The 72,089-nt window shown below is 42.7% G+C and overlaps 1 protein-coding gene across 1 annotated transcript; it reads left to right on the top strand.

Annotated features, from left to right (window-relative positions):
• The first annotated feature begins 37,441 nt into the window (after positions 1 to 37,441).
• On the top strand, positions 37,442 to 64,411 carry ZBTB10 (zinc finger and BTB domain containing 10). The gene is made up of 5 exons (XM_065752542.1): positions 37,442 to 38,607; positions 45,296 to 46,193; positions 58,021 to 58,194; positions 60,242 to 60,417; positions 62,405 to 64,411. Exons 1-5 carry the CDS (start codon positions 37,702 to 37,704, stop codon positions 62,708 to 62,710), a joined length of 2,460 nt encoding a protein of 819 aa, XP_065608614.1. The 5' UTR covers positions 37,442 to 37,701; the 3' UTR covers positions 62,711 to 64,411.
• Positions 64,412 to 72,089: the final 7,678 nt, after the last annotated feature.

Raw genomic sequence — 72,089 nt, 5'->3', positions numbered from 1 at the left:
CATGGTTCTGTACTGACTACTATGTCTACATGCTTGCCAGCAGCCATGGAAATGGCATCTTCTGTTGTTCCTGGGAAGGAAGGCAGGCTGTGACACCTCTATGGTGTCATGGTGTTGTCAATGGAGTCTCAAAGCATTGAAGGCAGCACAAGCATCCCCTAGGGCTGAACACACCCTTGCCATAGGAGATTTACTGCTGGAATACCTACTGCACATTGCCGTGCTGAGCTCTGCACCACTGGGGCCAGCTTGTATAGACTCCTTTTAGAATGAGCGCAGAATCAGTCTCACCTTCAGCACCCCTGGTGCGATGAAAGCAAGACAGGAATTTTTCACCCTAAAGTGGAAGAGATGCCCAAGGAGTATGGGTGCTATGACACTCTATTAGTTATGAACTGAACTGTTCAGATGCGGACTGCCAGCATTGCTGCTGGCACCTGATGTCACTGGCACCCGATGTCGTTGGCATGCTGGCACCCAGCATCACCAGCTTTGTGCACTCCACATTGGAGAGCCCAAGGAAACTCCTCTGTATCTGTGGATGTGCAACCTCTGCCCCCACAGCTGCGTGGCTGTCCCCTTGCTGCTCCCTGTCCTCTAACACAAGGACACATGGATCTCTGCTATGCCCAATCGCTCGACTGCATCTCAGACACTTAAAGCTGAGGGGGATCATGCACTGATAAAGCAGCAAACATGTTAGAGGGCAAGAACTGACACCTTTCTCCAGCAGGAGGAAGGCAAGAGATCCCTCAGCACGCTGCAGAGCAGCTGCTTTCTTTGGCACTGAATAACTTGGGATAAATCCTCAGAAACCATAGCACCACACAGAAGACTCAAGGGGACTGAACCTAGATAAATCAGGCTTACATTAAGCAGGTTTATCTCCAAACACAAGCAAGATAAGCAGGGAGCCAGGGACTACAGCTACCCATTTTTCTGGTGCCTTCCTCAACAAGCCTGGTTTCTTCAGCCACAAACAGGAGCAGCAACACTCTGTCACATATGATGCTGAAAATCCTGATCGGACTCCTGGAATAAATTATTTTCTTTTCTGTCACCGAAAGATTCACAAAAATTGCAAGTCCAGCACATGCAGGTAGGTAACTCCCAGCGTAGACCTAGCAAAGAGCAGAAAATAAATCCAAACCCAACTATTGCTTTATGTCCAAGAGAAAAACACAAACTTAGTAGGAAAATGTCACGTAAGAAAAGTGAGTAAAGCATGTGGGTTGTTCTTCTACCCTGCTCAGGGCAGATAAGCAATCAAAACAAACACATTTATCTGAGGGATCTGCTAATCCTCTGCACAAACAGCATTTGACCATGCAAGTTACAGTGGGCTTAGTGTTCCTTGAGCATTGAGAAGCTTAACACTGCAGTGCAGTCATTATCCTGTGAGCATAACCACGAAATCCAAGCCATGTTTGCATGTCCTAAGGTTACCTAGAGTAGGACACGGGGACAAGGGCCATGCAAACGATTGCTGCATTTCAGCCCACCAGATCCCTGCTGTGTGGCCTGAGGAAGGCCAGTACTGGGAGGGATGCTGGCACAGGGTTTGGGGAGACAAAGAACGCATATTCACTTTTCCTTATCAGCAAGGATATTCATGAAGGTGTCCTTTTCACAAACCAAAGGAGCCTGCTAGCTCCTTCTTTCAGTGCTCTAATACCAGGGCAGCAGAGCCCTGAGAGCTGCAGGCAGAATGCAGTGGCACAGAATGAGCTCATGCCCCTGGGGCTCAGGGACAGAGTGAAGGAGGTTTGCAAAGCTTTGCCGCCTCAGAAATGCTGTCAAACCTGAAAGCAGAGGGGTTCCTAGCAGAGCACACCCTGCAGCCATGCATGCTGCGGGGTGGAAATCTGGGAAGGTGAGCAGGGAGGATCTGGGAAGTGGGGTCATCTCCCCTTGGCAGCTTTCCCCTGTGCCAACCTGCCACTGTGCCTGGTCTGGTCTCGCCCCACAAGCACACGGAGCTGACCCAGGGACAAGGCAGGTTGCTGGTTGGATCTGGGGCCTCCCAGACACTGGCAGGTTTTATCTGGGAGTGCATTTCTCCATGCTGACTCTGACCACGTCAATCAGCTTTGAACTTTGTCTCAGATTTTTACAAGTGAGCTGCAGGGCGCTGGAAGGAAAAGAAGTTCCCAGAATACAGAAGGTGCTGCCATATGCTCCCCCAAAGGCAGACTTATTCATTCTGAAAGAGGAACCTGGCAAGGCTGGTGGGGAAGCTAAGGGAAAGGAAAAATACAGAAGTGTTTCCCTATTTGCTGAATTGGAAAGATAGTAAAGCCATTTCCTCAGGTGTTGTCCAGAAACAAGGAGCTGAAATTGGACCAACATGTGGCATAGTGAATACAAAGTCGGAAGGCCTACGGATGTGTCTCTGTCACTGTTCACTGCTGGAGACAGTACAGAGACCAGATGGATGGAGCCAAACCACCACATACCTCAAGGAAAACGTTGTGAAATAATTATGAGTTGCAATTCTCGGTAACATTACAGAGAAATCCATGCTTTGAGAAAGGGAAAAGGAAGAGCTAAGAGGCTGTGGGAGCTAATCCCATGGGCTTCTCTTGAGACATGTGAGTTGCATGTGATGCCCATGAAAGGCTGCATCAGCTCCAAGTGGCTGTTAGGTAAATCTCTGCCCCTGGGTGTGTGGATGGGTCCTGGCCATCTGCAGCTGCTGGCCTTATCACCCACATCTCTGCAGGGAGAGGGTCTTCCTCTGAATAAAAAAAGAGCACTTGGCTTTGATCACAGGGCCTGCACTAATCTGTCTTTGTCAGGAGCTGTTTTTATTTATTGCTGCCTGCCTAAATGCCATTAAATTAATCGCAGCAGTGTTACGTGCTGTTCTTCTAAGTACCTGGGCATAAAGATAAACTATTTTCCAAAAGTAGGAACCTGATACCAAGCCTGGGAAAAGATGTAATCTAAAACTTTTCAGATGCCAGGTATTTGGCACTCATTAAGTAAATTTCATTTATAGCTACAACAGGTAATTGGAGATAAAAGGTATCTTTATCCCCGTTGTATAAGTGAGGTAACTGAGGCATGGAAGAAATAGGTGACTTGTTCATGGCTGTATAAAATTCGGGCTGTGGCTAGGAACAGACACAGTACTGACTCCTAGCCCTGAACCTTTATAGTATCTTTGCTACTTTTTCTTGTCATAGATTCAGCCTCCATTGAAGATTAACAAATTCTATGAGTACAACTTCAGAAAGTTTCCCATAAGCAGCCAACTAACAAATCCTGCTTTTTCTGCAGATTTGCATCCTGAAAGCCAAACTTCTCACTCTTAATAGGCTCCCATGACACCACCACCCTTCCCCATAGCTTCTTCCCACATCTGCTTGTCTTGCTGCAGCTTCTGGGCCACTCTGATATCTTGTGAACATCCATGCTCACCACCCAGTGACCACTGGATCCCAATTTCTTCACAAAAGCAGGTTAAAACACAATTACACTGCAGCTGAAGTGCCCATCACTCTCTGGAGCTGTGCTAAGCACCGCAAATTTTCCTGTTCAGCAAGCTGCTCAGTGGGGCATTTTGGAAATAGTTCTTTAATGTCAGTCCTGTTTATCTCACATGAGAACACAGTAGGGATTAAGCTCCCTTACAGTGTTATTTTCTGATGTCCCTCAGTAAGACAGTGGTTCCCAGTGCACGTTTCTGCAGGAAGCCACGACTACCCTTGGCCACAGGCTGGTGGCCACACAGACAAGCATGATCTTATCTCAGTGCAGTTCTGGCTGCTCTGAGGTTCTCATCCCACTTTACCTCAGTGGCACTCATATGAAGTGCACTGAGGCAAAATAAACCCTTAAACCACAAAGTGTATGGCCAGGCCATGTGGGGTCACTTCTATAGTTCTTTATCATCTTCTATTCTTTTTCCTCATTTTCTTACTCATTTTTCTACTGCCACCTCTTGTCTCTCCCGCCTTCCCAGCTCACTCCTTTTAGTGCAGTATCCTCCAGCAAATGGTTCTCCTCTTCACCTTCCACTCTATCTAGTGTTATTCACCAGTAGGAAATATGACAGGTAGCAAAGAGACCTCCATCATGGAAGGAAATGAGGTTCAGAGAACAGAAGCAGCCTCCACTTGGAATTATAGAATCATCAAGATTGGACAGGACCTCTAAGATCTAGTCCAACTATCCACCTTCCACCAGTATAGCCCACTAGACCATGTCCCTCAGTGCCACATCTCCACACTTCTTAAACACCTCCAGAGTTGATGACTCCGACACCTTCCTAGGCAGCTATTACCAGTGCAGAGTATTACCACTCTTTCAGAGAAGAAATTTTTCATCCAGAGAAGAAATTTTTCATCCAATTTAACATCCAACCTGAACCTCTCCTTGTGTGACATGAGGCCATAACCTCTCATCCTATTGCTGTTACCTGGGAGAGGAGGCCAACCCCTGCCTTGCCACAACCTCCTTTCAGGTATTTGTAGAGAGTGATGAGGTCTCCCCTGAGATCTCTCTTCTACAGACTAAACAACCGCAGCTCCCTCAGTCCCTCTTGGTGAGGCTTGTGTTCCAGATCCTTCATAGCTTCACTGCTCTTCTCTGCACGCATTCCAGGTCTTTCTTGAACTGAAGGTTCACTTGAACTCAAGGTGTGGTCTCACCAGTCTAAGTACAGAGGGATGATCACTTCCTTGCTCCTGCTGGCAACACTATTTCTGATACAAGCCAGGATGCCATTGGCCTTCTTGGCCACCTGGGCACACTGCTGGCTCAGTTGGATGTTTGATGTATGGCAGTACTGTACAGCCTTATTTCATTGTACAGCAATAATACAGAGATTCGACAAAGGGATTCTTTGTTGGAGGAAAAAACTTTCAGCATGGGGTTGCCTATGACCAAGGTTCTTCCAGTTACGTGTTTCTTCATTACTTCTTAAATATGCTTCCCCAGATTTGCAGTCTGGGACTTTACCATGGGAAAAATGAAGCTTTCAGTTGAAGAGACTCTGCCTCCAGTTATTCAGTTATTAAGAACAAAACAAAACAACAAGAACCCAGGTTTGCCGTTGGGCATATGGTCTGTTTATTGTTTTCTTTTTCCTTTTTTTTTTTTAATGCCTAGATATTTCTCAGCTCCTTCTAAGAAACTTGATAGCAATCAGCTCATTATTCCCCTAGTCCTTTACAGATCGTTACTGATCTCTTGAATTGCTGCTGCCAGGAGAACAGAAATCCAAGACCCAAAATTACAAAGTCAACTTAAACTATATTACCATAGCTGGAAAAGGAAAACTAGCTTGTACCATAACTCATTTCAAGGTGAACTTCAGTAACAGCTCAGTGTTGATGACATTACAGCATTTAGGTGTGCAGAGAATTGAAGTGTGGCTAAATAGAGCAAAGTTCACCTTACAGGAGGCATTTCCAACCCTTTGACCCAACAGCAGCTTCACAAGATGCAGCGATCCCAGAGGATTCAGTAGGACCCATTAGCTGTGATCTATTTTAGTACAGTCTCATACATGCCTTTAAGACAGTTCAGACAGAATCAGCTGTGTTACACAGTTCCTCTTTTATGCTCTTTGGGTCACTTGTAGTTCATAGCCATCCATATCTCTATCCTAGCCAGATGTTTTCTGTTAAATGCAAAGAAAATACTGAACTGCACATCTTCTGTACAACACTGACAGTAGATCTCCCATGATGTCCTCTCACCCCTACTTTGAATCACGAGCAGGCAAAGTAACTTACAAGTCTCAGGTAAGCAAGCAGTTGTGTTTGCCTGGAAGAAGCATAAATACCATCATGGATCATTTCCTACTACTGGCAAAACTGCACTCAGCAATTCACTGTAACAGAATATTACAGCAGAGCTTGTAGTAGTAGGTAACTTTATGTTACCTGAGGAAATCCAGAGTTACCCAAGAAATTCCACGGTAATCTCATATGCACCTTCAAATGCCTTGTCAAGGACTTGTACTGCTATAGAGCTCCCTGTCTTTCATCTTCATTGTGTCAGAAGTAGATGACTGTTTCCAGTTCCTTTTCTTTCATAAACACCAATGCTGATCTGTAATCTAGTTTACTTCTTTACAAAAGGAAGTGAATAGGTGCAGGAGTCCCCAGGTGATTTGAAATGCATTTGTTTGTGACTCTTTATTTTTCTGAATACCAGATTGCTCCCTTTTATCTATTTTCCTAAGCATTTAACAAAATAGAAGCAATTTGATTATTTGCATAGCATTTGCTTATTTTTCAGTTCTCACCATCCACATGAGACATGTGGATAATGGATCACAAAAAAAAGCCAAACAGATCAGCTTCAGCTCAGGCTGCTTGAGCTCTTCCAAGGTGAATGGATGCATCATTTCTGCTGAAGCACTATGTGAACTGAGATGGTTCTATTCTCACTGGTTGTTATGCAAGGTCTTTATGAGTATTAGCAAGCATGGCAAGTACACAGCTGGAGATAAATTAGCTACTTTGGTTTGTTCACTGTACAAAGATGCAACTTGAAAATGATGTACAGCTGATGAATCTGCCATTTTCTGCCACAAACTCAATAACTAGACACTCTGCTTCATAAAAAGGGGAAAAAAAATCAGAAAGAGCCTCGCAATGAAATTCACAGTTGGCATTACCTTAAGCCTGTGTCAGCATAAGAAAAATGTCAAGGGCAAAATGAACATTAAGGCTGTTCCACTCACTGGAAATCAAGTTTCTCGTTAATGAGTTACAACCATAAAGTACTCACAAGCCATTCTGCTCTGTTTCATTTCCTCCTCCCCTGCAACACTCTGCTGTGGCCTTGTGTTGCTATTGGAAGTGTGGACAGGCAGCTAGGATACTGAAATGAAATGGAATAGATTCCCTTCGCAGAAGAGTTAAAGTAGTACTGACTATGAAGAGACAGCATATATTCTTACCTTTTTCATTTTCTTTCCTCTTGATCTCATTTGTCGATGGCATCTGTGCTGGTAGCATTGCTGTTTCCTCAATGAAATGGGAAGTTCATTCTGTTTTGATGTATTTGAAAAATTTTAAGGCTAGCTACCATTAAAAAGAGAAAGTTAAGGGAACATTAAAGACTGCAAAGTCAAATATTTATAAACAACAGGCAAGACTGTAATGCTAGAAACAAGAATGTGCATTTACATTCTAGTCACTAGTCACAGAACATACTGTTTGGGTGGAATTTCTGCCTAACAGGGAATGGAGTGGTGAGGCACAGCCCATGAACGTTTGGTCTGTCTTTACTTTTCAGTCCTTCCTTTGCTCATAACACACTACTGAAACCCTGATCCAAAGGCACAATTAGTAATTTCTTCCCAGGCTGTGCTACAGAAGAGCTACCTTATTATTTAAGCACATCACAAACACAAATTAATTTATTTTTCACAGTGTCTCTGTGGGAAGAAAAGAATTGCTGTGAATTTATCATTTCACAGCTGACAGCTGAGAAGTAGTCAGTAATGCCCACAATATTTTCATAAATCAGGCAGCCAGCTCTCAAGCAGGCAGTCTGGGAAAGAGAAACAGCACCAGTAGCAAATTTTGAGAAGTCTGATTTAAGCAGCTTGTATGAGATTGCTGCGAGCCAAGGATGGAGCACAGTTCTGTATTACAACATCTGTCTGCTTGGCTATGCTTCTTTCAGCTCCTTCTACCAGTATAGCAAGAGTCCAACAGCTTCTTTCACTCAATAAACCTGACCCATTCCCAAAACATGCCCATGGTGTCCATCTGGAAAACAGCAAGGAATCATATATTTAAAACTCCTGAACTGGAAAGAGAGAAGATACCTGACTTTTCCTTGCGTACAGTGGCCCAGATGTCAGCATTTCCTTGGATCTCAGTAGCAAAAACTCAAAGTTAGCCTTTTGGTTTTAGCTTCTTAGAAGCCATCCTGACAAGTGAGGAGATAGCAGGTCTTGCACCTCAGTGACACAGACCAGCTGGACTGGACAAGTAAGGATGGTCTCAGGTCAGTTCAGAATGTCCCAGTCACAAATTATCACCTTAGAATAAACTGAAGTGGGATATGATTAAATGCTTCCTGTTGCAGAGATTAAGTTCCTTCACTCTCATGATGTGACCGGTAACCCATTTTTCCATGTTTCTTTCTCACTGATTCATCTCAGCCTTTCTAGTAATTGTTGGTTTTAACAGCAGAAGATATTGAGAAAAGAGAGAAATGAGAAATCTCGTTTCACTTCAGGGTCACCCATTAATGACAAGGCTGCCTCTAGTTCTATTAATACCCAACTTACCTAAACAACATGCTAAAAAACTGAAAAAAGCAAAACCTTTGACGCAGAAGGAAGTGAGAAGCTCATGCATGCTAGACTTCTCCCAAACAGGCTTACATCCCACAGCTCCATAAAGCGGAAAAACAGTAAGAAGTGGGGCATAACCAATGAAATAACCTCTGGGGCAAATCATACTGAAACTATTCATTAATTTCTTTACTGCATAGCCTTAAAATCAAAAATAAATAATTAAAAAAAAACAACAACAACAAAAAAACACCCTGCCTGACATCTTGTGTTATGTGTGATGAGAGAAAGCCTCGCCAGGTTCTGCTGGCATCCAGCTGGTGATGGACCAGCTAAGGAGCCGTGCTGAGCCACTGTCCTCACCCACAGCCTTCCTGGCTCCAATCAGGGCTTGTCCAAAGTCACAGGGCTGCCTGTGTGGACAGGGGAGAAGCAAGGAATGCTGTAATGTGGCCTGGAGAGAGAAGATGGGGAGATGGCCACAGCCATCAGAGTGTACGTGACATGAGGGAGATTCCTTCTCCTTGCTGGGACAGCCTGGTCTGCAGGCAGCCTTGTCTCAGGGGCTCTGGTTGAGGATTAGGATGTCTGCTGATGAGAGATGTGGTGTTTGGGGAGAAGATGTCTGAATTCTGCCCGAAGCTGCAGCTGTTTTTAATATACATGCTGGGCTGTTTTCCAGTCGTGATGCGGAGCAAACTTTGTAGCTGGCTGGGTGCTAAGAGCACTGCATGCCCTTAGCATGGGATACTGCATTTCATGCACTGACTTCATTCACAACACGAGCAAAGAGCACTGTGGAGAAAAAAAATCTCAACCCTCAGCCCTCCCAAACTGTGTTGTGTTTATCCTTTTTTTTTTCTTTTTTTGAAGTAAACCTTGAGTAAACAACAAATTGCTTCAGCTCCACTGAGCTTTAGTCTTTCCTCATGTCAAAGACGTAATGGAAAAATGACTCTTGGCAGGGAGAGGCCATGGGGTTCAAGGGAAGAATATGTCCATTGCAACCCTCCCTCTGTGAACCCCTTTGGAAATGCATCCCGCCATGCTAAGGGTAAACTGTGTCACACGGTCAATACCACATCCATCTGGCTGATGTATTAGGATCAAAATGGAAGGGAAAATACAGACTGAACCACATATATGTAGAAAGAAAATGACATTAGGAACAACCCAACTTGTTAGAGGTGTCTCTGTGCATCAGATTAATATGCAACCTCAGAATCACAGAATGGTAGGGGTTGTTCCTGAGACCTCCAGACCTCATACAGCAACCCTGGGTTTCTCTGTGCCTGCGACAGTATGTGGAAGAGAAATAGTTCAGGAAGAGTACAACTCTGTGTTATGTTAACCTGTATGACTAAGGCTGTGATGTCTGTCTTATATTTTCTATTCGAGATAACAGCTTTCCTCCACTAACTGCTTTACTTTAGTTCTGGGTGGATTGGTTTGGCTGTAAGAAGCAAAGTATAAACAGAAGTCATCATTTCTCAAAATAATCTCCTTCTATCTTATTTGCACTCCTTTTCTTTCCCTTTCAAACAACTTTTCCATTCAAGCTTGCCCATATTTTGCAAGCGTGTAAATATACGTGTGTGTAAACACATGTATGTGCCAACACACACATATATACATCAGTTCCCTATAGAATTCACTAAACTGCAGATGCTGCTTCTTTAGTGCCTTCATACATGCTGTCCACTGTACTGTTTCAGTAGAGTCAAAGGATTCACTTTATTACAGTTATGATAGCAGTGTGTCCTTTCTTAGATTGGATTTTCAAGTTCCTTCTGTTTGCAGTTTCTGAACAGTTGTGAAATATGAGCAAGTGTCCAAAAAATGGTGGGAACTTTGTGTATCTCTTTCTCTATTCTTTTCAGTTCATTTAAAGGAATACAATCACTTTGAAACGCTTAAAAGGTTTTAGGCTTTGATTGCTGTTTTTTACTCTCCCTGATCAAGGCTAACTCGATTTTTGTTTGTCTTCAGTAAAAAGTAAACCTATCAGACTTAACACTTCAGGGGAAAAAAAACTGACCTATGAAGATTTTCCGTATTTCCTCTAGGAATTCATTCATGTGAAGTCGTTCATTGAGTATTTCTGACAGTCATCAAATTGCAAAAAGAAAAAAAAAAATAATTAAGTATGATAAGCTGATCCAGAAAGGTAACTGAGAGCTCTTTGGTGTTCTGGCTTAGACAGAGCCTCTGAGGCCATCTCAGGGTACAGAGAGGTGGCCGGCGTGTTCCTGTGCCCTGGCAGGTCCTGGCTGCCTTACTTCATGTCAGGCAGCACTCCAGTCCCTGGATAGCTGTTAGTCCTGCAGTGCACAAGGACTCTTTGAATTCTCCTTTCTAAGGGTGACTCAGACTACAGGAACTTAAGCTGAAAATAATTCACGCTCAGTTACCTTTATAACTTGTCTTTAATTAACTGATGCATGCAAGAAACCTGTTCTCCAAGCTATTCAGAATGTGGCTATTCAACATTAATCCATGGTCTTGTACTATATCAACAGTCACCAGCACAAATGATTGCAGCTACTTGACTTTATTAGTTTGCACAAAAGTGAAGTCACTGTAAATAAAGGAACGTTGTTTCAAGCCAGCTTCTCCTATGAGCATGGTATTAGTTGTAAGGCCAATTCAAACCCAACTTCCCAAAATGGCTTAGGATACTGAGGACTACTAATTATGTGCATCCTGAGCTGATGAAATTGCTTATCTCTAAGAACAAATAGGTCAATTTTCTTGTGGTAATCTCCTGTGGGAGTATTTGCCAAAACAGACTGTACGCCATACAAATTACTGGGCAGTAATACACCTAGATTATAGCCTTGAGACTCTGCCTTCAGGATTACTCAGATTCCTCCTCCCTTCCTAGCCTCTACTTCTGTACAGTATTATTGAATGTCATTAAATGCCTAGTTAATTCCAGAAATAAATTCATTTTATTTATGGATAAAAACAGTTATGTTTTATTTTCTTCACTAGCAAAGCTTGTTTGTAGGTCTCTCCAGAGCTGCATGTTCCTACCTCCACACTGTTATCATCATGCTGCCCTCATGGTTGTGCCAACACTGCTTATTTGCAGGGCTGCCTTGTAAACTGGATCCATTAACTGACCTGGGTAGAAAAAGGGAGGAGCAGAGCAAAGGGGAGAGAAGAAGAAAGGAGAGGAGAGATAAAGTGAAGCTATGGCTTCCTTCAGCCTCACCTTCAAAATCATCTTATTTTTTTGATGAAGGAAATACCTTAAGCTTCCTCACTGTGGCTCTATTTGAGTTCTAATTAAGATCAGGAAGAACCCTAGACACTATCCAAAATCCTAGCTGTCCTCACTCAGCCCTTAGGCAGCAAATAGAGAACATACATAGTATGTCCAGATGTTGCACCTATTCATGCAGTCCAATAAATCCACCTTTCACTCAGAATACCCAACTGAGACCCATGTGCACTCTGCTTGTCCAAACTTCACAACTCCAAGCAGCCAGTTGACTACTACAGCTCTGAAAAGATTTATTTACTGTGAGAGACATCTGTTCACATAAATTATTTGCTAATCTGCACATTAGTTCATTCAAAAATGATCCTAAGATGTCACATTTGAAGATGTGCAAATTTAGCAGTCCAGTAACTGACATCAGCCTCTGCAGGTAGACAGTGCAGTAGCTCTAAGTGACTTCTTTTGCCACCGTTACTCTGAAATCAGCTGTCTCCAGATGGGTAGTATGATGGGTCTGTGTAGACTGCTATGGTGGTATCTATGAGAAGAGACGAGGAGTTGTTCTCATGTCAGAAAGAAACAGGTCCCAGCAGGCCTCAGGCTGGAGCTGCAGCCTATGGAGAGGAACCCACAGGGCAGCAGTGGATGTGGATGAAGGGGCTGCAGGCCATGGATACCCCCAGAGGAGCAGCCCCAGGCTGGAGCTGCCGCCCATAGGGAGCAGCCCATGGTGGAGCAGGAGGGCTGGGGAGCTGTGCCCATGGGGACCTTGTGGAGCACTCCACTCCTGAAGGGTGGGCCCCGTGGTATGGAGCCATGTTGGAGCAGTGCTGGGAGAGCTGCAGCCTGTGGAAAGGCCGTGTGGGATCAGCTGGGGAAAGATGGCACCTGTGGGAGGGATCCCATGTGGAGCAGAGATTGACCATGCAGGAGTGACAGAGATAAAATGTTACGGAGCATCTGCAGCCTCCATTCCCATTCCTCTGTGCTGCTTATTGGGAGGAAAATTGAAGAGTCAGGGTAAAGCTGAACTTGAGAAGAAAAGAGATGGGAGGGAAAGTGGTTTTAGTTTAGTTTTTGTTTTTCTTCTTCCTAGTCTGTTTTTAATTGGCAGTAAATTAAATTAATCTTCTCCATGTTGAGTGCTCTGCCCATGGCAGTAACTTATGTGCCATCTCCCTGTCCTCATTTTGACCCATGAGCTTCTTTCATCATATTTCCTCCCCCCGTTCTGCTGAGGAGAGAGACTGAGAGAATGGCTGGGTGGGCATCAGCCAAGGTCAGCCCACCACAGATAGACAAAGACATAAATCAGGAGTGAAGTCCAATGCAGATGAGGGACAAGAAGGATACACCAAAGTCCAAAGTAGAGAGTGCCCTGGGCTGCTTCTTTGCTTTAACTAAGATTTGCCAAACTTGGTTTTCCATACGTCCTGTCTTCACTCCACCTAGTTCTGGACAAGCCAAAAAACAAATCCAAAGGCCAAACTTTCCAGTACATATTGCAGAACAGGGATTTCTACATGAGGAGGATTTACAGAGTTTGGAAGTACATCAACATGGAAACACAGACCTTTTACAGACCTCCAGCAAGAAAAAAAAAACATCTTCCAGAGAAATATTTAACTTTTTCTGCTTTCAGACAAACAGCCCAAAGTGGGTGAGGATGTGCTTATTTTGGCAAGAGTCTCCCAAACTGAACAGTTTTGTGTGTGGTTAGGAGAGATGGACGCTAGCTCAGTAATTTGCTAGTGGCATCTTGTGGTAAGCAGTTCTTGCATGGAGACTGACTAACAAGCCAAAATGTAGGTCACCGTGGGTGGAGTTCACAGCCTTCCAGCTCTGTTGGTCAGGATACAGAAGGTACTTCTACAGAATCTGGAATTTGTCATGAAGCCTGAAGACTTGGCCATTATATGCAAGCATTCAGAATGAGAAACTGAGTACTCATTTCCATGTAACGGGCTATAACTCCCAGTCTGCTCTTGAATTATCTGTTATTTAGGCGAACTTAAGCCTATGTGCAAAGACTTGGGCCTTATTCTTCAGGGTTTAAATGTGTGTGGATATTTGCAGTTATTAAAATAAATAAATAAATGAATAAATTCTGTTAATAAAGTTGAAGCTCATTAGTCACGTTCCGAAAGAGAACTAGCTCCTAAGCTCTGGTGACGATTTGACTGGCAAGGCTTTGTCACCACGGGGGATGACAGCCATGAAGTTCATCTGTGCCTGTTGCCTGTGGCCAAATATTCAGTGGGGGCAGCCAGGAGAAAGCAAACATTTCTCAAATGGCCATTTAAAAGAAGTTGTGTGGCAATGTACTTACTCTCTGTTCTTCCTGCCACACATTTTTCAGGAAAAACAAAAACAAAAACCCACCAACACCACCACGCAAGCAAGCAAGCAACCAAACAACAGCAGCAATTAAAAAAAAGAATCATTTTTTCTAAACAAAGAAACCAAAACAACACACCCTTTTATGCCTGCACACCCTCCACAGCCACCATAACTCCAGGCTAAACCACTTCTGTATATCTGCATAATCTTAAACCTTAGCAAATTAGAAAATAAGTAGATGTGTATGTGTTTGAAACAGCAGTTTCTCCCCCAGGCTTTATCTCTCTGTAACTGCTGAGGTTGTCTGACAAGGCTGTTCCTTAGAGTCCCGCTGGAAAGGCTTCAGCCTTTTACTGAGTGTTTGATGTACCATTAGGATTCTCACTGGGATGCTTTGGGGGGGATTTGTGAAAAACAGCTGCCCCTGGGGAAGACAAGAACAAATCTCATCTGTGTGCAGAGGCTGCACAGCCCTGGTTTTACTGCATGTAGCACCTCTGATACATCCCATATCAGGCTTACTACCTATAAAAGGACAAAAAACAGCTGCACTTGTCTCTGACAATAATAAACCCACCAGGACAGCCAGAAAGTGGGCTATGTGATGTCTGTGTGAGACGTACTGGTATGCTTCATGACAGAAAAAAAACCTGGAGAGGATACCTTGTCCCGAAGGCTTTAAACAAGCAGGCCTTTTACTGCCACCAAATAATGTAAACAGAAATTTGTGCCGTAGGGCTTTGCTTGCCTATTACCTGGTGGAAAAGGATTAACTGTAAACAAAGGGACTGCACGAAGTGGAAGCATGACTGGCACCAGCCCCAGCCCTGAACTGGGATATATTTTACTGTCTGCACTTCCTGCTGAACCCAAGCGGGCAGCAGTGTTGGGCATACTCTCCCACCAGGCTGGTCCCTCCAAAGGGCAGAGATACTCAGTCCATAAACCCAGAGATGGACCTAAAATAGCAGCAAAAACATCAAAACAGACTAGCCAAGGGGAGCTGTGGAATTAAGAAGTTGCTGTGCTCTAAAGAAACATCACTGGCAAAAACACAGTAAGAGATCCAAGAAGTAGGTGCTGTGGGACAAGATAGGTTTGTTGCCACTTGATGTGGGCAGCCAAATTCCACCCAGATGTCACATTAGGCATCTGATTGCTTTCCTGAATCAGCTGTGATGGACTCTTTGGCATTCACTCAGGAAATCTGTGGTGAAGTAGGAAACGGATCTCTGGTTTTCCAAACCCCAGAGCCTTAACCACAGCCTCCTCTTCCTCCAGTGACTCTGATAGCACGGGGCTGTTCCCGTGCAGTAGCTATTTATTTCTCCAAAGCTCTTCCAAATGAGCACTGATACGAGAACAGAGTTTGGCCTTTCCAACATGAAATGCACATAGGTAGTCCATAAATGCTAATGATAAAAGTATCACTTCATGTGGAAAGTACAGACTCCCATCCAAAAACACTGACAGCTCGAGTTTATTTTCTTTAAGATCAAACGCTGATTATTTTAATAGGTTTTGCCTCAGTAATCTGTTTTAACAATATTGTTTCTATCTGACAATTAGGCTAAATTAACAATCAAAAGTAATGGAAAGGCTGAGGCAACAGAACAGACTGCCATGAAGTTAGCATAAATCTGTTTGCTGTCAGGGGAAGGTTTTCTATTATAAACAAATATGTTACTACTAATGCTGATGTAAAACTACCTAGAGACAGCAAGGGGGTCCTTTGCAGCTTCAAATAGTAACTACATCATGTAAAAACTAAGACTTTAAGTGTAAAACTTAGTGGTGATTCTCATTCAAATAATTTTTTTTAAGAGTAAAAGGTAACAGTGAAAACCTGCACTGCTCTGCCTCTTCTTGTCTCTGTTGTGGAGATTGCTGTCTCTCTCAGCCTTTGGAGTCACCCTACCTGTCCATCCAGCACATACGTGCATGGTCAGTGATTGCATCCAACAGAATCAGATTTCATAGGATGCTTTGGTATCTAAAGAATGATGCAAGGGTGAGACTGTGTATGAGACAGTGTACAGGAAGGAATTTAAACCTGATTGAAAATGAGTGGGAATGCATGGCGTGGAAAACAAGGGGATGCACAGATTGTACTTAGATATTCATGCTTCATTAGAAGGACATTCAGTTACATACATCATTAAAAATGATCCCAGAGGTTCCAGGTTTTAATGGTGTTTCAGACCAACAAATTGCAGATACTGAAACTGCAGATTTTCCACTGAGCTGCACCTAAGAAGACGTTTGGACAATAGAAATGTAATATTTTAAGCATGACATTCCCTAGTAATATCTTTTGGCAAGGAACATGGCAATTGCATGTACAACTATTGAAGACATTGATAAAGGCACATATTTCTACTTCTGTTGCACAGCAGGCATTTTGATACGTACGTAGCCCTACTATATTTCTGTGTTATATGAGCAACCAAAACCTACAGTACATTGAGAGAAGACAACTTAGGCCTGTCCTTTGCCATGATTCTTCCCAAGTTAATTAAGGAACTATATCACATTGATAATACAGAGTTTCCATTGTGCACTGTTGCCTTTCAGCTTTCAGCATGTGGTTTCTAGATGCTGAGGGTGATGATTTGGCAGTTACTGGAAATAGTGTTGCCAATGCTGCTGCATTTGATGCATCACAGAAGTGAATCTCATGGAACAATGAAATCACACAGTGGCTGAGGTCGAATGGCACCTCTAGACACTATCGAGTTCAACTCCATGCAAAGGGGAAAGAAAAATGCTGAGGATTATGTTTAGTTGGGTTTTGAATGTCTCCAGAGACAGAGACCCCACAGCATCTCTGGGCATCCCTGTGCCAGGGCTTGATCACTCTCATAACAAAGTTCTTTTTTTCTTTCAGTTAAGCAGAATTTCTCTTATTTTCTCTTGCCATTTTATTGTGTACTACTGAGAAGTGTCTGTCTTTGTTTTTGTTGGTTTTTTTTCTTTTTTTTTTTTTTTTTTTTTGGGGGTCGTTTATTTATTTGTTTGTTTGATTGTTTATTTATTGTTATTGTGTCTTTTTGTTATGTCTGATGTTATATTTAAATTAGAATTAGCAGTCAATTGGAAGGGACCTACAAAGACCATTGACTCCAACTACCATGTCATAATGTTGTTATGTGATTATTAGACATTAATTATTATTATATTATTAATTATTATTATATCTTTGTTACACTCTTCCACCAGATATTTCTCTATGTTGATAAGACACTTCTCACCCAAAAAGTCTTCTAATTTTCAAGATTTATTTGTTTTCTTTATGTTAAATTTATGGTTTCCTAATTGCTGACCTTAATTCCAGCATGAATTTGAGGTCAACGAAACTATCTTTCTCCCCAAAGTTTCTTGGGTGCGTTATTGCCTGATGGGATAGTATTACTATCCTTAATGAACACATTAAGGGGAGACCTCATCAATCTCTACAACTGCCTGAAAGGTGATTGTAGCAAGGTCAGGGGGTTGGCCTCTTCTCCCAGGGAAAAGTAATAGGACAGGAGGTAATGTCCTTGTCTCTCCAGGGGAAGTTCAGGTTGGATACTGGGAATAATTTCTTCTCTGAAATAGTGGTTAGGTGCTGGAATGGGATGCCCAGGGAGGTGATGGAGTCACGGTACCTTTGAGGTGTTCAAGAAGCATTTAGATGATGTAGTAGGGGATAGGGTTTAGTGAGAAATATTGGTGGTAGGTGAAAGGACTAGAATGGACTAGATGATCTTAGAGGTCTTTTCCAACCTGATGCTATGATTCTATGCTTTCAGATAAAATCTCAGAAATGATATGATGAACAAAAATATTCTGTTTTAACTAAGTTTCTTTTCCTATTCACACTGAAGCCCATATGTCTTTTAAATACAGGAAAGGAAACTGCCTTCCTTTTGGCAAACCATGTAAGAAAGGTTCTGAAGGAAAAACAAAACAAAACAAAACAAAAACCCAAGAGGTGGAATATGGATGCCACTGCATAGTTTTAAGCACTTGGCTCCGGGAAGCAATCCAATCCGTGTGACATATTGCTCAGATGCTCCATACAATCACTGGAGAGTAATCAAACTGAAACACTTCCCACTCTTTTCTGGCAGCACACCACACTGACTACACACCCTAGCAGCAATTCAATCTGCTCAAGGTCACTGTTTCCCTCTTTCACTAGCAGCACATGCAAGTAGGAGGAAAGTCATGCCCCTTCCTCCATCTGGCACCCAGATCACAGAGCCTCCTTGGAGGAGGGGTGACTGAAAGACCACCACCGGAGCTCCTTCCATGTTCACAGTCACCCTTCATGATACAGGAGTTTTGAAATACCTGCATAGCCCACATACTGAGTCCCACAGCAGAAGCACACTTCAACAACTACTCGATGAGGACAGTTTGGGTGAACATGCTCTTGGCTGACCTTTGGAAGCCAGACAGCAATCAAAACCTGCAGAGCCATGTAGAAAGAGGAAAGAGTGTTTCTCATGATAGACTGGAAGCTGGGGCATTTTGCTAATAGCAAAGCAGAACTGATGCTCAGATCCTACTTCTACACCAGATTACCTGACATGGGATAAAAGCTTGCTTCTCTTCTGCCACAAACATGACATCCTATTCTCCAAACCCATCAATCTTCTAGTAACTATGAGCAGTTCCACCTCCAGCTGTGAAACTTCCTAGCACTGCTCCTCAGAGGCTTCTCTGTCTTTTTCTGATCTCAACAGTTGGATAACTTGCCGTGACTCAGAAAAACCCAAGCTTTTTAAAAGTAACGATATTTGGATTGCAAATTCAAGCACTTCAAGTCTAGGAAATAATAGATCTGTGCCATCTCAGTTTTGTTCTGTTTTCCATTCATTACTGTCCACTGTTCTGTCAGTGAGCATGGGAGCTACTTTATGTAGTTATGGTTCTGACATAAATGTCAGCACTGCCCTAAGCATGCACTGAAGGGAAAGAATTACAGTAGCATAAGCAATTAAATCATTTCCTCTTCCAGCACTAGCCTTTGTAACCTAAATAGCAGGCCCCTCCCTCCCTCCCTTCCTCTTTCCCTCCTCTCCTTTCTCCCTTGCTTCCTTCCTTACTTTCTTCCTCTATCTCTTTGTCCCTTCCTAGCCATAGTAACCCTCCCCTCCAAAATATTTGTAGAATTTGGAGCTCTAAACCTTGTATACAGTATACTAAACTGATCTTCAGGACTATCACCATACACCCAGAAGGAAAGCTGTATTCTTAAAGCTGTCGTGAGGATGCAGAGCCTGAGAAAACTGCAGGAGAGTTGGTGTCACTCCTTTGCTGCTGCTCTTTCTCCTTCTTGCACAAGTAGAACAAATTCTGCTATATGTGCTGCTGCTGAGGCATGGAGTAATTAAGTATTTGGGATGTGGGCCATGTCCGTGTGACAGTAGTCTATCCATTTCTGGTTAGGAGTGGGAAGAAAGAAGAACTGTTGTCTACAGTGTCAAGATACTCCTGAGAAAAACTACAGGAAGAGCATGTGTGCCGTGTGAAGGAGGTAACCCCAAATCTCTCTCTCAGTCTTCCATTTTTTTCCTCTTGAAATATAGCTTCATTGTCTTTGTTTTATATAAACAAATTCAGGGCCTTGTGTTTGTAGAAGAAACATATATTCAGTTAAGTGGTGATTTTGTCAGTGAAGAGGTTCATTATCACTTCTCTTTCTGAGTAAATAAGCTAACTAGCTTGACTTCCAACAGAGTATCAGTGGACATTTTTAGCACATTCCTGTCTAAAACACTGGGGTTATATCTCAGGTTGAAAAATAAAACAAAACAAAACAAAAACCCTAAGATCTGTGGGAAGCCTGATTATTTTTTAATGAAAAACAAATGTGGAGCCAACACCCTCTGCTCACTGAATTCATTGTCGTACTTCTTCCTCAACATGCTCCATTTGCAGTGTAAATAATGAGGTCCCTCACCCCGAGGATTTTTGCTTCTTGGTTGGCTTGTGTGGATGAAGTCTTAACATAGTTGATGGTACACTTTTTCTGAAGAGTATTTTGTCATCCATATGCTTTCTGTCTGCCAGGTCCAGCTGTACAACCCAGCTGCCATGATCAGAATGAGGACAGATCTTGTGCACAGTAACAACCAATTCTCTCCTTTCCCTGGTAAATTATTTATGAGGGACACAAAGGAACATCATTTTCTTTTGAGTCATGTACCCTGGTATAAACCATGGTCAAAGCTGCCAATGGACCCGAAGCTGTTCATGGGAAGTATACACACACATTGAGGTGTCACACCATTTTTTTCCCTTGAAATGACAGAGAGTAGCGTGTTACATGCTCGCAGAAAAAACAGATGGAAAACAGCATCAAAGAGGCTTCACATCTGACTGCTCCTTTGCTTCCAGGTGTGTCACATGCAGCAGTGACTGTGGGAGAGCTCCAACGGGAGGGCCCCTGCTGTCAGCCCAAATGCATCACAGTTGTCTGACAAAAGGTGCTGAAGGGGTACGAAATCTTCCTGCCAGTTCAAATGTGTTCAAAAGAAGTTTGAAGGGACAATTTTATCCCCAAAGACCTTTTTCCTTTCTGATCAGGTGCAACTGGTCTTCTTCCAGATGGCATTAACATTACTGTTCTGGGTAATTCAACAGAAATAACACTGTGAGTTCACATCAGAGCTGGATTAGGTTTGCAGTGGGTAGTTATCCAGCTTTAATGGGAAGAAAGCAATGTCCTGACATACAGTATGTTGTGTTTGAATGTGCAAAGGATTCAGAAGCCATGAGAAATAAGCTCTTATTTCAAGCTCTTTCAAAAGTTGCCTCTGTTAGTTCCCTGGATCTCTTTGCCTCTTTTTTCTTAATTGCAAAATGGGGACAATTATTACTTTCCCATGTAAGGAGATACAGATGACAAATGGGAAGCATCGCTGTCATCCAGAGAAGTCTTAGCCCCTCACTGTTAGCTCATGTCTATTAATCTGTCCAGAAATACCCTATTAGTCTCAGGAGTTGCAAAAATGTTTGCTTCTGCTGTCACATATGTGGGAGTAGATGAGGATTAACTCTCCTGAAGTTAATAATAAAGCCATGCTGAGTAAATGCAGAATCAAACCTTCTCTGTAACAAAACACCCCAGACTCACTCTCACAGGAGCTGAACTTTCCCCAGCCAATTCCAGCACCATTATCATCTCCTGTGACAAAAGTCACTTCTCCACGCTTTGCTTCAGGAAACCCTACAAATCCAATTTGTTTTCCCAAGTCAGCAGTTTAATTTTCTCACCTGGAGAGCAGTTATGCCCCTAGTCTTGGTGTACTCGCTTTTTAGTTTTCATGTGCAGATTCTTTGCAACAAGAAATTTTCACCACCTGCACCAAGGGTGAAGATCACACATTGATTTAATCAAGCTATGTATCTATACAACATCTATTTTACTCAACATTAGCTGCATAACTGAGTAGCCATTTCAGAGATCTGAAAAGTAACAGTGTAAGTCAATCTCACATACATGATTTGCAATGCTGGTATGCCATATGCCACCTCACAAAATAAAATCCTCTAATTTTATTTGTATGACAGTTTTATGCCATTCCTGCAGATTTCCAGCCCAGCCTACTGTTCTGTGAAAGGTTGCTGCTTTTGTGTAAGGTATGTGCTGTTTTCTGTTTATTAAGGTTTCAGACCCGCACTCTTTTCTGGGAACAAACTGGAGCAACCACACCCCTGCAAACTCTTGGGCTGACCTGCACCAAAGGCACTAGAGAAAATACTGCAGCCTGTTGCTGCTGGTACCAACCCAGATCCACCAGTGACAAAAATGGCTCCATCCACACTGCCTGGCTAGATATGTAGCCACAGCAAAGGCTAAAGATGGAGGATGGCAAGGATGGCATGCTGCAAATCCTTGCCTTATAAAGGCCATTTTGACTCTGGCTGGCACCCATGAAGTGTATACAGAGAGAAACTGAAGTGTTCCAGGCTCCGCTGTCACCCTCGGAGCAAAGCAATAACACACAGCCCTGTGCCTTGTCCTCTCAGGCTGGATACTCCTGGCTCCAATGGAAGAGAGGGAGAAGTGCTGCCCTGGTGGATCACACAGGCAGCAGCAGACAGCTGGGTGAGCTGCAGAGAGGACCGTGGTTGCACTTGGCTGTCAAGCCAAACAAAAAAAGCCCTTTTTTCTTACAGTGATGAGCATTCATGCAGCCCTGGTTTCAATGACCCACACCTTGTCTGCTACCTGGCTGTAAGGCAGAGCATCTCACCCAAAGGAGTCACAGCGGAAGAGTGCCTTGGCATTTCAGCCAGCCCACTCATGGCTGTCACTGTGGCTTGAAGGTCAAGCCAGGCTGAAAGGCTTTACAAAATGCCTTTTCCAGGGAGAGGTCAGGAAACTCTCCCTTTGGTTACACAGATGTCAGGCAACACCTTTCAGAGGGCACAAAAAGATTTACTGGAGGTAATGAAATACTTGCACCTCATCCAGCAAGAAGCACCTACTCCAGGGGAGGAGACCCTGTAAGGCCTGTGCCCAAATTCTTTCTCTCATAAACAGAGATTTAGACTAAATGTGTATTATTCCCCTAAGACATCTTGCACTGCATATGCCAACATACATCTTAGATTCAGTTCTAATTTTACAAGTGATTAGCCCTTCTATTCACATGAAGGGATGCTGCTCACACCAGCATTTTTTTTTTCTCTTTGGCTCCATGAGTTGTTCTGACACCAGTATGCAAAAAGCTCCTGAATCGGTTGAATTTTGTTGAAAGCTCAGCATCAGCTTCAGACTTTCTGTGAACTGATTTCCTACCAAAACAGTTCTTGTTAGCTCACCAGTGCTGTATTTTCACAGCAAAGATTTTTAACAGTAAAACACTGCCGTAGTTTCCCACAGGATCCAGGATAGGAGTGCTCCCCATGACTGATAGCTGCAATACAGAGAATCACAGAATCACATCATAAGGCTTCCAAGATCATCTAGTCCAAGTGCCAATCCATCCCCACCATGCCTACTAACCACATCCCTCAGTGGCACATCTACCCTCATCTTGAACGCCTCCAGGGACGGCAACTCCTCCACCCCATGGGCAGCCTTTGTCACTGCATTACCACTCCTTCTGAGAAGAAATTTTTCCTAATGTCCAACCTGAAAGAAAAGTAGGATATCGTAGGCTTTCCACGCTTTGCTACTGTCTTTTTCACTTTACTGGGCCAGTGGAGGCTTTAGAGCCTCCAGATGGAAGCTGACCACCATATTCCATATGCTACATATGGGGGAAGTGAACAGTTTGGGCCAGAAGATTTCAAAAGGTAGATATATACACAGGTATATTCTCTCAGTATATATAAATATGCAAAACTGAAACATTTTCAGGGCATTTATAACAGACTTGATATTTTTTGGTAGAGTCAGAAGATCTAGGGAACCTTTAGCAATAGCAAGGAGGGAATCAAGACCCATAAAAAGCTGCTGACTTTAATTTGGATGTTTTTTAATCCTTTTATCCCCTCCCACAAAATAGCCATGTGTGTTCTGCATCCTGGCAAAAGACCAACAACAAATTCTTGAAAGATGAAGAAAAACAGACAGCAGTTTAAATTAGGAAACCACAGATGGATACACAGCATACACAGATACAGCAAAAGTGAAAGCTGAGGGAGAGACTTCAAAAAGCAAAGGACTGAGCTTTGACAGAAGCAGCATGAGGACTTGTCTGTAGCCCAGAAGAAGCTCGGACCAGGAGCACCCAGCTCCACATTGCTGCTGTATTTACAAGAGTAAAATTGTTCTCTGCAAAAACTTCAGACAGGTTGATGTGGTATCTCCAGTTAGAGTCCAGACTTCACAAAGGCCATCTAGGAATGCTGAATACAGGCTGGTGATAATCACCTTTCACAGTGGGGGAAAAAAGAGTTATTTCAAGAAGAAAACAAACATGCTCACAGTCACTTCAGCTAGTGAGAAGGGCTGAAAAACATGGAATTGGTAAGGGGGACTCAACTCAGTTGCCTAAAGAAATTATTTGCTGCCCTTGAGGTGCCCTAGAGGGCCCTTTGGACCCCATCTGCTACTTCAGGAGGGCATAGGTCTGCTGCAGGCACTCTCCTTTACTCAGAAGTGTTCTTCCTAAAAACCTACCTAAACCTCCTATGGTACAATGGTGCCAGTCAGAACACATTGGGTATCAGCTACCTATGTCCAGCAAAATGATCCTGTTCCCCAAGTATCACTTCTCAGAGCACTGATGGCAGGCAGACAGGCCCACGAGGACTAAAGAAAGCAACACTAAATATGGAAATTATGGGGAAAAACAAACGAACAAAACCGCACACACAAGTAGATGAGCAGCAAATGGATAAGTGCAACTTGAAAAAATTAGGACAGAGACTGGAATTCAATACTGTACACTGAAGCACTAAATAAAAGTGTTTGCCCTAAGCAGACTTGCTAATTGGCCACCACTCTGGCTCAGAGGCCAGTGGCACAAGCAAGAGGCACATCCTGAGTGTGTGTGGGCAACCTGCTGCATCCAACCCCATTCTGGCAGGTGCTTGGACTTGGAGATCTCCACAGATGTCATCCAACCCTAGCAGTCCTGTGACCGTGTGTGGAAAAAAGGTCCATACTGCCTCTGTGTTATTACGTATCATATCCTGAGCTATAATTGATGTCACAGTCAAGTTATTTGCCCGAAATAGTATACCACTAATGGCAGTGGTTTACAGTGGACCACAGCTTGATTCTTATAGGCTTATAAAACAACGCCTTTGCAAATCATTCAACAGTTCACTTCAAGTGCAGGATATTCAAAGCATAAATATATTGTTTATAGCTGTGCTAAACCAGCTAATCACCTAAGGACGTAATAGTATGCAGATTTTAGGGAAGCCAGATGTTGTTTGAAGAATAACTAAGTAGATGTAGAAAAGCTTGTATTAATGACAGAAAAGAAAGGAATACTCAAGTGCCAGCAGCCTATAAAATAGCATAAGGAAACTCTGGAGTGAGTTACAGCAAAGGAATGTGTGTGAATGGAGGAAAAGAAAGACAACATAACCACACAGAGAACACGTTGCCTGTCCAGGCAATTTAGAAGGAATAGTTAGAAGTGCAAGATGGGATCTATAAGAAAAGGGAAGATTGCCCAGCTAAGGTAAAGGGGGACATAAACAACCTGTGACAGGTAGTGCCAGCTGAATGACTGAGAAGAATATGAATAAATGAGAAACATACTTTATTTAAGAATCTTAAAGGTGATGCGATCATGTCTTCAGCAACGGGTTTTGGAAAAAGTCTTTCTCAAAGTGACATCCAAGAGGAAATGGCACAAAAGATTGAAAACAGGGAAAGATCTAGCTGTGGAAGGAAGGAGGGAAGGGAGGGGAGGGAGGGGAGGGGAGGGAAGGGAGGGAGGGAATGAGGGAGAGAGGAAGGGAGGGAGTGAGGGAGGGAGTGAGGGAGGGAGGGAGGGAGGGAGGGAGGGAGGGAGGGAGGGAGGGAGGGAGGGAGGGAGGGAGGGAGGTTGGGAGGGAGGTTGGGAGGGAGGGAGGAAGCTTGCCACAAAAAGTAGGACATATCTGGTGAGCCTCTTTGCTGTTCAAGCAGCTGGGACACAGGAACATCTTCCTGACCAAGGTCTTTGTCCCAGGATCCTTTGCAAGAGTTAGACTTCTACAGACCACTATTCTGACCCTGTATGCTGAAGATTTTATCAGAGCTTATTAGGAAACTGTAGCTGTTCCATGACTGCTTTGTTCACACAGTGATGGGACAACATAGTGAAATACAAAGGATAAGATCAATGGCATAGACAATAAACGGGAGATGTTGCAGTGAAGTAACTGTTAAAAATGCAGCAAAATGCATCTTGACATCAGGAGAGTAAAACAAAAGAGAAGACCCTGGAAAAGAATGAAAGAACGTTAGAAAAAAAAATGCAAAGGTAAGTATCACAGTTAGGCAAGGCTGGTATCAGTATCATTAGCCAAAAATAAAAGCTAAACTAAAACCTGCAAAGATGGGTTTAATTTGAAAAATTAGGCACTAGAGAGAAGTCTGGAATTCCTCCAGCGCCATTCAGCAAGCAAAGGTGTGAGCACGATGAAAACCAGAAACCACTCACAGCCAAGGGGTGTCCCAGATGCCCGAAAGTGAAGCAGGAGTAGAGAAGACAAAGAATTACAGAGGTAAGACACACAGGTCCACAAGCAGCTCAAGGAAAACACTCCCTACCTCCTGTCACCGTGTTTTTTACAGGAAATGCTGTGGCGATGAATCTGATAGTGTTTTGCAGGGAAGTGTTTCCAGCCATGGTGTGACATAAAAGAAGCTGAACCAAATGTGGTTTGGTTCAGTGGCCAAAACTGTAATACTGTGAAGAAATATGGCGTTCTGTCTGTGACACTGCAGGCCACATGACCCTAGTGCAGACCATAAGCTGAATACCACAGATAAATAAATACCAACATTACTGAAGACATTTTGAAAGAGCTTATAGTAAAAAAACGAAAGCATGGGGGAAGAGATTTTCCTTCCAATTGAGCTTCTATTTTCTTGCCACATAGGATTGCCCCTTTCCATGCCTTTCTGAACAGGATATGACCATGGGAATGTCCATTTTGGACGTAGGAGGAGGCAGTCTAACACACGTCATCCCTTCCTGAACCATGCTGCAGGTAGTGTCTGCTCTAAGTCAGCATCTACTGGGGCTTCTGGAGAAAACACCCATGCTCACTAGCATTATCTAGTGCATGTTATATGTTGTGGGAGAGCTTGCCTGCCTTTGCTGATCCCAGGGCACAGGGCTCTCAGCCCACCAGTGTCAGCTGCCATGCTTCGCAGACTCCTCCCGTCTCTGTTCTCACTGCAGTCCTACACGATGCAGAAGCGGAGGCTGCTTCATTCCTGCATTCAGCAGCCCTAAACTTGTAAGGTATTAAATCACACAGCACACAGGATGCTAAAGAGGACGTTCTCAATGGCAAATGATCTCTGAAAGCAGGTTTTGATGGTGCACTCTGCCTGCGCTTCATGCCACTGAATGCTTAATTGGAACAGGACACTCAAATTCGCAGTTTTATTTCTTATGAACTTGAGGGTAGCCCATGGTATTGACATGATACTATTAATAGTAGAAGTTGTAGTAGTGGTTTCCAGAGATAGATGTATTTGGAGGGGAAGGGAAGCAGGGAGAAGCTAAAGGATCTGTAATTCTCCCCGTTAGCATCATCTGGTGTAACACACTCCAGGACATGTAATGCTAGAACATTCTTGTGACTGCTTCCAGCACAGACAGCAGCTGCGTTTAGTCTCAGTTCAAAGGAGTGAGTCTGCATCTGTGTTCTCTGGGTTGCACACACCGGCCAAAAGCCTTCTGGAAATAAGTGTGAAAGCACCTTTGGTAGGAGGCAAGGAAGCGAGAATAGGAAATGATATATGATTTTAATTTCCTATATAACCTGACAATATGACTTTTTTCTTTTTTTAAGGTGAGAGTAAACCAAAATTAAAATAAATATACAGAAACATTCAACAATGATTCTTTTCCGAAAGTCTGAAGCAGCATTTCCACCGTGTGAAATCCCATTACGCTTCAGCGTCATTTACAGATTAGTTATGCCAAATATAATTCTGATTAGACCTGCAGGAGCAGTCATGGGTCACCTCGTTCACATTTGGTAGTTCTGTTTTCAAACCATCGCACTGTCAAGAACTGATTCATTCATTCAAAAGAGAAGAAAAATCCATTGAGTGCATTTCTTGAGAAAATACAGACAAGGAAGTGGCAATGTTTAAGCCAATAATTTCGGAAAAACATTACAAAACAAAAGAAAAACACATACAAAAAAACTTCTGCAACAGATACTTGAGAAATATTGAAATAAGATTTCTTCAGACATACTCCTAGAAACAGCAGAATGTTGTACTTCTTGTCAAATTGTTCAGCGTACCTTCCATCACATCTTCACTTGATGGCTTCTTGCTTTCAGAGTTAACAGTCGTTCAGGAACAAGGATTCATATGCTCAAGACTCAAACAGTTCGTATAACAGAATTCATCTCCCATTTTTGTTTTCCCACATGAACATTTGTTTGGGACTTCTATGTCTGTTGCAGATTTAAAACATTGGCTTTGATACAGACCGAGCATTATTTATGGCACACTGGACAAGAGGCGAGTTGCTAGCATACTTAGTGAGCTATTACTCAAAATGTTATAGAAACATCAACTGAAACGCCTTACCTCATAGACAGCTCAGTTTCAGACAGGGCATTTAATAATAACTGGGAAAAGCTAAGCAGTAGGCTTACGTATGGCTTGTAGAGGGAGATTTCTTTTACATTGAGTTAAATTCAGAACCCTACTCCCCCAGGAAATTAGGAATTGTCAGTATCCATTTTCATCCTGCTTTATCTTCCCCTCAAAAGTTGGCATTTCAACATTTCCTACATAAAACCAACACTAACCACGGCTTATTCATCACCGAGAATCAGATTTCAGCAACAGATGCAAATTCTGCTGCAGTTTTATTGATGGTTACACTAGTCAGCCAAGTTATTTGTACTTCTCATCAGTCGTTGCTCTCCCACTCTCAATGGTTCCAGTAGCTGCATTTGACTATTTAACGGCACATCCTGGTGAAGTGCAGAACACAAATCACAAAGCTTTTAATCGGAAAACTTCATGGTAGAGAATCATGTTAACACAGCGCTAAAGGATCTTTGTTTCCAGTCACCTCAATATTAAACCTTCGTTTCCCATTGCTCCATTAACTTGAAAGGACTAATCATGTCTAAAACCTGGAGTGCCACCTCCTCACGTCAGGAAAGTGGTGCATGAAGCATGAGGTTAGTCTCTCCCCATTCTTACACCCTGCACTGCAAACCAGGGCTTGGGTGAACAAGTTGCTGCAAATGAGTGCACAGCCTGTCCTTCCTACTATTCTCCCTTGTGGAAGGGGCGAAGAAATTTTGACTTCAGGGTCATCCCAGCACGTGCAATGAGTAAGAGAGTCAGCCAGGCATCAAAGACGACAGAAACTTCACCCTTCAAGTAAAACAGAGGTCTACCTCACCTCACTCCAGGAAGCATTACGTGTGTATTAAGTGCATACCTGACTTGGAATACTCCTTTGAACAAATTTTCAGAGTGAGTAGTTTACAGATTGATTTACGTTTAGAGTTGTGCCAACAAAACAGTCCAGCTGTACTGAAATATGACCCAAAAAAGGCTCTTAAACTGAGCTCAGTAAATTAGCCTGCTTTACAGCCAGAAACAGCTAGAGTCAATGATTCACAGTAAATTACTCACAGTTCCACAGTCAGGATCCCACTGAGGAAGGAAGAAAACAATAGAAGAATCCTAAACAAGCAGCATCCAATTAAGAAATGACTACATAATGCCTGCTGACCTGAAATAAACATTTCATTCATATTGATGTAGATACTTAACACTGAGTGGAAACGACTGTACAGTTTTCTATTACACACAAGTCTGTTCACGTTCTTGCAGCAGTACTCAGTTTCTTTCCAGTAGTGCATTAAGCAATACTTTGTTTGCTCTCCCTTCCTCTGCCCCGGGGGAGAGGTTTGTAGAATGATTTGCTTTGATAATTTGGGTGCTTTTCTTTAATGTACGTGTTGCAATGCATTTATGTCATAGAGGCTTGTTAAAGATATCTTGTTTACATTTAGATGATGATGATCTTTGTGATATTCTTCAGCTCCAGAGGGAGTTCATTCCATACTGTTCATTCCATACTAGGCCCAGACTTTAAAAGCCTTTAACCTCCTCAGTGGAGTACATTGAGGCTAGAGAGTAAACCCTTATTATTTCCCTGATTTTTGTCTTACTTATCTGTCTTGAGTTTTAGCCCATCTTCTAGATCAGTGATCTTTAAAGCAGGGTACAGGCACCCCACGGCATGTGTAAAACAGCCCATTGGTGTTTCTAAAAATAATACTTTTTGTACCATTAATAAATGAAAATTGTTACAAAAATTGTCCTTGTCATCTTTACTGCATCCTTTTGTAATTTCCATTTTCACATTTGTTTATAATGTACATAGTATATTAGTACAGTAATACATGCACATAATTCACTAATAAATAAATATACAGATTTGTATGTATAGGCGAGACACATATAGCAGCATGGGAGTCTCCAAACCAAACAGAGACGATTAAAAACAGTCTGCTTTATGATCTCCTATCTGAATATCAGCAAAAAAAAAGAATACAACAGAATTTCTCCCAAATTGTGGAGTGAACTGACAGTGGGATTGTGTATTCCCACGAAGTAAATTAGAATGGGCAAGTAAATTCTTCAGAAAAAATGATTGTGAACACCATTTCCATGCTGCTGAGACTTCTGACCCAAGGGCTGATTGATCATGTTGCATCCCCAAAGTCCCAGCAAAACCATCTGAGGGTTGGTGTGTTGAGCAACCAGTGCTAAGTGCTTTAGTATTATCACTTCGTTTTGGAAGCGGTGCATCCCTAAATTAAATCAGCAATACTAAGGTACCAGTGGTGATTCTTAAAATCCATGTGTATACATGGCCCTGAAAGGTTTTTTTTTTGTTTAGTTTGCTTTGACACAATTAGTCCAGTTAAGAAATATGCCTAACCTGTAAGAACAGTGTATGTGTTCTTGTATTCTCATTCACTCTTACACAAAAACCAAACATTTTCCAGTTTGCTTACAACTTCCAGAAAAGTCTGAGTAGTAATACAAGTCTGAATTTTTCTGATTAAAACAGTATTTTCCAAGCATTAGATGTCACATTTTGGCAGTATTATAAAGTGAATTTTCTTCTAGTAAGAATAGACACGACTTTCTCAAACATCCACCTGAAAACAACTGTTCCCCATTGCAACATAAGGCTGCAGCCTCAGGTGCATGAATTAATTGCTTAGGGCAACCACTCATCCACACCACAGAGAGGAGTGAAATAAGGTTTTAAGCAAGAAAACTTCGGGCAGGCATCAGCAACAGCTCACCAAAACTGTCTGCTAATTAGCAGGTTGTAAAAGAAAGGGATATCAGCATTCAGAACTGCTGATGCTTCTAGGACATGTTCCAGGTTCATGCTGTAGCAAAAGCAACAGTCACAAATAACATGGGCAACACCTTTCCAGGCACTGAACAATATACTCTAAGAAGGTCACTGGTATTACTTACTGTAGTTACAATTTGGAGAATACAGAAGGCAAAAGGTCACCAGCAGATCTGCAGGAGCCCATGCAGCACTCTATGTGGAGAGGAGCACCTTGGTATCGTTGAAGGCTTTAATGTGGTTGAGAAGGAGACCTTAGAAAGAAGGATGGTAGGGGGATGGTCAAAAGGTGGTTAGTTTTGCTAAGGACAGCTTCTCTTACACTAGCCTGCTTTGGGAAAAGAAGTGAGCACTGGGTGAGCAAATAAATGACTGGTGAGCGGGAAGGGGCCTTATGTGAGGACAAAGCTGTGTATCAGGGCCCTGGGCCCACTTCTGTCCTCCTGGTGTTTGGGCTCTGGGCCAACTCCAGTGACAGTGCTGCTGGCCCAGGGGAAAGCTCTTTGCGGGGAGGCCTCAGCAGAGGCCATCCTTCCTTCCAGGACAGGCTTTGAGTTGAGATGCTTGCCATTGCTCTCTGCCAGTGTTTTACTGTGGCTGGGCTGCAGCCATGCCTCTGCATCGCCTTCAAGACTGTGAGAATAAAAGGTTTCCAAGACCATGTCTGGCATTAGCAGTGACCATAAATTTGCAATGCTAGGAGCTGCAGCGTCCTATAGTGAGCACATTATTAATCATGTTTGAGAGTGCTGACCCTGTTCCTTACTAACCTGGTATTAGCATCCTTGCTGGCAGATCTCACTCTGTTTAAGGAACTTTGCAATAAATCTGTTTTTCCGAGTGATAAAAAAATCCTGTAAAAATATTTGTAAGAACCACCCAGAGTCCTTTCAGCAAATGTAATTATGGCTATTGTGTAGAACTACAGATAACAAAGCGTGCCACAACAAATGTGTTTACAAATGTGTTTCCCTAACTTCTCCTAACACAGTGATTCACAAATGTTGTCCTGCAAGCATGCTTTTATAAGAAAAATTTCCAAATTTCACTCTTGTTCATTACTGTGTGGCCTAAATCCACTCAGTTGAGATTCTGCGGTCCACGATTACTGAAATAAATGCTCACTAATTAATATGAGGAGAAACTAATTGTGACAGACAGATGTCTTATGAACTGTGTTAGCTTAAGACAGAGTATCACTGACTTACTGGAAGATTTAGAAATAAGCTAAGATGTATCAGGTTGCCTGGCCAAACAAGAGATGGAAAGCAGATATTGTAACAAAGAGATGGCTAAATCAGATTACCTGAAGTCAGCAGTCAAAGTTAGGAGGAGGCTGCACCCTGACTGAACAGGTACTGATCAAAGCCACAGGGAAAGTGCTGTTGTTTAAACACTCAGAATAGTAGCTTTGTGCTCTCCTCAATTAGAGTACATCTTTCACAGCTCATTCACTCCCTGATAAAGAACATCTGTCCGAGATGCAGACTGTTAAATACAGGACTGCTAAGGAAAACCATCAAAGAAACAGAAGTTGTGAAATAACCAAGGAAGTAGTATTTTTTCAGTCGGGCAAATAGTGAAATCCTATGGCCATAGGAGCTGATCAATATTCAGAGTAGAGGCCTAACCCAATCATAAACAAAAAAGATTAGAAAGATCTTAGTGAGAAGGATGTTAAGTAAAAAAGGGATAGGTCACTTTAAAAGAGGGCTGGAATTAAGAAGGAATTCAATGCATTTTCTAAGGTGAAACTAGCCACAGCTGTAGCTATAGGAACACAGGTGATGGTACTGCAGAGGGGAAGGCTCTGCGGCAGCAAGGACAGCCTCGAAAGACAGTGATGAGGACAGCTGCATACAGACAGGCAAACAAAATTCTTTTCAGAGGCCTGCATGCAACTGGGCTCCTGTAGGTTGAGGAGCAAGAGAAGTCAAACACACAGTGAGCATGAGGAGAAGTGCAGGAAAGAACACTGGAACCTGCTCCAGTGGTATAAAATCAGTGTGACACCAAGCCCTCACGTAGACTGCCATTTGGCTGAGGGGCACGATGAATTCAGGGCCAAAGCTCTGGAAAAACATTCTGGATTTAATTCTGCAGGATTACAGAATTGCTATTCACCCCCCTTAGACAATTTTCACATTGTTTTGAAGAATAAAAAAGCTTTAAAAGGGGTATACATTACTTCTAAACACTTTCAAATAAAAAGGCATAAATTACATCTTTGAGCACTTTCAAATTGTTTTACAATGCTGGAGCTGTACAAAAGCACTTAGCATAAAAGGGAGCTAAGCCAAGAATGTGTAACAGAAAAGGCACGAACATGTTTGGAAGAGCTGCAATACCCACAGTGCATGCAGGACTAAGTCATACGTTGGCACTGAGTTTGCAGACAGGTGTGCCAGTTGTTGACATGACTGTTGTGCCAGTTGCTTCTTACCACTCCTCTGCTGATAGCTTCCACTCGCTCAGCTCTATTGGCAAAAGAAATTATGTGAGCACTCCTTCATGTGCTTCTGACAAGTCAGATGGATTCATCAATGAAAAGGGGTTAAGCTAACCTGTTCACTTTGCCTGGAGCAAGTTAAAGAGCTCTTAAACCCTTTTATCAGCAGAGCTATGGCAGCAGCAATCACAGCATCAAGGATGAAAAATGGCACAGTTAGATCTGGAACACGGTATGTGCACCTTTCTGTTATTGCAAAGCGAACTTTCCAAAGCTTCCTCTAATTGTGATCTGGAAGCAAGGACTGTGACATGAACAGGTGTGCCTATGTCAGCTTGTACCACAGTGGAAATTCCACACACTCCTCCTGACAACACCCAGGGCTGCCCAGACAGCTGAACTTGTGCTGCCAAACTCTACCTAGGTACGTCTACTTCAGCTGCACCTGGATGTGCAGCACAGATGTAATTTCACCCCAGTGAGGGCATCGAGATTTTCAAGTCCTTCCTTCCTCATGAGCTTCCTCATTATTTTGTCTTCTTGGTACACATTCAGTGGAGTACTGCTGTCCATACTATAAGGAGGTTGTTTACACCATCTGTATACCTTTCAGCTATAATCTAGTTTTCCAGTTTTGACATATCAGGACAAGCATGCATTCACTTCTGCCACAGTAATAAGGCTCCAGTTCAGATACGCTCACTTCACTGTGCGATCCCCACAGCAAATAATCCTATTCACCAGAGTAAAGCTTCTACTTGAGAGACCGAAATGCCTCTCCCATTAATTTCTAGCTTTAAAAATCCATTAATATCCAGGAGCATTCAATCTGAAACTTTCACATGCCTGGGAATAGATATTTCCAATTATATTCCAAAAAACATATTAGTGGAAATTCAACTCTCTTTAAAATATTCATTTTATGACCATCCATTGCAGAAACATGCTCTTGGCATGGATAACACCCCCTCAGTCTTTGAAGACAGCTTGGAAAAGCCAGCTTCATCATGGAAGTGTTTGTTAGGTCACAGCAGGAATTTGGGGACATGAATGCCTCCAGAAATAACATGCTGTTAGTATCAGAAGTGTCTTGCTGAAAAAGCTATCACTGGTATACACTGAAAATGCAAGATGTCTCTCGTAGCATCATCTGTTTCTCACTGAATTGTTGCCTCAGACTCCAAATACTTTTCTCAGCTCCAGCAGAAGGAAACACTGTGTACATGTAAACAGCTCACTACCCCTATGGCTTGTATACTGTCCCCAGTCAATAGGATATTCTCCATTATGGATCACGTAAGGTTGAGAATTCAGTCCTCGTGGTCTCACACAATGGGTTTTTATCATCTAAAAGCAGAAGATCCTATTCTTTTCATAGGATCTTGCAAACTGTTCACTGAAACCCTAATTCAGCAGAACTTAGCAATACAGGTTTAAATACTTTAATAGAATATTAACAGCACTGAAATACAGATAGGATGGAATTTCAGTAGTACTACATATGGAATTTATCAGCAATGATAGTCATCCTTTAAGCAGTTTTATAAATCACTCTCCACATATGTATATACACACACACAGTTGGAGTGATAAATAGGAGTTCATGCAATATTTGCTCCTTTCCATGGTATTCTGCTCCATTAATTATCTTAAAACAAAGTAACACCAGCAGCTGACAACAGCAGTTCAGGTGTGTGTTATTCTAGATGTGGTGCAAAATGCCACGCTGCAGCAGCACACGTAGTGTGAAGCATAGATTTATTCTGCTCCCTCATGTGAGTCACGAGAGCTCTTCATTTACAGGAAGCTAAATCAGTTTATAAATTTAAGTCAGCGAACCGTGGGAGATTTGTAGGTCTTTCTGTAATAGAGGAGAAAGAAGCAGAAAGAACCAAGGGATTATCAGAGAAACAAGAAAGCTGAATGTTGTAACTGGAGAATTGGATTTCAGACTGAATAAAACGGCGTGTGCTATCTATAGGACTGGGGCAGTTAAGCAGTGAGGAGTTCTCCCCGGCACTGTCTCATCAAAGAGTGGGAAAGGATTCTAGTTGATGTCTGAATATATGGACTTTGCTGGTAAATACTACTGACTCTTAAGAGACTAAAGTGGGAAAAAGCATGTTAAAAGTGACTGCGGGCTCCACATCACTGATTACTTTCAGCTATAAACCTCAGCAGCACGTGGGTTTGATGGGGAAAGCATGAAACTGTTAATGAAGAAACAGCAAATTAATGTTACTATAAAGTAAACGTGTTCTTACCGCAGCACATCAGGATGATTTTTTGAAATATTTAGTCCCATCATAAATATAAAAATTCACTTGCAACAAAGAATTCTGAAAACAAGAACTTCTGCAATGAAGGTAAGAGGTTTTAATTTAATTTTATTTTTTGTGTTAAGAGAAAGTCAACATTACCTGGTTAGAGCTATGTTTGTGAAGACACTCAGTAGAAAGAACCAAATGCACCCATACAACCTAAATTCTGGTGTCACAGAGACACTGCAGACACTTAAATCAGCCACGGTGGTTTGATGAAGATCCCCATGCTGAGTGCATGGAACAGAGGTGAACTCCTTTGTATTGGGCTGACAGAGCAAGGAATTAGTGAGGTGATTTGGAGAGAGCTATGTCACTAAAGGTTTACTGAGCAAACAGTCCAGGAGAGTCTGAGATGTTGTCCCTGAGCAACTCAATGTAACAGAGGCCAGTCCCGCTTTGAAGTCCAGAGGTTCCTTCCAATCTAAATCATTTTATGATTCTCTATCAATTTTATTAGCATTCTAGATTAGCCACCGCACTCAAAAGCAGATTATCTTTACACCCTAATGCAGAGACCTATGGCTCCTTATCCTGCAGTTCCTCTCGTGCTTTCTAAGTACCCCAGTGCGTCCCCAGACAATCCATCGGGGATGCTTTAAACACTCCTGGAGGCAGGCTGCGCTGCTGACGGCAACAAGTCTCCTCCCTCCACACGAACCCCCGCAGGGATTCTTAATGCGAGCTCGCTCTATTTTAAACGTTTAGTGAGGAAGACTTAGCAAGAACCTACAACAACAGTACAATTTTCAAAGGGCAGCGCAGCCGAGTGAGAGGCACCAGTCAGCTGGAGCACGCTGACAGGCGAGGATCCCACGCTCAGGGATATGAAAGCATCGCAAAGCCCGGGAGCTTAGGAACCGCCGCTCCGCTTTGCATTTCGCAGAGACTGCATCGTGGGAAACCTTTGCTTCGATGGATGTGGATCTGAACCGCTATCTCCACCCTGTGCCCTGCTGAGGCACAGCAAATTTCAGCACGCTTCATCGCCCAGCTCCGAATCCTCACCTGGAAACGCGGCACTGCCTCGGGCGGCTCTTTTAATCCGCCAGAGCTTCACCACTCACCCCTGGAACTTCAGGAGGATTTTCTTAATCTCAACCACTAGCAGATACGTTTTAACTGAGCACCAGGTCTCCCTCCCAGTGCCACAGCGAAGTGAACCGCCGGGAGCTGTGACACAGAGCGCGTGTCCCCGTTACTGCAGACACCCCGCTCCCTGAGCCACGAGCCTCACCCAGCACCGACCTCACCTCAGCTGCTCGGGCCGGAACGGACGGCTTTCTGAGCAAACCGACCCTCTGACGGAGCTGTAAGCGGCGGCCCTAAGAGAGGCGGCCCCGCGCCACACAGCCATGGTGTGCCGGGCTCGCTTCGCCCTTCCAACGGAGCGCGGCCCCAGCGCCGCCGCACGCGCCGGGCTCGCGCCGCGCCTAACGGTCCCGCACGCGCCACCACCACCGCCCGCTCCCTCGCATCTCCCGTCAGCCGAGGCCGAACCGGGCGGGCCCGCAGTCCCCTCCACCGGGCAGAGCGGGACAGCGCGGCCCCTCAGGCAGTAAGGAGCAGAAACGAGGACGAGGGGGCGCGCACGCCCCTCTGGTTACCGCGCGGTGGGCGGGGCGGGGTTAGTCACGTGACGCGTCTCCCGGCTGTGGCGCCCGCCCCACCGCACTCCCCCCCTCCCCTCCGCTCCCACCCCCTCCTCCCTCCCGGCCGCCCGCCCGCCCCCCTCTCGCGCTCCCCCTCCCCTGCGGCGGACCGTCCCGGTGCATTGTGGGAGCCGCCCGTTGTTCATTTGCCATTCGACCCGATCCGGGGCCTGTCGGGACGGAAGCGGCGCCGAGCCCGGCCGGATTCATTGTGGGCAGCCCGCGGCGGCGATCCAGGCCGGAGCCCGGGGGGGGGGCCCGGACGCGCGTTCTCTCGGCCGCCGCCCCCCCGCCCTTGTCGTCGGGCGGCCGCGGCGCCTCCTTCCTTCCCGCGGGCGCGGCCCTCGGCCGGGCGGGGAGCGGCGAGGGGCGCGAGGCGGCGGGGGGCGCGCGCCCGCCATGTTCGCGGAGATGAACCGGCGGACGCTGGCGTTCCGCGGCGGCGGCTTAACGGCGGCGGCAGCGGCGGCCTCGGCGGCGGCGGCGGGAGGCGGAGGGGCCGAGGCCTGGGAGCGGCGGGACCCCGAGGCGCTGAACGGGCGCGGGGCGGACGAGGAAGCGGAGCTGGAGGGGCTGGAGGCCGAGGAGCTGGAGGCGACCGGCGACGAGAAGGAGCTGCTGCTGCTGCCCCCGCCGCCGGACGCCGCGTCGCCCCCCGCCGAGAGGAACCGGCGGACGCTGGCCTTCCGCGGCGCCAACAATGGCTGCGAGGCGGCGGCCTGGCCGCGGAAGCGCTACGACGGGCGGGGGGCGGACGAGGAGATGGAGCTGGAGGGCGCCGAGGGCCTGGAGCCCGAGGGCCTGCTGGAGGGCAAGGAGCTGGCGCAGGACGGCGGCTCGCTCAGCGACAGCAGCGACGACGAGGAGGACGGCGAAGGGGGCAGCCTCGGCGACGGCAGCGGCGCGGAGGGCGGCAGCTGCAGCAGCAGCAGGCGGTCCGGGGGCGACGGCGGGGACGAGGCGGAGGGCAGCAGCGTGGGCGCGGGGGAGGGGGAGAGCGTCCGGCACTTCCCGCTGGCCAGGCCCAAGTCGCTGCTACAGAAGCTGCACGTCTCCTTCCAGGGCTCCTGGCTCAAGGAGTTCCCGTGGCTTTACTACTGCCAGGAGACCGGCCTCATGTCCTGCGCCTGGTGCACCGCCGCGGCCGCCGCCGCCGCCCCGCCCGAGCTGATCCTGGCGGGCGGCCCCGTGCCCGGCGGTCACGACGAGCTCTGCAAGGGCACCCGCAACTACAAGCGGGCCCTGCTGCTAAGGCACCACCTCTCCGCCGAGCATCGCCTCAACGAGCCGGGCAGCACCGAGCAGGTAGGTGCCGAGCCTTCCCTTCCCCTATCGCGCAGTTTTTCTTAGTGTTTTTTTGCTGCTGTAGTCGTTTTGCCCCCTTCCCTTCGCCCACGTGCGTGAACTCCCTGGCGCGGCTCCGTTCGTTGTCCGCAGCGCTGCAGAGGCGCATCCCCGGCTGCCTTTATCTCGCGGAGAAAAAGCGGAGGTGCGGACGGCAGTTGCGTGTGCACGGCAGTGTTCTTGCACTGATTTACAAACCCGAGTTACAACTTCCTCCTGCGGTACTGGCGGAGGGAGGGCAGCGTCCGGCCCTGTGAAACCGGCGCTCGCCGCCGTCGAGTCGGCGTTGTCCTGCCGCTCCGCTCCCCGTGTGCTGCTCGGATTGCTGCGAGCACGGCTTCAGCGTTTCAGTCTTTCCCGAGCGAGTTGCTTTAGTTCGAGTTGCTTAGCCAGAAATGTGTAATTGCTCGGTGTTTGTTTGAGATAAACATGTGGTTTCCTGAAAGCCGCGTTAATACGCCAGCATCTCCTCTAAATGCTTTTGGATTCGCAAAACTCTTTGTTCCCCGCTAAACTTAAAATTACTATAATTGTTAGCTGCTCTCCTGAATGAGTTGGGGTGCACTCGGAGCTTTTCATCTACAAATGTTCTAAAGAACAGTCTCGTTGAATCTCTGGCCTTCCTCCCAAAGGATGCCTGTGCTGCTGAAGCCCGCTCAGATGGGCTAACCAGCCCTGCAGCATGCTGTGCTGTGGGTTAGGTTCATCCCAGGGCTGCTGGCTGCAGTCAGTCCCCCATCACCGTGGTCTCTCAGTTTAGAGCTGAGCTCTCCTTGAAGCCCCTCCCGCGGCTGTGCAGATGTATCCAGAGTCCAGCTTGTAGCTTGAGCACCTTAAGGAGCTCAGGGTACCTCGGACAAGAGCTGCTGTTGTAATCTCTGGGTAGGGCGTTAGGATGGCGGATACGTTAGGTGAGTGTAGTTTTCTTAGAGCTGGTTGTAAAGGAGCAAGTTTCCTGCGAAGCTCCTACAGGATTGCAAAGGAAACATAACTGATGTCAATTATACAGAACACTTTTGGATTTACAAAGGCAGCGATTACCTTTAAGATGAGTAATGCTTCCTATTGGGTGAGTGCTTTCACTGGGTTTGTGAGGCCGCTTTTGTGCACGCTTCATGGCGGTAGGTCACTATCAATTTCCTGCAATCTGAGGTTTGCTGTTTACTCTGCAGTATTTTGGCCTGACTTGCCTTAAATACCTTCAGTTTCTACTTCGAATCTCTCATTTGCATTTTATTTTCTCTTGTTTTTGAAAACCTTCTTTTTGTTTAATGTTAGCGTGGTATGTTCCCTGCTGTCCTGTTGCAGATGATTACCACGCAGAGGTATGTCCTGTCACTGTGCAGCCTCAGTCCCACCAGATATCGTTACTTTGTGTCGCGTGTGAGAGTTTATTTTACTGCCCTTAGCTATGTGTAAATAAAACATACTCTGAGCTGTTTTTTCTTACTAAACATGATACTCTTTCCTTCTGTCCTCTTCTCCGTACTCTGTCGTAAGACTGATACTGGGGAAAAGGGAGTAGCTAAAAGTTAGTGCAGGTGTTACTTGTATTTGAGTATTAGCCTTTTACCATCATTGCAATCCTTATAAAATGATATTCTGCCTCTGTGCCATTAATAATCTATGGGGAAAATAGTGGTGATTGTAATTAAGAGTGGAACAGTAAGTGCTAGCGGCTCTTTTGCGCTATGTTAATGGTAAGGTTTGGACCAAGTAAGCTGTAAGGTAGCTCTAGGCATAATGGTTTTGAGTTGAAGCAGCACTGGGTGCATCCCTGTGCAGTTGCATTTTGAGTTGAAAAAAACTTCATAGAAGGAGCGGAGTTCAGTTTTTCAAGAGTCGCTGTAAGTTTTCCCTGGTGTGCTTCTGGGTTGCACTTGCTCTTCTGTGTAAGTATGGTTGAGAAGCAGTGTTTTCTTTGCACTTACTGTGTCATTATTATACCCTTTCACATTTGTAAAAGCGCTCCTAATTCTCTCGATCCATATGTTTAACCTAATGCCGAAACAATAGCCCTGTTTTTATCTTAATGCCTTGATACCAGATACTTGGAACAAAAGTAGGTAATTTGTACCCTGACTGTATTTCCAACATACGTAATGAGGCAGCAAAGCCTTTTAAATTTAATGAAATTTGGGAGAGGTCTTTCAGTCTTTGTCTTAGAGACAATGCATATGTATTCCTGACTTGACAAGCTTCAACTGCAGGGCATGTTTAGCAGCTGCTAATAAACATATGGCGTAGTGCCACCGTTCAAGTGCAAAAAGGAAATTCTAGGTGTTAAGACAGTAAAGCAGTGGAAATTTCTGTAGGTCTGTTGGGTATTACGCTCGTGAAGAAGTGAGTGATGATTTTGGTTTATTTTTGGGATCTTTTTAATTCAGAATGCTGAAACACACAAGTGGTTACAGCTGCTGCAGTTGGAGGGTACAGGGCTGTCGGCTGGGGCTACTTTTGAAGGCAAAAATTTCTGTTTTAATCTTAGTGTCTCCATGTTAAAGCTTAAGGAAAGATACAATCCAGTCTGAAGCCGCCTTCAGGTTTTTTTTAATTAAATAGCCTTGTTGCAGAAATATTTCTCTTTTTAATTAAATAGAATTGAGACTTCCTCGGAAGTCACTGCCAAAGATGTTAGTTCTGTGATGAATTTAGATCCATGAGTTGCAGATTTATCATCTGTTTGTGGTTCCTTTCCTCAAAGCTGCTTCTTAAAACACTTTTTTTATGTGGACATAATTTGAAGCTGAGCTTTGGCATTAGTGCCAGAAAAGCTTTCTCCAGCCTAGCAGGCGTGTTGGTTTAAAGCAGAAGCTCTCCAAAAGGGGGAAGGCCTTTGATGTGTTACTTTTTCCATTTGAACTGTAATTGTTTGCTTTGTGTGTGCGGTGATGAATAGAAGTAGTGCTTCAAATGTAAAGTTGCACTGTGGTGTTCTAAGTTCACTTCTTGAATTACTCTTAGTGGAATGGCTGAGGAAGCAGCCAGGCCTTCAGAGTAAGGAGCATCGCTTCCCGTGGATTTATGCGGTGCCTTTCCATGACCCGGGGCAACGCGGCTGTGTGTTAGGCACTTGGTGTAGCAACGCCGAAGCGCTGAGTTTCCTGAGGGATGCTGTGGCTTGTGAAACAGCAGCAGAGCATCCTGCATGCAGCTGATGGGGCCGTTGAGAGGATTTCCCTCTGCAGTCACACGTGCTTAAGAAATCTGTTTTTCAAACAAAACTAATTTGGGGGCATAGAGAAGTTCCTGTAGAGCAAGGTGTGGCAATAGGGAAGGGATTGCAAAAATGTGGCTTTACTGCTTTAAATATGCATGCAGCTGGGGTGGAATCTGGTCACAGTGTTCTCCTTCACCTCTGTCCTGCTCCCACTCCAGGAGGAAAGCTTGCTGGTGGTGCGGCAAGAAAGGAAGCAAGTTTCTAGTAGCACGTTCTGATCACCTTTCTGCTACAGTTAGCTTTTAGGCAGCTTTAATTACTGAGCTGTATGTCATTTTGTCTTTGGGTGTGTTCAGAGACCAGTTAACTGAGGCTGAGTTCAGGGTTAGTTTCTCTGAGCAGTTCACGTTCTGTTAGACTGCTTCTTCATCTCACCTACAGAGGGAAGCTTTTCAGGCTGATTCTGGAAATTCCACAAAGAATGAAAGTCTTCCATTCTGTTCTGGGTTTCTTATCAATTATCAAAGATAAAGCTGTTTGGTGGTGAGGTAACTAAAGCGAGGGGATTATTTTTGTTTGTGTTCTGAAAATAATTGGCATCTAAGGAAAGAGTAGTTCATGGTTCTCATCAGAAAAACAGTTCCCTTACAATGATTGCTATGGGCACAACATGGGTATTAGAAATTTGAAAATAAATGTTCTTTGATTTCTTTTTTCCTGTAATTATTTTCTTAACTTCACCTCCTGGTGAATTGTATTATACTGTCTCTGTAGAGAGGAGAGATGTTTAAAAGTCTCCAAGGGATATTACATTTTTTTCATTTTTCCCATAGTAAATGCTAACTGTGTCATACTTGGTTTACACAGACTTGTTAACTGTTCAGATGTCAGGGCTTTCATTTGGCTCATGGTGCAGCATTAGAGTTGGCAGCTTCCAACAGCAGTTAACCACTTGTGTTCAGAACTACAGTTAGGTGGAAAAAGAAATATCTGTATGCTGTCTGTTAACTGCAAATACCTGTCCCTTTCTCCAAATGCATACCGCAGTACACAGTGAATGGCTGTTGCATTACGTCCCTTATTTTCACTTGGCATTCTGTTGTTTTCATAATGAAGACTTCAGCTTTGCTTCTGTAGCACATAACTCCGCAAGTCCTCTTCATTGTGCTGCCTACTTTTCCTTAAAGGATGCATTGTACATTTTGCTTTTCAGCTGGATTGGTTGCATACACATCCTTACTTAAAATATACTTTGTTGCTTCTGTGTAGTCAAACACTGTGAGAGGAAAATTTCTGCTGCAGAGAAATTTTGAATATTGCCTGGTCTCAGGAAATGAAGTTCCATCAGCTATTGTGGGGTGTACCTGACAGTGTATAAGATACAAGTCACCAGTGTTTGTCTATGACTAGAGTGACAACCTTCAATACCATAATCTTTGTTCTTACTCTGAGAGTGTGGCTGGAGTTTTGAAACCGTACTGTGGAGTAAGAGAAAGTTTGTCCAACTCTGAAACGCTCAGAACTCAGTGGCAGACTGAGTTGTTGCTTCTAGGATGTGCTTCCTGTTTCAGTACTCTGATCAGAGGGAGTGCAGAAGAAAGTAAGCTGAGGCTGGATGAAGATCTGTGCCTCTTTTTCACATAAAAGCCTAATTGCTTATCTTGCTACTTTCTTTTTTTTCCACTAAAGTTGTTTTTCTCTTTTTTTCCAAAAAGAGTAGAGGTTTAGAAGTAACTTAAACGTGGCAGCAAACAGATTTTTTTTTCTACAGGAAATGCTGAAAAGTTTCTTTTGATCATGTTGGGCATTCCTTGCTGCTTAGAGATAGAAAACATCTCTTCTGAAGGATGTAGCTTGACCTCAGTTGTCATTCTAATGATCCACACTGGGATTGTAACTTGAAGCAAGTACTGATTTAAGGCACTAATTCTTGTATGGTGTAAAGTGACTTTTCTATATTGCCAATTCTGCCTTAATCTCAAATAAAGGGTAGTTCTTATGTTTAGGATACATACTAGCCCCAGCTTCCATCATGAGCTCATAAAAACCCACCAGCTGAATCTGACCTGTAATGTTGAGGTAGTGCAGTTTGTAACGCCCCATAACCCTCAGTCACTGAGTCATTTTAAAACATTACAGGAAAAAATATTGCAGAATGCAGTCTGTTCTTATCCAAAATCATAACGGAACCAGCCAGCTCTGAACTGTTCTTATTTGCTAGGAAGAGATCTAGTGAAAAAACAGTTCTGTCATTGTCAGTGCTCTTGGTGGCAGAACCTATCAATATAATATGATCTCTTTTTTTGTTATTATTATTTTTGTTTACTGCTTTCTTCTAGCTGTTTCTCTCGTAGCAGATCTGAATCATCGTTGTCTAAACAACAGTTACAAAGTACTGTAAAATCTACTTCAAACTTTTTGTTACTCACTGGCTTCTGACTGAACTAATTATTCAGGAATTCATTTCTTGGTCTTGGATTGTCTGATTCTGCTGGGAAATGTGTGAAGCTGTGTTTAAGATCATGGAGAGTCATATAAGAACGTGTTGTCTGTATGATAACCAAGTAAAGATGGTGTTGCTGGGAAATTTCAGTGTACTTTGATTCAAGGAAGTCTTGGCTAGGTGATTCATAGGTTCATAAGGTTGGAAAGGACCTACAAGATCATCTAGTCCAACCATCCTCCTATCACTATCCCTACCCAACTGCTAAATCAAATCCCTTAGCACTTCATCTAAACACTTCTTGAACAGTGATGTAGTGGAAGCCTAACCTTTGGTCACCTGCAGCGTTCTGTTCACTTGTAATACAACTTGTATTTAATACACTTGTATTTAAACTTATACCTGCACAATCAGAAAACTCCTTTACAGTTCCTAATTTGTAGAACCATAGGAATATGTTTGTGGTGTTGTAACTACTCTAGTAATGCAGTTTCTTTGGAACATGTAGAACAATTAGATGCAGGTTGGGAGATAATCATCTTAATATATTCATCTCTTATCATGAGCTAATGCTGAGTCTGTTACCAAGGTTCTCTTTGGCCTTCTTTAAGTGGAGATTTCTGAGGAGGAAGGAAGAACTGGGATATCTGAGAACCACCTAGATAAATCTTAGGAAAGAGACTTGGAGTCTTCAATGTATATGGGTTAACAAAGTCAAGTACTTCATGCTCAGCTAAATCATACTCTACTTTTGCCCAGATTTCACTTCCTTTGTCCTTATGGCAATTTTCTTCTGGTTTTGTTTCAAATAGAGGAGAAAGGTGCAGTCTGAGTGCATGATTCTTAGCTGATGGAAATGATATATGTATATAGTATATTTAAATAAGTATTCCAGCCTGCCTTTATAACCCAAGATTCTTATTTAAAACAAATGAAAAAAAAATTGAACAGTTATCTTCATTTTAGTTTTGTACCTGTTTAATAGTGTTGTAGAACTAAAGAGAGCATTTGTGAAAGGCTAATTATGTTTTTCTTTCTAATTCCAGGAGTCAGAGTTACCATCAGAACTGAATAATGAAGGATACTGTGATTTTAACAGCAGGCCAAATGAGAACTCTTACTGCTATCAGCTCTTGCAAGAACTGAATGAACAGAGGAAGAAAGGCATTCTTTGTGATGTCAATATTGTGGTGAGTGGGAGGGTCTTCAGAGCTCACAAGAACATCCTGGTTGCAGGCAGCCGCTTCTTTAAGACTCTGTATTGCTTTACAAACAAAGAAAGCCGTAACCAAACCACTGTTACCTATTTAGATGTTGTTGCTGTTCAAGGTTTTTCTGTCATTTTGGACTTCTTGTATTCTGGTAACCTCGTGCTTACGAGCCAAAATGCCATTGAAGTGATGTCAGTGGCCAGCTACCTTCAGATGACGGAGGTTGTCCAGTCTTGCCGCAATTTCATTAAAGATGCCTTAAACATAAGTATAAAATCAGAAGCTCCGGAGACCGTTGTAGTGGATTATAACAGGAGGTCTGTTAGTAGGGATGGTATGTCTCCAAGGGATCAGAAAGTTGCCAGCTTCTGGGCAACACGAAATCTTACCAACTTGGCAAGCAGCATAAAAACTGAGAACGATGGTTACTCTATTGATGAGGCCCAAATTGAAAGCTACCAAATGAACGACTGCAGCTGGGTCCAGGACAGCTCACCTGAAATGGCTGAAAATGAGTCTCAAGGTGAAGGAAAAGTTTTTGTGTGGAATGACATGGGCTCACAGGGACAGTCAGTTCAAGAACCTGGAAAAGCAAGAAGGAAAAACCAAACTGCAAAACGATTTATTTATAATATACCACCCAATACTGAAGAGAACTCAGAAGATTGCTCAGTGTTGCAACCGTCAGTCCCATATCCAGAAGAAGATTTGTCATTCATTAAAGAAGAAGCAGGTAAATATTGCTTAATATCAGTCGTATAATTTGAAAAATGAAATTACTGAATAAATTGCATGGCAATGTAACTTTTTTACAGGTTTGCTGGATAGGGTATCTTAGTAAAATCAGTACTTATTTAACATTATTCAGCAACCTGACTGTGCTGCAGCAGTGCATCTTCAGCTAGAGAGAAGAACTATGTAACCCATGCCACGTGGTATGTAACATGCTCTTTATAACTGATGCTTGGGTTGCAGGTCCTTTTCAGGTAGCAGGAGCTAAAATCCTCATACCTACATTTTAATCTCTAGCTAAAATTAGGCACGAAGTCAAGAAGTGATAGCTGATAGCCAACGCTGCCTGCTGATTGCATGGAGGTGGCCTTATTAATCTCCTTCATTTCACTAGCGAAGGACTTTTGTGGTCATCTCCTCGAGTCTCAGCGAGAAGCAGAAGTCAGCATTCCACTACTGTTAATTCTGTGGCTATCTGGGAAGCTGCAGGATGGAGTAATCCTGCCTATTAACTCTTAAAGCAGATGGATTTGTGATGCAGATGCAAAAGCAATACTACAACAGCATGTAGTAGAAGGAATATCTTTTTGTTGAACTGTCCCTTAAACAAATCTTGGGATCTGATTTGATTCATTGGATTTTTTTCTTTTATTTTCTCAAGGACTATTGGTTAATGTAAGTGCTAGAATAAGATTAAATGTTTTCTATATAAATACTGTCACACAGAATCATAAGCAGACTGTTCCTGACATATTTGGAATTCGGGGTAATGTAGTTTTTAGTTTCAGCTACTCATGCACTATAATAGTAACATGTATTTGAAATCCTACTGTTTGCCTGTATCGGTTCTAGGTGAATTAGCAGCCTTGAAAGTGTGACTTCTGAATACTTTTAATTTTGAAGTTGACTCTTGAGTTGTGTGTGGATGTGAGATGTAGCTAGAGGAAAGCTCTTTAGACATATGTTTCTAAAGTATTTGAGATGCATGTCTCTTTCAAATATTTCTAGGGCCTGTGAATGACCTTTGCTTCTCAGGTTCAAATGGCAGAATTAAGAGGAGAGGGGAGAAAAAAAAAACAACCCATGCATAGCTTAACTAAAAATAAAAAAATAAAAAAAGCCCCCAAACAAACTCAGCCAACCAAACAAAAAACACCAGCACTCAGCCCTGTGGGTAGAGGGTATTTCTGGATATTTTTGTATTCCAGTAATGCAAAAAGGAGATCTGAAAGCAGCTGGGGTTTTCAGGAATGCCTAGGAAACCTGTCTTTATTTTGGTGGAAGGAGAAGTGACCTTAATTTGTTCTTGTACCCCCAGTCTCCACAAAAAACAAGACTGAAAGAAATCCTTTCAGTAGTGCTGTGACCAAGCCAGTTGTACTGGGGCCCTGAAATACCTTTGCCTGCAGTGTTAGAAGTCTATCTCTGTTGCTGGCAGCTGCTGAGGTGTGAGGAGGCAATGCGTGAATAGCAGTCCAGCAGTGGGCATGTGATATTGCTGTGCTGCTTTGTACTGCTGTGTGTTTGTGTGTCATGCGTACGTGAGCACCACAACAGCATGTGACGGTAGGGTATTGCAGACTGAAGCCATGGGCACCTATATTTGGTGAGAGCAGGAGCAGATGACGACACAGGAGATGGATGTGCTGTTAGCAAGTAGTGTGACACAACAGCAGCACATGTAGGAAATCAGCTGTGCTGAGGAACTGACACTCACTCCTTAAATGATTGAGTGTGGTTACTTATCTCTGAGCTCAGTAGGTAGGTCCACACTAGCTTTTAGCTTGAGAGTGCTCTTGTAAAGTGAATTTCCTGATCTTCTTTTAGTGTACTTTGATTAATGTTGTGAGGCATTCTTGGACTGCTGGGACTTCCTTGTGTGTACGAGGAAAATGGAAGCTGTGTTTCAGAAATGTGCCTGTTACATGCCAACCACTGTCAGGCCTTGGGTCCACAGCACCAGGTTTAGATCTAACCTTAAGACAGTTCTGAATGTGTTTGGTAGGGGTATTGAGTCTTCAGCACCACATTAACAAATCTACTTTTACTGGGCTGCATTTAGCTGCAGTGGCTTGAGAAAGGGCAGCAAAAAGTCTGAAGCAGGAATGGGGGATCTGAGTTGCTAGAAATTGCACAAATATCAGGTTCCTGACGCAATTTATTGCGTGGTTTTTACTTCTGATTTATTTGGGTTAGACAGTTAAGCTTTTTTACTGTTGGAAATATTACAGAGATGAGTATCCAGCTAACAAATGGTGTGCTTAGCAACAGCAATAAATGCTTGTTTGCATTCTGCAGAATTGGAATAGGTGCACCAGTGCTTTCTTGTAGAAGTAACGGATGGTGGGGCAGTTCAGTTATCACTGAACAAGTACTGAACTTGTTCAGTATTTAGACACAAATACTAAGGTTTCCAGTCATTCATTGTACTGCAGAATTAAATTGTACATGGTATGATTGTACATCCGTGCTACATCTTGACGAAAAGAACTGTATTAAATGTGTTGAGTTTTTGTTGTGGTGTCAGCCCAAAATCGTGGACAGCTTTACGATTGTAGAGAATGCATTCATTTTGTAATCAAACTAAAAAATATAGAGTATGGTCAACTAATGATCTCCTTGGTACTTTCAGACTGCAACATGAGAGGTCTTAAGTACGTAATTAGATCTTTCTGTCAGTACTAGAGCTACTTTGGAAGCCAGGTTTGGTGTCTTTATACTGAAATATTTACTTTTACAAAATTCTTCTGTGAGAGATGCTGGAGGGGGAGAGCATGGTGTTGCAGTCTTAGTAATGCTTCAGTAGCTGGCTTTTTCTCTTCTACTGCTTGCCAGATAGGTTAAAGTAGATTCCATAGATGATGTGTGCATTTGTTCTATAAGTCACTCTGTAATTCTTTCCTCCAGACCCAAGAAGAGGTGCAGGAGAGAGGAGAGAGCGAAGAAAGAGTGGGGAATTGGAAGAATGACAGAATGGGTTGTAGGATAACTTGCAGGTTATGTGATAACTTTTCAGTTGTGGATTAAGCTTTTTGTGGAGATGGAAGAACTACCAAAATGAATAGGGAGTTAAAAATTCATGGGAAAATATTTTCTGGAGCAGGTATAAGAGAATGCTGTTAGAAGAAAAAGAATGAATAGTGAATTCTTATGATGCAAACTAAGTAATACAGTTGCTGTCCCTTCAGTTGGTGAAGGAGAAAGAATGAGCTTCTCCTGTTACGCTTGGTTCTGATGGGGATAACTAACACCAGCTGTGCTTATTAGATGTCTGATTACATGCAAAGTGAGTTGCTGTGTCCTTGATGATGGTTTTAGGTTGTTTGGCTTTTCTGTGAGGGAGGGAAAAAATACCGTAGTGTGGTGGAAGGGAAACCAGCTTAAGAACTGCTGCTCTCGTTATGAAAACTTAAAATGGAAACCAATGCATAGGGAGGAAAAAATCAAAAAACAGCCCAAAGCCACTGAATTAAACTCCATGCCAAATGGAATTTCTGATTGGGTACTACTGGGTAAGTATTAGGTGAATCATCATAAGTTTTCTCAATATATGCTGTTGCCTCTTATCCCAGTAAAGCAAATGTGAATGTGAGTTTTCCTGCAGGTAGCTGTAAGGATCTGTCAGTTCTCCTTCCTCTTGCTCTGCGTTGCCAGTGGGCTTGTACTTAACACCTTTCCTGTAAGAAGTAGCACTTTGGGCTTCAGAAAACTTCATAAAGCTGAGAGGAGTTCGAAATTGAATATGATATTTTGTTTCATTTATCTAGTTATATTAATGCTTTCAAATGTTCCCCAGGGTTAATTGAAATAAATAATGAAATTAAAGGAATTAAAATAGCTGAGTTTCTTCTTGCTGGATGTACTTGCCATTTTTCCTTCTGGTTGATAATCTGTTCAAAACATCTTTGTTGTTTACAACCAGGGTGCATCCTGCATTAACCATTTACCATGGTGGAAATACCAGTGCAATCAGTCAGTATTTTTTACTCAGTTTCCAATTCATGAGAGCTCAGTGACTCTAATTAATTACGTTTTTAGCGTCTGTTTGTAGGTTTTATAAATTCATGCCACTTCGGAATTGCTTAAATTTGAGTTTGTGTACTGAAATATATGTTCTGTTTGTGGACTTCATGACAAAACTGTGAATTATTCCTTACACTTTCCAGAGCTGACCGCATTGATTCTTATGGACACTTTAATGGAGTTGGTCTGGTGTTAGCTTCACAAAACTATTTGTTTGCATGGTTTTCAGGCTAGAAATGTGTTATGTATTAGTTTGGAGGGCATCTGAGAAAAGGATAACAAATCAAGGACAGAATGAAAGCAGCCTTTTGAGGAAAAAGCTTTTTCTGGATAACTTAAAGAAGGATTAGAATTCACTGTGCTGTAAAAGCAACTACTTTTCATAATGTTACAAGTACTGTCTAAATCTGCTTATAAAAAATGTAGTGCTAGTCACAGTTTTTGTCATGTGTTCCTCCCTCAAGTTGTAACTTGATAAAAAATTTTACAGTAGAGTTAAGTAACTTTGTGTTTGAATAAATCAAGACTGATGAGCTTGCCTGGACTGTCTGGCTTATGAAGAAAACAGAAGCAGCGTTAGGAAAGTAAGCTTTTTTTTTTTTCCTCTCTCCAGTCTTTCCTGGTGCTATACTCCGATTGAAAGATTTAAATTGCTTAATGAATGTTTAACCTATTTGCTCCATTTCCTATGTAATAAGGAAATGAAGCCCCCATTAATTTTGTTAGACATCCAGAGACAGTCCAGCAACCAGGAGTGTAGCAACCCAGTAAATCTACCTCTCTTAGGGATGGTCCTGAACACAGGTAGATTCCCACATTCTGATGGAATGGACAGCTGACCTTGTGACTTTAAAGTGCAATCAAAATACAGGCAACACTTTGGATTAGAAGAAATTATCTGTCTGAAGCGCTGACTTGATCTTTCTGTTACCTCAGCAATTTAAGAAATGGTAAAGATAGTGGCAGCAACTCCGTGAAGAAAAGCAGAGACTGCATCTCTTCTAGCTTCATTTAGGGTATGCAGCTCTGGCTGCAGACGTTAGCTGTACTGTTCTTTCAGCTGTATTCCCTCCTGTGCCTCAAAAATGAAGCTCAGTAAGTCAAATCTGATTAGTTTTATAGAATGTTGAGCAGTGAAAGTGATTTTGATCCAGAAGTTTCAGGTCCTCTTGGATTACTGCTGACTTTAATGCTGTGCGTTTTTCAAGTTATTGTGAAGATTAGAACACAGATTCCTTTATAAAAAGAAAAAGCAACACTTTATTTTCTTCCTGGTAATGATTATCCTAGAAAGTAGATAGAAAGTAGTCTTTCTGATTTCCTGCATGATTCTCTTCACGTGCATATCTACTCCTAGATAACATATGTGAAGCTGAAGGTCTGGTAAAGGACTTCTAATCATGATTTGGTCTTCAGTGACACAAAAACCGTCCTGAGTTCCTAGTTTAACTTACAGGTTTTCTACATTGGCAGACCTGAGCAATTCAATTAAACTACTGTAGCTCACTATGAGAGCTTTTACACTAGAGCAACCGTCTCCTAAGAGTTTTTAGCAGTATAAATTGTTCCATTGCTGTTCAGTTTCTTGGAGCTGGCGCCCTTAGGGCTGCCTGGTTGTTCTTTTGTTTCTGTTTCATTTGAGGGAAGGGATTGGTTGACCTCCGTGTTTGTGTAGGTACAGTATAATGGACTATAAGCTTCAAGTGATGTTTAGTTTGACTAGAGAATGTTTCCTTTCAGCTGTATTTTCAGGTTCCCTCTCCTGCTGAGTTCTACTTGCTGTACAGCTGTTCATCCTCTGTGCACTGTGTGAATTTTGAAATTGTATTGTGCAGTTCTCAGAGCAATTTCATGGAGAGGAAGAGAGAGAGATGGGCAGCATTTCTTTCTTGTGCCAGTTTCTGGCAACTGTTAGTAAATACATGCAACCAGAACTGTGTTTGTATCATAGAAACTTTATACTGTGAATAGAATACTATTGTATAGCAAGTTTATATCATTTGTTTGGGAAGATTTGTTTGTACTTCTTGCTCATTTTGTACAAAACTGTGTTTTTACAGATCTGTATCTTGGTCTGGTATCTTGTTTTTCTTCAAAGCTCCATGTAAAGACAGAATACTTCAGTGTTCCTGGTCAGAGTTTGGCAAAGGCTGTCTGGAATGGATGATCCTGAGATACTCATTTTGGTCAAGGATGCTACTTCTTCTAAAACTGCCTACTACTAGAGAAGCTAAAATAAATCGAAGCATCCTTGAATATTTTCTTAAAACTATTTAGCATAAAAAGTAGTTCTGACCAAAACAGTCTACATAACAATGGTATCTGTGCTTGTATCTCTATGTAAGAATAAATACAAATGGAGATGCATATGACTTCTTGGTATATTTGTCTTGATTTAATGTAATTCTCCTTCGAAGGGCCTAGGAACAGCAAGTAGCTGATTAAATGGTAGCAATAGCAACTCTTGATACCAGTGCAGAAAGAACAGCTTTACTGTGTGGAAACCCTCTCATCAGAGCTGAAATGGGCATAAAGTTTATCGCTTTTCTTCTTTACTGGGTCCCTTTTCTTTTACAACTCTGTGCATCGGTATGGCTGAGCATTGGATGGCTGCACAGCAACTGAGGAAAAGAACCAAGGGCCCTTGTGGGCAGCAAGTTGAATGCGTGTCAGTTGTGCATCACAGCAGCAGCAGTGGCTAACATACTGGAAGAATTGGCAAGAATGTAGCCAGTGGGCTCAGGGAAGAGATAATTTCCCTGTATTAAGGGTTTGCAAGGCCACACTTAAACACTGTGCCCAGTTCAGAGCAGCCCACGATGAGAACGGTATCATTAAGCTGGAGGGAGTCCAGTGGATGGGCAATTAAGGAAGTAAGGGGACTGGAGAATTGTTGAGGAGGGGCCAGGATACAGAGTTTATTTAGTGTGGGGAATCCAGAGGGGGATATACCTGCAGTCTGTCACCATCTTTAGTGGATTGTATAGAATATGAATCCAGACACTTGCACTTACACTGCACACCTCTTAAAAGCATCTGGTGCAGCAAGGGAAATCCTACCTGTACATGAACTGAGGACCACGAAAGCAGTTTTGTTGGAGTGGATTGTTTAGAGGGTTTATGGAATCTCCATCCTTTTAGACATTCAACACTTGGCAAGGCTCATAGCAAGATATAATCCAGCTTTGAAGTTAGCCCTGCTTTGAGCTGGGTCGAACTAGGTGACCTTCAGAGATTCCTTCTGATCTAAGTTCTTCATTGAGCCTGTTCCCTGAGATCAGTAGCTCCTCCACAAATAAATGATGTGGATGAGGGCAGTCTTTACTAGCTCACATTTCACTGTTGTGGCCTTTACGGAGAGATCAGCAAGCTGGCTTTATAAGCAATGACAGTGAATGCCACCTGCTTTTTCAGGAGGGAACATAGGAGAAATAGATTAATTTGGCAGCAATTGGAGGTTTTCTGGCAGTTACTTAGTGGTTCCGCTTCCATAGTTAAAGCAGTAAACCAATTTCCATGAATGGGAAAAAGCAAAAATTAAGAGCAATTGGGAGTGGTATTTGAAGTATTAGTAGATTGAATTGGCAAAATATCTGAAGTTTGTCAGAGTCTTCTGTTCCAGGAGGTAGTTCAGAAGTAATCTGCTTTGACCTCTTTTCAGAAGCAAGGTTAAAGAAGTTGAGTCATACCCTGGGAATGAACAGTACAATGTATTTTCTTCTCTCTTCACCTTGCCAGTATGTAGCTCTTGGCAGTGCTGTTTTTTTTTTTCTGTCACATGTTACTTAATATAAGCAACAAATCCAGCTCCCTAATAGCAAGCCAGATTGTATCAGTAGATTACCAGTGCTCTTCTTACAATCCTTGAAAGCTCTGGCTTAATCGCTTATCTGATCTACTTTCTGTCTTTTTTGAATTGGTCTGAATAAGCAGTCAGCGTCAGAGAAGTTGCAGGGAAAAGCCATATTCCTTTTCCTCCTCTTTTGGCACTTTTCAGTGGTTGTAGGTATAAAGAAAACTGGAGTTATTTATTGCAGATGGCCCTATCTTCTGTGAAGTTTTGTGTTGCTCCGTGCGCTCTACCTCCATATCCGTTTCTGTAATGACCTGTTCAAAGGCTTCTATCATTGATCTTCTCATTGATCTACTTAATCTTCTCCCACCCAGTGTCTCCTTTCCTTCCCAGGAGTTCAGCAGATTTTTGGATATGGAAAAAGCAAAACTGTCAAAGTAAGGATGTTTCTACTCACATGCTTTCTTTCTGATGATACTCCCCCACCTCTTGCCTTTAAAACTTGCAGTTCAGTGTCTGAATCTTGTTTATCCTTTTGTCTGAGGAGGAGCATATTCTGGAATGTAGAGAGCTTTTGTAAGTGTTTTTAAGTTTTTTTTTTTGTTAAGCTTTTTCTGTTGTGCAAAAACCTATGCAACCACTTAATTGTATTTGGAACCGTCTTAATCTCTTCTCAGACTGACATCTTGAGAGTTTTAATGCTGATAGTTAATCAGTTTGTGTTACTTTATTGTTATTATTTTGGTTTGTGGTTTGTTCTGGTTTTGTTTCTCTTCTAAGCATTGTATTGTTAATAGGAACATCTTCTCCATGAATAGTACGAGTGTGGCTGGATGTTGCAGGCTATTTGACACCTGAATTATTAGCTTACACCTGCTTCAGGAGTGAACAGTGCTGTTTGAAGGTATCCTTAGATTAAGAGAAGGTTGTAGACAGATGAGCTGGTCTGAAGGTACTGAAGATTATTGCTTCTAATTACTTGTTTTTTTGTTTTCCTTCCTACTGTCTTTGTTCTCCTGTGTCCCCCTCCCTCCCTGTCTGATCTGCCAGGACAACTGTTCTCTGTTGTTGCTCTCGGTTTCCTGTCAAAATGAGTTGGGTTGTGTTACCTTGACAGGAACAAGTTAGATAATGACTGCAGCTGCAGCTTTCCAGGCAGGTTTGAGAGATGCTGTAGCCTGGGTGGGGGTAGTGGGAGAGATTGGTCTGTAGCATCTTACCTCTAGCTTAGCAGCAGTACAAAGCTTATCTGGCTGTGGACTGTGTATCCACGCTGGGGAAGCTACTAGAGGCTGTGCATTGCACTTCCCATTCATGCTCTGTATGTCTTTCCTGTTTGGGTGAGCCATTAGACATTCAAAGTGCCTTTCTGTTGTTTTGAACACATTAGGTATGTGTTCTACCTAGAAAGTAGGCTTTTCAAATCAACAGATTATTTTGAGAAGGAATGAGTTTTCAGTTTAATTAGGGTCTACTTAGTTGTTAATTCTGCGGAGACTGAAATGTCTACAGCAAGCTCTTATCTCTTGTGGTATCTATACCAGTGTTCTTTCATGTTGCAGCAGGTCTTCTCTTCAAGTTGGAGGCAGACAGATTTAGTAGCTTTTTATCTGCACTAGACTATAGCTCTTAAGTCTCTTTGGCTCTCTGCCGAGTCTTGGACTAAGATCTAGACCTTCCCAGGGATTTGAGCTCTTAAGTTTGCTCAAACTTCAGTATCAGCTGTGAGCATAAATGATCCTCATGACATTCGGTGTCTGTTCTCTTGCTTGGAGACTTCTTCTGGAAGTAACAGTGTTATAAATGGGCTCAGCTTGGTCAGTCTTTACTTACCGTCAGTCTTTGGTGAATGCTTACTTTGAAGGAAATAAGGTAATATTGCCAGCACGCAGTGTATGTGTTACACCTGTGAGCAGTCCAGACCTCGGGCTGTTGATTTTACAGATAATCCTCCTATAAGAGAGAGGGAAGTGATTGAACTACTTCAACTGTAGGTCTTCTGTTCTTCACCTAGAGATTGGGCATTTCTATTGGAATGGAGGGAGATGGCTTATAAATAAAAGTTCTTATGATCTAAACTACAAAAGTTTTGTTTTGCTCTGCTAGTTCCTGAGGCCCTCTGTAGTTTGGAGGCTTTTGGCCCTGAGGTCATCTTTGCTGTTGCCTAGAGATGTACAACACTGCTTCCTCACTTCTTGCACATTACAGAAGGAAGGTTTACTGCTCACCTCGAAGGAATGTTTAGTTGGCATGTCCGTGGGGTATCTGTTCTATTGCTTGAGCTGCTGAGCTGGCATTGCAGGAGTATGTAGCTTCAAATTCACATAAGGCATTCTTGCCTCTTTTGGACATAAGAACTACTGGAGCCTGTAGTTTAAAAAGAGTTTCTCTCAAGTGGAGGGGGATTGAGTCTTCCTCCCCCCTCCCCAGCTCCTTCTATTTCTTTCTATACCAAATAGGTGGATTAATTAAAATACTGATGTTCCTTTTACTTAGTCTGATGAAGCTCAGCTTGTCAAAAGCTCAGATAAACATAACAGCTTTCTGCTGACTGTAGCTGGGCAGTCACTTTGCTTATCATTTTGTTGTGTGAAAGATCTGGTAAAATTCTACATTTGCTATTTGTTAGCTTGTTTCCTTTTGAACTGTTATCTTCTGTCCTTGCAGTTGCTGCTGCTAGCTGTAATGCTGTATGAGCCTTAAATATGGCTAACGTCTTGTCCCTAATACTATGAAGATATATCATCTGTACTTTTTTTTCCAGTGAAGCTGGCAGTTAGGAGTGTTTCAGTATGCTGCTCTTACTGCTAGCTGTATGAAGCTGTAGCTTACCCTCTGAGAGAATTTCCTTTCCTGGAAAAATCCTTGGAACAAGCACTGTAGGGACAAGTGAAAACGTCTGTGGGCTATTAAAACCTGTCTCAGGCTTGAGAGCAAAAAATAGATATGCTTGCTGAGAAGTCCCTCTCGAGGTTTTTGACAGCAGTGATGTTTGGGAATCCAGTGTGGCAAGGATCTCAGCACGGTCCAGACAAATAAAAGGAAATCTGCCAGTTTCCATTGCAGTTTGTTTATTTAACAACTGTGAGGAAAGTAATGGATTTATGAGTTCATGTTTTCCAGCAAACTCCTGTCTTGGGGACTGGGGGCAAGACTGATTTGCTCTTGCCAGAAGTGTCTTTGACCTACAGACACGATTGTCCAATGCTTACTGCAGTTTTTGGTGAACTAGTTATAGTTCTGTTACACACAATCTGTAATTACTCATGCACGTATTACTTAGTACAAAAGTGTAGAATTAAAACAAGTAAAAAAAGTAAATATATTTTAAGGTATTGTTTGTTTCTAATTCTGTTCTTTCAGAAGGGAGGAAAAAGCTACAAAGGCCATTCAAATTTTATGAAGAGTTTGTCTGAAGACCAAATGCAAATACACAAACTAGAGTTTCAAGCTGCTAATAATTAACTGATGTGGTTATACAGTAATGGGGATGATTATTCAAAAAAGGATTTAGACATAGCTGTAGGACACTTCATATAAATAAAGATATGTAAAACACTTTATATACCACAAAGGTAGTTTAAAGCAATAAAGAAAGTCACGCTTCTGGTAGAAAATGTGTACGTTTGTACCAAGCAGTAGTCTGCTTGTGGTAGACCAGATGAAGTCACTGAACATAGCAGCTCCAAAGAGAAACCACTGGAAAACTTCTTAGCACTGTCATGATGATAATGAGCGAATAAATATCCTTACCATAAACGTTCCTGTGGCGTGAAAGAGGCTTTGAATGTTTCTCAAGATGGGGAGAAAAAATGATGCCATGGAGAGTAATTCAAAGACCTAATTTCATTTAAATCAGGAATGCAGCTTTCTTCGTCTCGATGTCAAAGACTGTGGAAAGAGTTTTAATGTTTTGAACTTTTTTGTCACGGTTCAAGAAAGATAAATAGTTTGAGATACAAACTGACCAATTATAAGCAGGAAAGCTGAAGTAGTACTGTGTCTGTAATAGGGACTTCAAGTGACTTCAAGTATGGACTGCTGCCGGGGACGTCAAGTGACTTCAAATATGGACTGCTGCCGGGTACTTCAAGTGACTTCAAGTATGGACTGCTGCCGGGTACTTCAAATGACTTCAAGTATGGATTGCTGCCAGAATCTTGGCCAAAAGATGCTTGGGAAAATGGCAAGTATATCTGATGCAGAGCAGGTTGCTTTCTTCTGCTTCTGCTAGAGGTCCTTTAACTTGTGTGCCGCTGCTGGTAATATTTGATTAACTTCCATAGAGATTTATTAGATTACATATTTACGTATTATTCTCCCATCACGTTTACCTTTTTGGCTAATGTCAGTAAGACTGCTTCTCTGGAGGGACTAAAATGAACTCAGAAAGAGTAAAAACAGAATATGACTTAACAGCTCTTGTATCGTGCCTGAATATGTAGCTTCCTGAGCTCTTCAGTGGTCTGATGGTTTGCTGTTGGTTTGTTTTTAAACTTTTTAGTAAGCTAGCTGCAGATAAATAGACTTTGAAATTGAATGCTTAATCAACTTTTTATCTGTGTATAAATTTAAAAGTACATCTCAATATTCTTCCCTATATACAAATGAGAATTTAATCACAGTAAATGCTTTGAACTCGGTGCATCTGTAACTGACTGAAGCCCTCTTTGGTCGGACCAGAGCTGTATAACCAACTCTTTCACAGCTTCTGTGCCTTAACCTATTCAAGAGAGCAGTTATCTGTAGTTGTGTTGTCTGAATACATTTGTCCCTAAAATGCCACATCTAAACCTGTTTTAGCTGGGTTCTTAAAATGCATTATAGTAAAAAGAGGACCTTAAGAACTTATATGACCAGGTAATAGTAATGCCTGCCTTTTCTCTGTAACACTTTGAGATGTTACTTGTATGTGTGGTTTATGGTTCACTTCAAATAATTCAGGTTTTACAGGGGAAGAAATTGAGACATCAGAAAGCGGCATTCACTAGTGAGCAAGAGATTAAAACTGAGGTCTTTTGAGGTGTGCCTGCTGTTAAGTTCCTATCTTACAGCCCTGAAGTTTGTCTGTCCATACCCATGTTGAAGTATATGAGACTGCTGTTAAAAACCCTGCAACACAGCAACTGTTTATTCCATGTAATCCATTACACGACATGGTGACATACAACTTGCACGAGTACTCAGATGTACCAAGGCAAATTTTTGAATACTAGCGTAATTTAACTTGGGCATCGTGATGAAGCATTTTAACTGTGAAGCTGGCATCTTCATGGCATGGACATAGCAGACAAGCTTTGCTTTCTTCCTGCCAACAAGAACTTTAGAAACACATACGTAGTCATGAGGCCCTAGAGCTTTTTGGATGCTCCCTTTGTGTGTGGTTACAGTCATGTTAGTAAATTCTTGTCTCACTGTTAAGTTCAGTTGATATCCTTTTCTCAGAATCTTTATTCTTGTTCATCCTTCTTCATGACTTTTACAGAATCTGGTGCTCTTCTGTTTCACGTAGCAAAAAGTTGCTGTGGTGTCAACCTTTGAGCAAGCTGTGGTGTCCCTAGCTCTCTTCCTTCGTAAGAAAGAACTGGGATATTGCCACTTCCAGAAATCTTTTCTGCTCTCATTAATTCTTCTATGCTTAGACTAAATTAGATTTGGAGGGCAGGATAGCTGAGATCTGAACTAATAACTTCTCTTTTTTAGCACTTTCAGAATTATGTTACCTCGTACTGTCCTCCTTTTGTCAATGTCAGTGTTCGTTTGTACTTGGTTATACCATTTTTAAATTTTGATGGTGATTCCTATCTTTGGGGAGGTGGTTCTTCCATGTAGTTCTAAAAAAGACATTGAGAGAAGGTTTAACTGTGTAGAAGTCACAGAATCCAGAGCGACGTTTTTGGTTACAGTTGACCTCTGAAATGCGGAATACTGCTGACTCATCACTTAGTCACTCTGACTCATGAAATAATAATTTTCAAATAATTGATCTGTGCTCCTGTACGTAATGTTCCTTGTTTACAAGTAAGTATTTTTTCTAGCAAGATTGTACACGCTGGGCCCACCGATGTTTGTGGTTTTCTGCAGGCAGGCATTGTCCTGATGTGGCTGATGAAAACTCCTGTGGGTGCTTAATTGTTTTGGCATCTGCTTATTTTTGTGCACCAGGCAGAACAGACTGAAAAAAATCTTTTGTGTTTCATCATCTTTTCTACTGATGGCTTGTTTTCTTGTAGGCGATTCCTCTGCTTTAATCATGAACAAGCTGAAGTGTCCGCACTGTAATTATGTAGCCAAATACAGAAGAACACTAAAGAGACACTTGCTCATTCACACAGGCGTGAGATCCTTCAGTTGTGACATCTGTGGGAAGCTATTTACTCGAAGAGAACATGTCAAGAGACATTCCTTGGTAGGTGGCATCAGTGTGTGTGTGCGTGTGTACGAGTGGAGTCAAATGAACTACATTTGTCATAGTGCAAATTGATCAAATTAATCTATATTGGATGAAGGTATATCCCTGTTTAATAACTGCCTCTTATTATTTCTGGGAAAATGCAGTATCAGAAAACGCTGACAGAAAATTTCAAGGTAATTTCATATTGTTGCTGAGAAGATGATGATATTTCTCTGAGCTGTCATCTTAAAAGTAAAAATACAGAAACAATCCTCATTTTACAACTTTTAAATATACTTCCTCGTGAGGGTGTTCCTCTGGGTCTCTGTAGCTCCCTTGCAATTGGCTTCTTGTTCCTGAATGAGTAGAAGATGCTGTTTGCCTCAGAGTTTTCCTGTGAATGCAGTAAAGAGCTGCAAGTCTTCCTAGCCTTACTTTCTAACCTGTTATCGTAAAATATGCTGTATGTAAGCCAGCAATATTTTTTTTTCCTAAAGTCGTTTAAGAATCCTTTTTAAAGTGATGACTTGAGCCGTATCAGAGTGTAATCCTGGAAGGTATTGAAGAACATAGTAATTTTCAGATTTCCTTGAACTGTTCTATAGGTATGCAAGTTGTGTCAATAGTTGCAGAGTAAATCTTGGAACCAGTGTTCGTTACATTCCACTTGAATTCTCTCACCTTGAGTAAATATCTTTCCACCATGAAGCCGCTCCCTCTCACCTTGCTCCCCTGTTGTTATTTGGTGAAGACATAAGTGCACGAAGGGAGGTGATGGTGGTGATGATGGAATGGAGCAGTTTTGTGACTCAGTGGAGTAATAATGTCATTATCACCTTGGTGGTGATGCCATGAAGGTGCCTTGCTGCAGGAGGTAGCAGCAGTAGGCTCTAGGTCTTCTAGCAGGACCAGTAGAGTGGCACTTCAGGTTTCTGTCCTGCCATAACTGACCAGGTCTCAGAACTAAAGATGTTTCCTCCCAGGAAAGGAGGTGAAATCAGGCAAGGTGGAAATCGTTGTAGAGTCAGTTCAGTCCTGTATTTAACCTGCAGTGCACAGTGGATTCAGAACACCAGTTCCTCCCCCACCCCACGCAGGGAACATTTCATGCATTTTGCTTTGTGTGAAACAGTATGGTAAAAAGTCTAGGTGCTGGAGAAAATACATCTTGTATCAGCTCTGCAGATTAAGGAGGACTAAAATATCTATTTGTATATTGGCTTTGTTTTGTTTTGTTGGTACTTTTTCTTCAAAAGAGCAGTTCTCTCAATGCAGCCTCAACTGGGATATTTAAGCACCTGGTTGTATCTTGTGTGGACAGCAGATTGGAGGAAAAAAGTTTTCCATTTTCCCCACATGATAATTTCTTCATGGTTGCATAATTCAGTTACTTCTAAGTGGTACATAGTCTGAAATTTGTTCTCCCCTGTTTTTAAAATGCACACCTGCCACTACTTTGTAACACTTGATTGCCTACATAGTAAGATTTATTTTCCACAAGCTAGTCCACAGCAGTTCAGCTTTGCATGCAGACTCACGCTAAGGAAAAAGATGAAAACAGAGTGAAAAGATACTGAACTTGGTTTGGCTTGTGGGAGTGGGGAGCTGGAAGAGGAGCCTTGCTCTTTCGTTTCCCCAGAATTTAAACTCTTGCTTCTCTGTGGCATTTCTGGAGCTTAATGTTGTAAAGGTAATTTCCTAAATGGGCAGTGTGTCGCGGTTAAGTGTGCAGCATAAGCTTATGATGTTGGTGCCATTCAGTGGCTTAATCTGAACAGTGAGTGGCCACTGTGCTTATTGAACAGGCAGCTGTTGTAGCTATGGCTGAACATTAAGAGGTGATGGTTGTGGGAATAGCTCAAGTGGAAATGGAGTAATCTGAACAGTACTGATGATATAAAATGAATGTTTTTATTAGTGATTATTAGTAACAGTATTCTAGTACTGTGGCGGACCCAATCTGATGTGTGTATTTTCAGCTGTTAATTTTTCTTCTCCGTAGGTGCATAAAAAGGATAAAAAGTATAAATGTATGGTGTGTAAGAAGATCTTCATGCTAGCAGCCAGTGTTGGAATAAGACACGGATCTCGACGCTATGGAGTTTGTGTAGACTGTGCAGATAAATCTCAGCCCGGAGGGCAAGAGGGAGCAGACCAGGTGCAGGACACAGATTTTCCTAGGGATGAAGAATATGAAGAAAATGAAGTGGGAGAAGGTGATGAAGAGCTCGGTGATGACGTAGAAGAACAGAATGACCAGTCTCGATGGGATGAATCTGGTGAAGTCTGTATGCCTTTAGATGACTGACGAGAGCGTACGGCTTCAGGGTGCTGCAGATGGACGCTGTATGGATTGACTATTTGAATTCTGGACTGAAGGCTTGTGAAATATGGTACAGGCTGGATGGTAGTTAAGTTGCTGTGAAAAATGTAGGGTCAAAGCCTTATAGCAAAAAAAGGATTATTAATTTTTTTATGATATTTGCACAGGACTGTACAGCATACAACCATTTGGTTGAATTATACAGAGTCCTCACATCTACAGTCAGTTATCAAAAGAAAAATGTATTTTTTATTATTTATAGGATATAGCTACTTGGGTCCTATTCAGATATAGTAACTGTACTTATGTTACGCATTCATGTATCTCTTAACATGAATGAAGAAGATTGCGACTTGGTATGGAAGTACAAGGACAGCTTCCCCAAATCCACTCATACTTGTAGTGCACCAGTGATGCTAATTTGGGCTGGTGGGCCTGCTCCTGCAGGCGTGTCTTTGCCATACAAACATTACCTCTCCCATACGCTGATAGGTGAAAGCCAATTACTGAAATATGCATCGTGGATAATGCCAACACCTTACTGAAATTTGGTCTGAAAGCTTTTGGCTCTAAGCCAGCAGGTGGTACAGGTGATAAGCACTGGAGGAGTTAATGATGGCATTAATTCAGTCCATTTCTTCACAATTTTGAATTTTCAAGGGAGTCGCTATTGGCTTAAACAGTTCCAGAGTAATCCTGCAGGAGAAACGAGCAGTTCTTAAGTAACAGACTGATCAGAGCATGGGCAGCCCTTCTGCCACATAGTCGAAAGAGTCAGTCATGCTAAAAAGTGTCTGTAATGAAGCTTCTTTCCCTCTCTAAGGTTTCCCCCCCCCCCCCCTTGACATTTTTGACTTCCCTGCTGTATACCTCAGTCCTACAAAATAAAAAGTCCAAGGAATGGAGAAAGTGTCATATTAAACAACTTTTTGATATATAATTTCTTGTCCGCTTTTTGGCTAGTTTCTGTGAGATAAATTGGACACGAGGCTGTTGTGCCCATCGTTTCGTCATTTAAAATGAACACAAACTATTTTTTATTCTTTTGTATTTAATGGGATCTTGCTAGCATTTAATACAAACCAGTCACATTTAACTTGTTGACTTAATTTTCTGGAAACAAAGTCCAAAGCAAAATAACGCTCTTTGAGTTGAGTACTATTCAGGATGATACGCTCCCTGTACTCCTTGTTTCAAATTTTCTATAAGGCATTTAAACTTGAATTTTTGTAGCAATGTGGATTTTTTTTTCTTAAGCTTGTAATATTGTACCAATGATTTTCAGGCCTCTTTCGTAGGGAGGGGAGGGCATTACATCTTTCTCTTAAACTCTTCTGTGTCGTCTAGGCATCAGGCATTCATCGGAACAATACATCTGATGTGCTGTTATGTCACAGCGAGTGAATCTGCAGAGCATTTATCATCACACACAGCTAGGCCAGTGTGACAGTACTGTACAGAAACCAACTGAGGGTCACCATATTCTTCAGCTTTGTTTCATTTTAAAATGAGTATATTTTTTCCTATTTTATATCAGGCAACTAAATTATGCTAGTTGTGTGGATAACCTCGAACTGTGCTTTGATGGACAGAATCTTGATGGTGCTCCATCTGATCAAAGTTGGTATGTATTTAAAGAGACGGGCTTTCCTGCTGTCCTTCACATCAGTGGAACAGCAGCATGATGCTGAGGCATTTTTTTTTGCTGATCGAAACCAAGATAAGTTTGAACTGCAGTTATATGGGAATTAAAATACTTTTTTTTTTTTTTTTTATCATCAATTTGTTTCATTGATAGTTTCCACATTATTGTAAAGCTGACATGTTTAGTTTTCTCGGGGTGGGGTGGGGGGCAGGGGACGCCTTTTTTTTTCCTTTTCTTTTGTTCTTCTTTTTTTTTTTTACACTGAAGAATACATCTTATTCTCATTGTTCTATACTGAAACAAGTAATGTGTAATTCTGGTGGGGTCCAAAGTAGAAATTAGTTGGGCAAAGATGATATGAATGAAAAAGTATTTTAAACGTTAAAGTAATGTTCTGCTTTGTGAATATGTAAGTATAGCATAAAGATTTTTCCATCCCATTTATCCCCTTTAAAACCATAGTTTACAATTGGTAGATCTGTCTATATATATAAATATATATATATATATCTGAAATTCACCTAAATCTGCTTTATTAGAATACTGCTCACTTAATGCTTAGAAACTGGACCTGGCTCTACATTCTTAATGTATCTTCCTTTTTCTGTTGATTTTTTTGTTTGTTTATTTTTTCCTTGAGGTATGAAAGTATTCTCTTGGAACTGAATCTTCTTTTACTACTTAAATCATTTATGTATATCTGGTAAATTATGACCAAATTTGTTGTTAGACTGCATACAGTAAATTGAAATATACACTTGGTACACTACAGAATCGTTGTGCTTTATTCTGGTTATATTTGGAAAAGCAGGATTTAATAGAAATTGGTGTTATTTATAAACATTTGGTTATTATTCACCGGCCTTAATATTCTGTCGCACTGTGACAATCGTTGTTTCCTTGGTAATGATGACTGTCCTTAGATGTTGCGTGTAATTGCTCTTGGTAGGGTTGGAGGGAGAGGGATGAGTGCTGCCAAGTGACGCTGACTCTTCAGCAGATGGTGTGAAACATTTAGTGGCGATCAGTGCTCTCGTGCTGGAGAACCAAACTGATCTGTTTGACTGCGATCTGCAGCTCTCTGCTGCTATCAGATGTTCCTTCAGATACGTTGCGTTGATTGGATCAATGGATTCCTTCATAATTACCATAAAAGGGACAACTCACGTTTCTTTATTAGCGTGAAAGGTAGGAGCAAATTTGCACTGGAAACCATCTCTCTTTTATGAAATGCTGGCTCTCTGCTGTAATAAACCTGATAATACCGCCCTTAGACTGTCTCCCTTATCCTTCTAGACGTTCTCATTTGCTATCCATTAATGTATTTTGTTTTCCCATAAGATTCAGAATTGCAGAATCAAAGGGGTTGGAAGGGACCTCTGGAGATGGAGTCTGACACCCCTCCTGAAGCAGCATCCCTACAGCAGGCCACCCAGGAAAGCATCCAGGTGGGCTTTGACTGTCTCCAGAGGAGACTCCACAACCTCCCTGGACTTTGAAAGCCAAAGGTGATGCCTGTTTGTCAGCATGGTAGTGCACCCTTAGAAGTAAGGGTTAAAACTGGGGGTCCTGACAAGGATGCTGTTACTTTGCAGGCATATATGGTTCTGTAGCTGCACTGTTCTATTTATTACCTGCCCTACTTCCTTCCGAGCATTACCAGGTGAAGTTTGAGGCTGTAGCACCTGCTTGTTCACTGCAGTCATTCTGTTGAGCAGAATATGCTTTTTGGACTACTTCTAGGCTGGCAAGGCTTGTAGTAGATTCCTTTAGGGTTTTGGCCACCTAATCACACAAGTATCCCATCCATAACATTTTTGCAGCCTGCTGACTCTGCAGATGCAGAGATGTCATCGTAAGACTGTGCGTTACGGTCTGATCCTTTTTATTTGGTTGTTGTTATGGGTTGTTAAATGGGTTTGACAACTAATATGGGAAATGAGAGCAAGATAATGGACAGCTCCACTCCCACTGCCAAAAGAAGCGGGAGGAAGAGAAAGATATTGGAAACAATGCAATAAGAAAACAGTTTACTTTTGAGTTATTACAGTGCTGCTTGTCACTTGAACCTTTCAGACTTGTCACTGTGTTTCTCTGTAGCACAATTTGGTGACAGCCTTTTGATGAAGGCACTATGCAACAGTACCAGTTTTGGTTCTGTCTGCTGTTTCCAGGCTAATAGCACTGGGAAAGTTTTCTGGAGGTATTTTGCCATAAGCTGTGGTCGTAGTATCCTTCTGCACATTTCTCATGCTGTAGATGAGCTGGGATCTGTCTTCCGTGTGTTTTAATGGCACAGTGTGGCTCACTGAAGGATAAAGGTTCAACACTGAAAAAGAAGTTGGTTTTCAAACAGTTCCTTAGCAAGTTTATGATGAAGGATGCCTTCGAGGTGTTGAAGATCATGTATACATATATATAAATAAAATACACTGTTTTTAAAAGTATTTTTATGTAAAAAAAAAAAAAAGAAGTAACAGATGTGCTAGGAGGCTGCTATGACTTAAGCCTATTTCATTATCCAATTTCTGAAGTACTTTGTATTTCACATTACTGCAATTGGAGCAAATGTTGAAGTGAAGATCTGCATAATGTTTTACTTACTTGAATTGGCTTGGATTAGCTATTTCAGAATGGGGATGTAACTCATTTGTCACACATTGGTATGTAGACAGTTCCAGGAATTGTACAAGTTTGTGCATCAGTCTTTAACATAGCAAATACATTTTGAACATAACTGTTTAATTCCATCTGCTTTTCTGTGCCCTCTGCCTCCTCTCCCTCTGCAAGTAGATGAGTAGAGAGCCTTCTTTGGAAGGATAAGTGAGTGTGTACAGTTCTTCCCTGCATGTAATTTCTGTTTCTAACACAAAGTTTGTTTATGATTTAAGCTCCACTCCTAATAAGGCAGCTCATTTTAAGATAACTGGTATCATCCTAAAACCTATGTGTTCCTAAAACGGGGATTTAGACCAACCTCAGCTCAGTCTGGAGCTGACTTAAGGGGTGGGTGCTTAAAAGATTGGATCCCTTCAGGAATGGCTGTGCTGTGTGCCTAGCCCCTTTGCCATGGTGTTTTGTTCCTCTCCAGCCATGCCAGCCTCAGGTGCTTTCACTTGGCTTCCTCAGAAGCTTCTGGGGTGGTTAATGCTGATGTGTGTGAGGTGAGCCTTGGGCTCCTGGCCAAATGACACTCCTTTTGTTAGGCTCAGTTGTTCAGAATGCCATCAGCCCTTCATCAGTTCTTTCAAAGGCTTGAGAGCTTCAACACTTTGTTTACCCTGCAGAGAAAACGCTGAGTTCCATGTCCTGGGTAGAGAAGTCTGCTGGGTAATCTTCTGTGATGCTTTCTTGTAAAATTCATGTAAACTATTATGTTTTGCCTAAGTATGTTAGGAAAAGAGCTTCAGATTCAGCTGCATTAACTTTGTGGTTGTAGTTAGAAAGGAGCATCGGGAAAAAGAAATATGTGACAGTTAGGCAGATCCAATCAGATAGAAATGAATGTCAGCACAGCAGAAGTGGTGGAAGATGAACGGTAAAGTTTGTTGCGGGGTCATGGAAACTGAGTGCTGAGTGAAATGTGCTGGACACGAGCCAGCAGTGTGCCCTGGCAGCCCAGAAAGCCAACTGTATCCCAGGCTGCATCAGAAGTGTGACCAGCAGGGCCAAGGAGGTGAGACCTCACCTGGGGAACTGCGTCTGGATGTGGAGTCCTCGGTACAGGAGTGATCTGGATGTGTTAGGATGCATCCAGAGGAGGGCCACAGAAATGATCTGAGGGGTGGAACGCCTCTCCTTTGAGGATGGGCTGAGAGCTGGGGCTGTTTGGGCTGGAGTGGAGAAGGCTCGGGAGGGCTTAGAGTGGCCTTACAGTGTCTGTAGAGGGGGCTATAAGAAAGAAGGGGGTGGATGCTTCAGCAGAGATAGGACAAGGAGAATTGGTTTCTAACTGAGAGGGTTAGTCAGATTGGGTATAAGGAAGAAGTCTTTACAATAGAAGTAGTGAAGCACTGGATCACACTGCTCAGAGAGGTGGTGGATGCCCCATCGTACCGTGTTTCTGCCAGTTATCCTCAGCAGCCACTTGAAAAATCGGACTGTTGAGGTCACAGGATATAGAATTAATATGTCTGTGCAGACAGTGGCTGTCATCTTCTCGCACAGAAATCTCAGTAATTGGAAAAGGAGGTGGAAAGGTTTACCCTTAATCTGTGATTAATTGGAATTTAGGGAGACATTTGCTTTAAAATCTTACGGAGGTTGTGGTGTGTCAGGATATTTATAAACTGCGCTGGATATACTACAGTAATTAGGATAAGTTGGCACAAGTTCCTACTACTGCATTTAACTACATACATATTCTTTTCAAATCTACCGGAGCTGTAATCTCAAGGTCATTTTCACCTTCATTCCTCTGACACAATGTGAAGCTTGATGTCATCCAGTGACATTGCAGAAACAGAAGGATATGAATGCATAGGGTTCACAAAGCAGCCAGGAGTAAATAACTGTATTTTTCCCTGTTAAACATGTTACTCTGCCCTAGGTTCTTCCTCAAACACTGTTTTTCCCTTTCACAGGAAGATGTGGAAAGAGATGTGGTGCCCGCTGTGTGCAGGGGAGGAAGTAGTGGTTAGCTTGTAGGAAATGCAGAGCTTTGTGCTGGAAGTTGGCTTCTCCCCTGGAGCATTTGGCATGTTCCCCTGAAGCACTCATTTTGGAGCCCGAATGGCAGTCTGAGCCCATACTGTGATTTTTGGTGCTTGTGCACCGTGTACATAAATAGGCCCTCGTTTCAGTGCTGTGTAACTGTAGTGATCATTGTACTGCTTGAATAATGTGAGCTGTTGGAATGCTGTGGTTGGGTTACGGTATTTGGCAGGGCTTTCTAGAAGCCTTGTTGTTGTCCATGTGTGCCATAGGCAGCCGGGTAGTGCTGGTTTTCACCTCTGTGCACTCTTGTCAGTGCCTCTTGTCTTCCTTCTAGTGCTCCAAAGTACTGGGAGAAACACTTCTTGAGAACTGAAGCGTTGGAGTACCTGCGTCGATACGTGGCATCTAATGAGCATTATTGGAGGTTCCTTCTCTTTGATGTCCGCTCAGAAAAGAATCTAAAACTGCATGTGGTTTTAAGTTGCCACATCAAATGGTTTAACTTTAGAGTCTCATCGTTGTGATGGATGGTGACTCATTTCTCATCACAGGTTACAATCTCAAGCAACTGCTCTCTATAAAACACTCGTACCTGTTCATCTTGTGCCAGATACTTTCATTTCTGTTCACAGCTTGCACTTGTTTTGCTCCTAACCATTTTATCTTCCAGTTCTGTGAGCTGGCTCCATAGCAGTTGCCCACGTAGATCCCACATGCTTCTTTTTTTGCTAGATATGAACGCTGCAGAAAGGAGTTCTATAGGACAGATCCCTCACAGAGCTGGGGAGAGCTGTCTGTAGGGCTTGAAGCAAGCTGAGAGTTGCAAAATCATTGATTTAATTTGCGTGAGGAAATGATAAACAATAGAAGGGATTATGCCATTCTTGAAATAAGTGTCTCCTGCTGGGCTTGATGGTTTTGCTTTTTTTCTGTGATGCTACCTTGCTTGTCCTGCTGTTGCTGAATGTTATTTGCTTTTCCTATATCTACTGCAAGTAAAATAGTTACAGCAAATGTTTGGAGTGCTCTCAGACACTGGACAAACAACTCTGACTGAAAGCTGTCTGCAAGTGAATCCTCAAAAGGGCTGACAAGCTTTTGTACCCATCTCTCCTAACAGTACAGGAGAGCTGTGTTAGTCCCTTGTTAGCATTGCATTTCAGGTTTCTGGACACCTGTCTCAGGCGGTTGCATGGCAAGGCATGTGTGTTAGGCACCACCTGAAGTATGAGTAAAACGTGAGGCAGTGCAGCTGTATCTTAAGTACTGCAGATCTTTGGGGCAGGTGAAGCAGAAGAAATCAAGTAATCTATGCAGCCCAGGCATTGAGGTGCAAAGGGCCATCTGATGGCCCTGCCATAGGGAAGGCTTGGCCATGTGCATCTTCCTAAGCAGCGCTCATCTTCTGCACAGCATCCTTTTCTCCTGGTGTTCCCCTGGGGGACGCATGTGTGCTACCATGAGCTGCAACTTCTCTCTGTCAGGAGGGTTCCTGTTGCTTGACCTTGCACCCTTCTCCTTTAAATAACGTCGGGAACAGAGCATGATAGTGTTGAGAGTTCAGTTATTCAGCAGGTCCTATGTCATAAAGAGGCAGTGTGCATGCAGCCTTCTACACTTGATATCAAGCTTTATATTTCAATAGAGCTTGTGTGACAGCTGATACGGATGGCAGATCCCATTTTTGCAGACTTGTCACACCTGTACCACTATTCCTTCTTGTCACTGGTGACGGATATTGTAGGTTTATTGCCATCTCATACCTTCTGCTGTTATCAGCTAAAGAGCAAGGGTCAGGGATTACATTTCTGATTTAAATCCTTTTTATGATGTTTGCCTGCTAAGCTGCCAGTGTTAATAAGCTACTTTACTCATAAGCTTTATCAGTTTGCTACTGTTGTTAGATCTACGTGAGGTAAAAATGGAGCTTGTCATGGTGATTTAAAAGAAATAATGAGAGAACTGGCATGCAAGCTGCGGAAAGGACAAGTCTACTTCTATTCTGAGCTGTAGCAGTTTGGAACTTACTGTACTTAGGCAGCTATTTTCAGAATAACAAGAATCATTTTCTGCTCTGAAAAAAAAATAATCCATGCCCAGTTCCTGGCGTTATTTAATCACTTACTCTGAAAGAGCATGCTTCGGGTAAGGGCTGTGAGGCGCCTTCTGGCTGGCGGTGCTGCGGAAGAGCAGACAGAGGCTGCACATCCATCAGCTTCTCCTAAGGGAAAGAAAGGAAATCAAAGCAGTATTTCCTGACCGGAGTATCTGCTGTATTTTCTGCGAACGTAGGAGGCAGTACTTTCAGAGCAACCGTAACACAGTTATACAAATCAGTCTGAGGATGCAGTGAAAGCCACTGCTGTCTGCGTGCTTTCTGACTAGGCTGACTGGAACTTCAGATTGAGCACCCTGTTTCCAACTGATAAAAATCTAAGTTAGGACTTTAACTGGGGAAAAGCTTACCTTACTTCATTTTCCCAGAGATGCCAGTGGCTTTGTGTAGTCCTTGCTGGGTCTCTGATATTCTTTTTCTTCGGGGGATGCCTCGAATGGAACTATCCACTGCCTTCAGCCTTGTAACTTCTTCCATTATTAACAACTTTCCTGCAGCTTGCATCTGTGTAAAATAACCAGTCGACATGCTGCATAGATTCCAAGAGCCAAATCTTTGTCCTTCACCTTTTATTTCTTTTTAATGTATTTTTTTATAAAAGGCTTTGACAAATCTTCAAAAAAGGCCATTTACCTTTAACCTCCTTTTGTACCAAATGTCAGTATTGATTTTGAAGCTGACGATCTCGTTGCATCACACTGCTGTGTTCCCCTCATTCAGTGCTGTCTCCCACCCTTCAGCCCCTGTGGTGCTGTTTGATTTCAGGATTTGCTGTGGGCACAGTGCTGCTCTCCTTAGCTGGATGCTACCTATTTCTGATGAACTCCATGTCTGCAGGCAGAAGAGACATCAGAGCTTGCTTCTGGAAAGAGACCAGACTTCTTAACAACCAGCAAACTTAAGTAGAACGTAGAAGGCAAAAGTATGCAGGCAGCATTTTTAATTAA

The sequence above is a fragment of the Cyrtonyx montezumae genome, unplaced genomic scaffold (assembly GCF_038088225.1).
Source record: "Cyrtonyx montezumae isolate F1298 unplaced genomic scaffold, pur_monq_1.0 scaffold_8, whole genome shotgun sequence".
Classification (NCBI taxonomy): domain Eukaryota; kingdom Metazoa; phylum Chordata; class Aves; order Galliformes; family Odontophoridae; genus Cyrtonyx; species Cyrtonyx montezumae.
This window is presented reverse-complemented; position numbering and strand designations above follow the sequence as displayed.

What these genes read in the sequence shown, in the direction of transcription:
- ZBTB10 (XM_065752542.1), top strand. Translation starts at nt 37,702, where the DNA reads ATGTTCGCGGAGATGAACCGGCGGACGCTGGCGTTCCGCGGCGGCGGC. An exon ending in ATTCATTAAAGAAGAAGCAG is followed by an intron (nt 46,194 to 58,020) that starts GTAAATATTGCT and finishes TGTCTGTAATAG; the next exon opens with GGACTTCAAGTGACTTCAAG. An exon ending in ATGTCAAGAGACATTCCTTG is followed by an intron (nt 60,418 to 62,404) that starts GTAGGTGGCATC and finishes TCTTCTCCGTAG; the next exon opens with GTGCATAAAAAGGATAAAAA.